Source organism: Ylistrum balloti, unplaced genomic scaffold (genome assembly GCF_031769215.1).
Source record: "Ylistrum balloti isolate Yb309-2 unplaced genomic scaffold, AGI_CSIRO_Ybal_v1 Utg370370, whole genome shotgun sequence".
NCBI classification, from domain to species: domain Eukaryota; kingdom Metazoa; phylum Mollusca; class Bivalvia; order Pectinida; family Pectinidae; genus Ylistrum; species Ylistrum balloti.
In genome coordinates this window covers 1,549,490-1,609,919 of record NW_026782260.1, presented here as the reverse complement: position 1 = coordinate 1,609,919, position 60,430 = coordinate 1,549,490, and the positions used below count along the sequence as shown (strand labels likewise).

Below are 60,430 nucleotides of genomic sequence, written 5' to 3'. Positions count from 1 at the left end.
CACAGCTGTTCGTTTCAGTCTGTTAATCGTTGAAAGCGTACGAGGATAAGTGAATGCAAGCATAATGCAAATTTACAGAGACATAAAAAGGTTTCTCTTCTGAGTATATTAGATATATAAAGCATAACAAGATATATGTTCGCATGGTAATAAACTCGAAAAGGTTAAAGGTCAAACAATCTCTGGCATAGATCCAATACTTGTTCAATACGTCATATTTGAAGAGTAGTGAGCGCAATACGATTTCTTTATTTATTATTGGAGAGTGCTTTATCGGACTAGGACAGATTGACACTAAACATGAACATCGATCATAGATGGATATGTTATACCAATGGTAGGATAATTCGTATAAAAAATCGTAACTTGTCCATGATGAGATGTTGTCCCTAAATGAGTGTAACGGTTTTAAGTATCAATATTTATTCCGAATTGATGAATGATTCACGCTAATGAGAGAAAACAAAGCGATAAGATATTTAAGGTGTGTGCCAGTACTTAAATACTGGCGTTTTCGTGTTATTGCCGACACGACTTAAATCTATATCAAATAGCGACATGCTCTAATTCACTTATTTTATCAGAAACGTTCTATATTACAAAATCAACGTTTAATTACCTTTTTATACACAATGACGAATGTTTCTTTTGTGGTCTACCAGACTTGAGAAAACAACCCTGCTTGTATCTCGCTACATGTTGTAAGAAGCGATTGATTGAACCACTGCAGATTGGTTTTGCCAATGCCACAAGTATTTCAGTGGGTCTGTAGCACACATCTGGTATTATATACATATATATATATATATATTTATAATATATTTTTTTTAAATACCTGGGAAGATCATACATATAAATTCTTGATTTCTTGTTTTCCATTTTGACTTTTCCCCACCTCATTCAAACCACAGTTAACTCTGGTCACTTCATTTCCCGATGAAAGAATTAAGTGCGTCGCTATTGTTCTGGGAGATAAAAACTTCATGTCGCATCATGTTTTATATGTCACTGAAACCAAATCAAAATCTGAAATAATCCCAGGAAACTTCCAAAAAAATCTGACCTAATCCCAGGAAACTTCCATACATATGGGTATTGACTGTGCCCCACTGTTCAAGATCTTATCAAAACAGGAAACTTCAAAAATCTGACCTAATCCCAGGAAACTTCAAGTAAAATCTGACCTAATCCCAGGAAACTTCCAGTAAAATCTGACCTAATCCCAGGAAACTTCCAGTAAAATCTGACCTAATCCCAGGAACTTTCAAGTAAAATCTGACTTAATCCCAGGAAACTTCAAGTAAAATCTGACCTAATCCCAGGAAACTTCCAGTAAAATCTGACCTAATCCCAGGAAACTTCCAGTAAAATCTGACTTAATCCCAGGAAACTTCCAGTAAAATCTGACCTAATCCCAGGAAACTTCAAGTAAAATCTGACCTAATCCCAGGAAACTTCCAGTAAAATCTGACTTAATCCCAGGAACCTTCAAGTAAAATCTGACTTAATCCCAGGAAACTTCCAGTAAAATCTGACCTAATCCCAGGAAACTTCCAGTAAAATCTGACCTAATCCCAGGAAACTTCCAGTAAAGTCTGACCTAATCCCAGGAAACTTCCAGTAAAATCTGGCTTAATCCCAGGAACCTTCAAGTAAAGTCTGGTTTAATCCCAGGAACCTTCAAGTAAAATCTGACCTAATCCCAGGAACTTTCAAGTAAAATCTGACCTAATCCCAGGAAACATCCAGTAAAATCTGACTTAATCCCCAGTAAAATCTGACCTAATCTTCCAGTAAAATCTGACCTAATCCCAGGAAACTTCCAGTAAAATCTGACCTAATCCCAGGAAACTTCCAGTAAAATCTGACCTAATCCCAGGAAACTTCTAGTAAAATCTGACCTAATCCCAGGAAACTTCAAGTAAAATCTGACCTAATCCCAGGAAACTTCAAGTAAAATCTGACCTAATCCCAGGAAACTTCCAGTAAAATCTGACCTAATCCCAGGAAACTTCAAGTAAAATCTGACCTAATCCCAGGAAACTTCCAGTAAAATCTGACCTAATCCCAGGAAACTTCCAGTAAAATCTGACCTAATCCCAGGAAACTTCCAGTAAAATCTGACCTAATCCCAGGAAACTTCCAGTAAAATCTGACCTAATCCCAGGAAACTTCCAGTAAAGTCTGACCTAATCCCAGGAACCTTCAAGTAAAATCTGACCTAATCCCAGGAAACTTCCAGTAAAATCTGACCTAATCCCAGGAAACTTCCAGTAAAATCTGACCTAATCCCAGGAAACTTCCAGTAAAATCTGGACTTCTAAAATCCCAGGAAACTTCCTGACCTAATTCCAGTAAAATCTGACCTAATCCCAGGAAACTTCCAGTAAAATCTGACCTAATCCCAGGAAACTTCCAGTAAAGTCTGACCTAATCCCAGGAAACTTCCAGTAAAGTCTGACCTAATCCCAGGAAAATTCCAGTAAAATCTGACCTAATCCCAGGAAACTTCCAATCCCAGGAAACTTCAAGTAAAATCTGACCTAATCCCAGGAAACTTCCAGTAAAATCTGACCTAATCCCAGGAAACTTCCAGTAAAATCTGACCTAATCCCAGGAAACTTCCAGTAAAATCTGACCTAATCCCAGGAAACTTCTAGTAAAATCTGACCTAATCCCAGGAAACTTCTAGTAAAATCTGACCTAATCCCAGGAAACTTCCAGTAAAATCTGACCTAATCCCAGGAAACTTCCAGTAAAATCTGACCTAATCCCAGGAAACTTCTAGTAAAATCTGACCTAATCCCAGGAAACTTCCAGTAAAATCTGACCTAATCCCAGGAAACTTCCAGTAAAATCTGACCTAATCCCAGGAAACTTCCAGTAAAATCTGACCTAATCCCAGGAAACTTCCAGTAAAATCTGACCTAATCCCAGGAAACTTCCAGTAAAATCTGACCTAATCCCAGGAAACTTCCAGTAAAATCTGACCTAATCCCAGGAAACTTCCAGTAAAATCTGACCTAATCCCAGGAAACTTCCAGTAAAATCTGACCTAATCCCAGGAAACTTCCAGTAAAATCTGACCTAATCCCAGGAAACTTCCAGTAAAATCTGACCTAATCCCAGGAAACTTCAAGTAAAATCTGACCTAATCCCAGGAAACTTCCAGTAAAATCTGACTTAATCCCAGGAAACTTCCAGTAAAATCTGACCTAATCCCAGGAAACTTCCAGTAAAATCTGACTTAATCCCAGGAAACTTCCAGTAAAATCTGACCTAATCCCAGGAAACTTCCAGTAAAATCTGACCTAATCCCAGGAAACTTCCAGTAAAATCTGACCTAATCCCAGGAAACTTCCAGTAAAATCTGACCTAATCCCAGGAAACTTCCAGTAAAATCTGACCTAATCCCAGGAAACTTCCAGTAAAATCTGACCTAATCCCAGGAAACTTCCAGTAAAATCTGACCTAATCCCAGGAAACTTCAAGTAAAATCTGACCTAATCCCAGGAACCTTCCAGTAAAATCTGACCTAATCCCAGGAAACTTCCAGTAAAATCTGACCTAATCCCAGGAAACTTCAAGTAAAATCTGACCTAATCCCAGGAAACTTCCAGTAAAATCTGACCTAATCCCAGGAACCTTCAAGTAAAATCTGACCTAATCCCAGGAAACTTCCAGTAAAATCTGACCTAATCCCAGGAAACTTCAAGTAAAATCTGACCTAATCCCAGGAAACTTCAAGTAAAATCTGACCTAATCCCAGGAAACTTCCAGTAAAATCTGACCTAATCCCAGGAAACTTCCAGTAAAATCTGACTTAATCCCAGGAACCTTCAAGTAAAATCTGACGTTCTTAAAAAGAAGTTGGTAAAAGGGATGAACAGCAGATCGTGCCCTAAGCGAACCTAAGCCCTTTGGGTCGGATGAAACAGCAAAATAATGATAAGATAAAAATGAAAGCACAGTGATCTATGTTCTAAGTTGGATTTTATCAGTGAGGTATATTCAATATTCTACAAGTGAACACATAAACTTTTTATCAATTATAAAACTTCGACATATATGGACGGTCCATAGCTTTGCTCTCCCACAATCAATATTTGTTCCTTAATTTATCCAATCAGTGACATATGTACTCATTTGTATCTCATCAGTGACAAATTTCCTAAATGGTATGTGTATTCCACAAGTGATGTAGGTTGTCAATGGTATACCATCAGTAACATATGTTCTCAATGGTATCTGATCACTGACGAATAATTTTCTCCTTTATATCAAATCGGTAACGTATGTTCTATTCCACCGTGGATGTTATATTTCATCAGTGACATACATCATATTCCAGCAGTGGCATGCTTTATTCCACCAGGGACTTATGGTTTCATCCATCCGTGATGCATGTTTTGATATTTATACACACCCGGTGATGTCATATTCCACAAAGAAATATATTTAATTCCAGTAGTAATGTTATATAGCATAAGTAACAAGATTTATTCTACCAGAGACATGTTATATTCCATCAGTGACAAATGGTTTATTCTACCAGACATGTTATATTCCACCAGTGACAAATGGTTTATTCTACCAGACATGTTATATTCCACCAGTGACAAATGGTTTATTCTACCAGACATGTTATATTCCACCAGTAACAAATGGTTTATTCTACCAGAGACAGGTTATATTCCACCACTGACAAATGGTTTATTCTACCAGAGACATGTTATATTCCACCAGTAACAAATGGTTTATTCTACCAGAGACATGTTATATTCCACCAGTAACAAATGGTTTATTCTACCAGAGACATGTTATATTCCACCAGTGACAAATGGTTTATTCTACCAGAGACATGTTATATTCCACCAGTGACAAATGGTTTATTCTACCAGAGACATGTTATATTCCATCAGTGACAAATGGTTTATTCTATCAGAGAAATGGTTTATTCTATCAGACAGGTTATATTCCACCAGTGACAAATGGTTTATTCTACCAGAGACATGTTATATTCCATCAGTGACAAATGGTTTATTCTACCACAGACATGTTATATTCCATCAGTAACAAATGGTTTATTCTACCAGAGACATGTTATATTCCACCAGTGACAAATGGTTTATTCTACCACAGACATGTTATATTCCACCAGTGACAAATGGTTTATTCTACCAGAGACATGTTATATTCCATCAGTGACAAATGGTTTATTCTACCAGAGACATGTTATATTCCACCAGTGACAAATGGTTTATTCTACCAGAGACATGTTATATTCCATCAGTAACAAATGGTTTATTCTACCACAGACATGTTATATTCCACCAGTGACAAATGGTTTATTCTACCAGACATGTTATATTCCACCAGTGACAAATGGTTTATTCTACCAGAGACATGTTATATTCCACCAGTGACAAATGGTTTATTCTACCAGAGACATGTTATATTCCACCAGTAACAAATGGTTTATTCTACCAGACATGTTATATTCCATCACTGACAAATGGTTTATTCTATCAGACAAGTTATATTCCACCAGTAACAAATGGTTTATTCTACCAGACATGTTATATTCCACCAGTAACAAATGGTTTATTCTATCAGAGACATGTTATATTCCACCAGTGACAAATGGTTTATTCTACCAGAGACATGTTATATTCCATCAGTTATATACTATGTGTAGATTGATATTATTGTCATTCATTTTTACTATACATATATAAATGATACAATGTGTGTAGACGGCTTTTCCCTACCTGTTCACAACTACACTTATTGTGATCGTTTTACTACCCTGAAAAACAAACATTTTGGTTTATGTTTTAACAAGCATCAACACCCACAGAAAAGCTGAGAACATCAGTTGAATATAGCTAATTCTGAGTAGAATGTTTATTTCAAAAAATACAAGAAAAATCACAAGATTTAAAAAAATAACATGGATTAAAAATCTTTATTAGCATGTTTTTAATATGGACACATTGTGCAGATCTATAAAGACAAATGTATATACTGAAATGTCATTAAGATTCACTTTAGCTCATAAAACTGGACAGTTCAAACAAGCTTATAACTCATTGTTGGAATATCTCTCATGTTTGCTATGATTACTGTAAGCAGGTACATGACATTGTGCTTCATATTTCAAAAAAGCTGATCTCTTGTAAGGAACATTGTAATAGATACAAGGAAAATCTGATCTAACGAGAGACCTTGCCTGACAAACCTTAGGAAATAACTTTGTGTGAAAGTTAGTTCTGTATCCCGGGAAACTTATCCCTGTTTACAGAGCAGGATATTACTCTACACTACAAAACCATGCCCTGTTTAAGGGAGAAATTTGGCCCTTGTCCCTTGTATTCAGGAAAAAATAGTCCTGAATACTAATAATACTTGGACAAAAGGGTCAAAGGTTAAGCGGTGTTACCTTCATTATGCCAGACAAAAGGTTGGAACAGTTTTACATTCATTACGCCAGACAAAAGGGTCAAAGGTTAAACAGTCTTAATAATTTCCCAGTATGATGTGATACAATGCAGTAATTCAGTGATGTTCGTACTTTAAATCAATAAAGCAGTAAAACACTGGTTTTGTTGTTATTGATGTGAGTGCATTAAGTTCCTGGATACCATCTTTAGTTTTAACAATATACAAATTTTTGTAAAATTCCTAGTTCATAGGGTTACACAATAAAATGTTAAGATAGCTGAAATACAGCATTGAGAAATAATTGTCAGTGCTGTAGCAACACTATGCAGGCAACACTTATTTATAATAAATGTACATTTTACGATTTTGAGTGAACCGTCTTTATATTTCAAACCTGTACATTATACATAAAATTCATTCTTAACAAAGAATATCAAGCTTTCATAAAATCAGTAATTTCTCCCAAAACATTGGCGAGACTCCCTAGCAACAACAAATGTTGTGTAAGGTTTGGAGACAAGTTTGATGGTTTTCCTCTCTAGATATATATAGATCATTATTTAGGTATGATACCTAAAGTACTATCCAACACTTTCGTTTTGATTTGATGACAATGAGAACACATTTTTGTAGTGAAAGGGAATTGAGATAGAACACTTAGTTTTCGCTACAAAGAAGATCTAAATTTACATTACCGAATCACCTTAAACGTTTCTATCTATAACAAAATAGAATTTAAAGATGGCCTCTATCAAGGATAATTCCCTATACTACAGTGACTAACCATAAAATTTTGTAAGTGTTTTATAATAAAAATTTGATTTCTGTACATTCAACTACAAAGATATACTTAACAACCCTCTAACAAAGTAATAGACATCGTGATAAAATGGATCAACGAAGTCTAATTACTGGAGACAACAACATGGGATAATTCTTGTATAATATTTTATAACACCTCCTATCTAACAAGTATTGCTCTAAGTTATTGCTTTGAGAGACCAGCCTCCACTTCTGACTGTCTGCTTCATACACTAACAGTGCCTACCCTGATCATCAACATTTAAGTACACTTCTACCAGATCTTTTACAAGCTCAGACTGATTTTTGCAATCAATTATGCTCAATTGTCTTCAAATGATACTGAAAATGTCATGATTTTATTTTATGATTGTTATATAGAAAACCACAGGTATATTGAAACCCTATCTTGGTTTCTATAGAAACCAATCCATCCCTGACTTATATACAACAAGCTACTTTTAAAACCAACTACATGACATTCTCCACCAACCTAATCATGGCCAATATCTACATGTCATGATGATATTTTATAGATAGATGTTAAACCGATTAATATTTAATCTAAACTTTGTCAAACTTAATAGACAGATTTTAAACCTACCAATACTTATTGGTAACTCTGTCAAACTGGATAGATTTTAAACTTACCAATATGTATTCTAAACTTTGTCAAACTTAATAGACAGATTTTAAACCTACCAATATTTAATGGTAACTCTGTCAAACTGGATAGATTTTAAACTTACCAATATGTATTCTAAACTTTGTCAAACTTAATAGACAGATTTTAAACCTACCAATATTTAATGGTAACTCTGTCAAACTTGATAGATTTTAAACTTACCAATATGTATTCTAAACTTTGTCAAACTTAATAGACAGATTTTAAACCTACCAATACTTATTGGTAACTCTGTCAAACTGGATAGATTTTAAACTTACCAATATGTATTCTAAACTTTGTCAAACTTGATCAAAAGAGTTCAGCTCCATTGAACATGTTTGAGGAGGGTGTGAGCAAGGCTAGTAACACACCAAAACAAATGGTAATAGAAGACAATGACCCAAATAATATTGTGTTGAAAGTCCTTATTCCAGATCCCTAACCCACAAGATCAACAGTAAAAATAAACATGTTTTAAAAAAAAACAACCATCACGAGGGAAGAAAAAAATACAACTCCCAGTAAGAAATTTTGGCCATGAATAGTAGAAACAATGTATAATATATCATTTATAACTATGAACATGTATAAATATATCTATCTAAACATTTAACATACCCACTTCTTGAGCACAACTTAATATCATTCAAGGGAGATAACCCTTATGTATTAGATGGAATGCAATCTGAAGCTTTAGAGACTTCTGATGTAATGTTGGAATGTATGGATGTAATTTCTCAACTAAACACATCTACAAATTTGTTCTGAAAGCAGCAATGATATAATACTTATGACCTGTAAGAACTATACAAACTGTTATAAAAGGAACTCTTTGACCACACCATTTGATATGAAATATATTTGATCTGTATCAGCCATGTTTTTCGTGTGCTTTGGTGAAGAACATTAACGACTTTTCCATTTAAAGACAATGAAATAAATGCACACTTGTTTTATAAAACCGATAATATCTGTCTGGTTTCAGGTATTAACCAGAAGCCATAGTTTCTAACAATGTTCAAACTAAGGAAATAATTTGTTTTCGCAAGAAAAATAAAAACTGCTGGTGATTAAAAAAACACCAAAGCACCTTCAAAACATTGATGATACTTTGAGGAGACACGTGTGGTCCAGCAGTTCTGATTTGCTTGGTACCCATTACTACACTAGAATGGCTGCGTGTGATGCAGTCTTATTCATACAGAAATACAAAATTGGAATAATGTACATGCGAGAGTGGATTTAAAAGAGTTTTAATTTCTGCTTCTCCTGTTTCCGTTTCCATTCAGGAAGCTCCTGGAACTTTACATAGGGCATTTTAAATAGACGGTCGAAATCCTCTGTCGTCAGATGTAGCTGGAGAAAAACAATTTTTATATATCAGATACATGATAAGAAAGTAGTCTGACTTTACATATCTATAATTTTAATAATAAAATCATTCATGTTATGAACATCAGTGATAAAGTTAAAAGTCTAACTCCTGAATAAGTTCAACATACAATAGGTACAGTAAAAGACCTACCCATACCCATTGCTGTTCATAAGAACCACCAACAAATATTATTTCACTGTTTTGTTACAACCTATCCATATCTGTTGATGTAAATCAGTATTACACACAAATACTATTTAAGCGTCCTGTTAAAGACCCATCCATATCTATTGTTATAAATCAGATATACACACAAATACCTATCTAACTGTCCTGTTATAGACCCATCCATATATACTAACGGGAAAAAGAAACGCCGGGTACACTAAATATACTACAAATGATTTATTGCTTGGCCTAGAATAATGACACTCGGTCAGGTTGATGTGTTGTTTGCGGTCACTAGGTACACATGTTTAAAATCACACAATACCTGACCTCCGCACTCCGTGCGAGGCACATGCTAAAATACAAGAATCCCGTGCAGGGGAAGGTCATTAAGTTCACCAATGGAAATTTTCAGTCTATTTGATACTGTTCAAGTATTCGGATTGATTTTTCAAAGTTTGATTCAAATTAAGCAATTTACATCCATGCCACGATTGACGGAAGTCCAGCAGGGACAGGCTATAGGAATGCTTTTGCAGGGTCAGGGCCAACTTCAGGTTGCTGCACATTTTGGTGTGCATATTCGGACAATTCAACGTCTTGTCCAACGTGTGTGAGTGACGGGGAAGGTCATCGACAGACCGCGAAATGGACGTCCGTGCCTCACGACGCCACATCAGGATCGGTTTATAAGACTTTCTCACTTACGTAATCGCCATCTCACAGCTACCGAAACTGCAAATAACACTATAGGCAGTCATAACCGCCATATTCATCCTGATACGGTTTGAAACCGATTACGCGTCAATGGCCTAAGAGCCCGACGTCCCTTTGTTGGTCTGCCCCTAACTCCTGCGCGTCGCCAACGCCAATTGGCTTGGTTACAAGCACACTTGCCCAAAAATTTTCCTATGAGGCAATGGAGACGGGTATTCTTCACTGACGAATCCCGGTTCACTCTCTACCGTTCGGACGGGCGACATCGTGTATATCGACGTCGAGGGGATCGTTACACCGACGTGTGCGTCGCTGAGCAGGATAGGTTTGGCGGTGGTTTAGTATGTGTTTGGGGCGGTATCTCCTATGGGTTTAAATCACCCCTGATCGTGATTGACGGTAATTTAACCGGCATAAGGTATAGAGACGAAATCCTTCGCCCAGTTGCCATGCCATGTGTGCAAGCACAGAACCTGATATTCCAGCAAGACAATGCCCGGCCCCATGTTGCTAGAGTTTGTCAGCAATTTCTTGCCAACAATAACGTAATCCCAATCGACTGGCCAGCATTCAGTCCAGATTTGTATCCAATTGAGCATTTGTGGGACGAATTGGATAGGAGAGTTAGGAGACGTCCAAATGCCCCCACTAATCTGGTCCAGCTCACACGTGCCTTGCATGAAGAATGGAATAACATCCCCATTGCAAGGGTTAACACCCTGATGAATTCCATGCATAGAAGAATCAGGGCTGCGACAGCTGCGCATGGAGGACACACAAGATACTGAAATGTCCAGCCGTGTTGAGCAATACAAGTAGGGTCATCGCTAAAAGGGGGATATTTTTGGCATAATTAGCATTGATAATCGATAGAACCTTCAACAAATGGTTCCAAACAGATGAAATTGTATACAAAAATGAATGAAATAATGTAACATTAAATTATATCATTTAAAAGAATCTTTTTAGGTTACACGGCGTTTCTTTTTCGTTTTAGTATATATTGTTGTAAATCAGAATTACAAATACTATTAACTGTTCTGTTACAGACCTAACCCCGACTAAATAATGGCCAACAGCTTACTGTTAAATAAAGAAATTGACCTCTGAACTATGACCTCTTACCTCTCGACAGGTAGGATCCACTCCTTCGGGGAGGTCATCTGTTACTACCTGGAGTTTTTCCAGTGGATATTTTGCCACAGTGTTGAAGTCCATACCGTTGCTTGTTGTCTCCTGTAAATTGTCACCAAGATATACTATAATCAATATACTTAGTCCCTATAATAAACCCAATTACCTATGTAGCAATGAAAGTGATTTTTTTTAATCAATCATTTGATAGGTATGTGTTCTACTGATTGTTTTAACATTTATATTATTCACTATTGTAAACTGGGCAACTTTCATCCCGCGACAAACACTTTTTTCTCTCCTTGTAAAATTTGTAATAGCAAACATTACGTTTCAATGTGCAACTTTCACTACATAATAAAATTCACACATTGTTGGCAAAAACGATAAAAAGTTAAACAAGGCAAGAGGATCTAACAATACATATGAATGACACATTACCATGTCCTTTTACTCCTCCACTACTGTCACAAGGAGATGTTATTTGTTATTAGTGATTACATGATGTTATTTCCACTTAATGTCACCACATACATACATACAATGTACTTACCTCCAGTTCCTGAGGTAAAATGGCATTCTGACCTACAGCCACCACATACATACAATGTACTTACCTCCAGTTCCTGAGGTAAAATGGCATTCTGACCTACAGCCACCACATACATACAATGTACTTACCTCCAGTTCCTGAGGTAAAATGGCATTCTGACCTACAGCCACCACATACATACAATGTACTTACCTCCAGTTCCTGAGGTAAAATGGCATTCTGACCTACAGCCACCACATACATACAATGTACTTACCTCCAGTTCCTGAGGTAAAACTTCATTCTGATTTCTGGCCTCCTCAACCATTTCTTTATAACTCTTTCCACTCTAAGAAAGCCAAAAAGATTGAAAGATAAGTAAACATTAAAACCGTCAATCTCTACTCCAGTATCTAATATAAAACATCCAGTCAGGATCATCAATCTCTACTCCTGTATCTAATATAAATCATCTAGTCAGGATCATCAATCTCTATCTAATATAAAACATCCAGTCAGGATCATCAATCTCTACTCCTGTATCTAATATAAAACATCCAGTCAGGATCATCAATCTCTACTCCTGTATCTAATATACAACATCCAGTCAGGATCATCAATCTCTACTCCTGTATCTAATATACAACATCCAGTCAGGATCATCAATCTCTACTCCTGTATCTAATATACAACATCCAGTCAGGATCATCAATCTCTACTCCTGTATCTAATATACAACATCCAGTCAGGATCATCAATCTCTACTCCTGTATCTAATATACAACATCCAGTCAGGATCATCAATCTCTACTCCTGTATCTAATATAAAACATCCAGTCAGGATCATCAATCTCTATCTAATATAAAACATCCAGTCAGGATCATCAATCTCTACTCCTGTATCTAATATACAACATCCAGTCAGGATCATCAATCTCTACTCCTGTATCTAATATAAAACATCCAGTCAGGATCATCAATCTCTACTCCTGTATCTAATATAAAACATCCAGTCAGGATCATCAATCTCTACTCCTGTATCTAATATACAACATCCAGTCAGGATCATCAATCTCTACTCCTGTATCTAATATAAAACATCCAGTCAGGATCATCAATCTCTATCTAATATACAACATCCAGTCAGGATCATCAATCTCTACTCCTGTATCTAATATACAACATCCAGTCAGGATCATCAATCTCTATCTAATATAAAACATCCAGTCAGGATCATCAATCTCTACTCCTGTATCTAATATACAACATCCAGTCAGGATCATCAATCTCTATCTAATATAAAACATCCAGTCAGGATCATCAATCTCTACTCCTGTATCTAATATAAAACATCCAGTCAGGATCATCAATCTCTACTCCTGTATCTAATATACAACATCCAGTCAGGATCATCAATCTCTACTCCTGTATCTAATATAAAACATCCAGTCAGGATCATCAATCTCTATCTAATATACAACATCCAGTCAGGATCATCAATCTCTACTCCTGTATCTAATATAAAACATCCAGTCAGGATCATCAATCTCTATCTAATATACAACATCCAGTCAGGATCATCAATCTCTACTCCTGTATCTAATATACAACATCCAGTCAGGATCATCAATCTCTACTCCTGTATCTAATATAAAACATCCAGTCAGGATCATCAATCTCTACTCCTGTATCTAATATACAACATCCAGTCAGGATCATCAATCTCTACTCCTGTATCTAATATACAACATCCAGTCAGGATCATCAATCTCTACTCCTGTATCTAATATACAACATCCAGTCAGGATCATCAATCTCTATATCTAATATAAAACATCCAGTCAGGATCATCAATCTCTATCTAATATACAACATCCAGTCAGGATCATCAATCTCTACTCCTGTATCTAATATACAACATCCAGTCAGGATCATCAATCTCTATCTAATATACAACATCCAGTCAGGATCATCAATCTCTACTCCTGTATCTAATATACAACATCCAGTCAGGATCATCAATCTCTACTCCTGTATCTAATATAAAACATCCAGTCAGGATCATCAATCTCTACTCCTGTATCTAATATACAACATCCAGTCAGGATCATCAATCTCTACTCCTGTATCTAATATACAACATCCAGTCAGGATCATCAATCTCTACTCCTGTATCTAATATAAAACATCCAGTCAGGATCATCAATCTCTATCTAATATACAACATCCAGTCAGGATCATCAATCTCTACTCCTGTATCTAATATAAAACATCCAGTCAGGATCATCAATCTCTACTCCTGTATCTAATATACAACATCCAGTCAGGATCATCAATCTCTATCTAATATAAAACATCCAGTCAGGATCATCAATCTCTACTCCTGTATCTAATATACAACATCCAGTCAGGATCATCAATCTCTATCTAATATAAAACATCCAGTCAGGATCATCAATCTCTACTCCTGTATCTAATATACAACATCCAGTCAGGATCATCAATCTCTACTCCTGTATCTAATATAAAAACATCCAGTCAGGATCATCAATCTCTACTCCTGTATCTAATATAAAACATCCAGTCAGGATCATCAATCTCTACTCCTGTATCTAATATACAACATCCAGTCAGGATCATCAATCTCTACTCCTGTATCTAATATAAAACATCCAGTCAGGATCATCAATCTCTATCTAATATAAAACATCCAGTCTGGATCATCAATCTCCATTCCTGTAGCTCAACTGTGCTAAAGAAATCTCTCTAGGGCAATAAGTTTGTAATGAGGGGCCCTGAAGTTGGTAAGCTGCAAATTCTGTTAGTATGACCAATGTATATACCAGGTTTTATGATCCTAGTTATAATGCATACAAGTGATGCTCATGACAAAATTTTTAACAAAGGGCAATAAATCTGTACTGAGGGGTCATGGGCCCTGACTTTGCTACACTGCAACTTGATTTAGTATGACTGATGTATACATCAAGTTTCACTATCCTAGCTTAAATACTAGTATAGAAATGCTAAGAACACAAAATTTTATCAAAGGGTAATAACTCTGTAATAAAGGGGTTGCAGGCCCTAACATGATACAGTGCATATTATCTTCACGCAATGAATGAATACACCAATTTTCAGTATCCTATCTCAGATGCAAGCAAAGTTATGCTCTGGACAAAGGGCAATAACTGTGTATTTAAGAGGTCAAGTGCCCTGAATTTGGAACACAGCACATTGTCTTATTAAAATTAATGTAGTCTCTTCTGAAAGTGCAGTACTTTCAGATGAAATAGTTATCTTGATATATGTTGGACTGCACTAATTAAACTAAATCGACAAACAAAACTTACACTCCAAAGCTTTCTGTCCCAGACACCAAAGAAACCGGTAAACGTTGGAGGTTCATACTCCTGTTTGATCTGTATAATTGGTGTTCCGTCACCTCTGCCAGCGGGGTCAGAGGCCAAGTAGTTCTACAACATTCAACAAAACCATATTCTAGTGTTTATATAAAACTAGTATTCTCATTCAACAAATTCAATATTTATGAACATCTGTTGGATTTTATTATAAAACTTACAATAACCAGTTTATCTGACCTGGTACAATATCCTTACCATTAAACAATCTAGTACCCAATCCATACTATTACCAGTTTGGTGGACCTTGTACCCTATTCTTACCATTGCCAGCTCGAGGGAGCCAGTTCGCTCCGCCTTGTTAGCACCCTTCCCGATCCACAGATAAAGACAATCCCAGGCATCCAGCAGCATCACATCCTCCTCCACCAGGTCGTCCTACAACATAGTAAGGGACACAACTTTGGCATTTTTACATAAAATTCTGAATGACTGGTCTGTCATGCACCTAAAATTCAAAGACATTATTCAATCAAACAAAAACAAGTTCAGAAGTTTGAAAATAATGAAAGATGAATTAACATAATTCAGGAATATTTACATGAACAGGGAGCCCATAGCTACCATCTATCATCACACAAAATCATTCCACTTCACCCAAGAATACTTCAGACCAAAAGAGTATGATTTTAAAGAATTCACTCTATTTCCCTTATTTGGCCCCATTCCTCCTTCCCCAAGGAGCTGAGACCTAACACCTATATAATTTTGATTCCTCTTCCACCAAGGATGCTTCATACTAAACTTGAGCAATACTCATTCATTTCTACAGGAGGAGTCATAATATAAAGAACTTGCACGTTGACCATTTATGGTCCCACCCCTCAGGCCACTGGGGACTGAGAACCAATATTTATACAGACTTGAATCCACTGCCCCCAAGGATGCTTCAGACGAAATTTGATAAAACTATGTTCAGTCATTCATGACTAGTATCAATTTTTATCAAAAAGTTAATGGACACCAGACGGATCCTGGACGTCGCACTATGGCATAACCTCACAAGTCCTTTAGACCAGTTGAGCTAAAAACTTGAAGTGAATCTGTAACTTATTACAAAAGCTCAGATCATACTGACCCATGACATGAAAGCATTGGCTGTAAAAAAAAATTTACAAAGAGTTTTTTCAATACTAATCATATATTAGGGCTACACAGTTGTGACTGATGATGCCATACCTGTATGAAATTAGTGATCTCCTCAACTGTAAGATTTCCTGATGCATTTGACAACTGGAACAGCCTCGGTGATGGGACAGACTCACATTCCTGTGAATAAAATATACTATAAAATAGAAAACATACAGCTTAATGTTTGTCCAAACCCTGTAGCAAATAGTAGCCAGTCTTATATTAAACAGTAACATTATGTAACCTGTCTTATACTTACCTGAAAAAAATTGCCACTATTGTCATCAGTGTCATATTTACCTGTAAACATTTGTCATCAATGTCATATTTACCTGTAAATATTTGTCATCAATGTCATATTTACCTGTAAACATTTGTTATTAGTGTCATATCTACCAGTAAATATTTGTTATTAGCGTCATTATCTACCTGTAAATATTTGTTATTAGTGTCATTATCTACCTGTAAACATTTATTATTAGTGTCATATTTACCTGTAAATATTTGTCATCAATGTCATATTTACCTGTAAACATTTGTTATTAGTGTCATATTTACCTGTAAATATTTGTCATCAATGTCATATTTACCTGTAAACATTTGTTATTAGTGTCATATTTACCTGTAAATATTTGTCATCAATGTCATATTTACCTGTAAACGTTTGCCACTAGCATATTCCTCCTTTCCACCTAGTACTTTCCAAAAGTCTTCCTTCTCTTGGCCTTCAAAAACCATATTTGGCTGCCTATAATTAAAACACTATTTTTTACCAAAACTTATTACTAACTGATTTGTTCTCATCAATTTTATCAGTCATTTTGAACTGCTTTAATTAGGAATTAAATGCAGAAAGCATTAAGTGAGGGAGCTAAGAGATATCAGCCAATTAAGTAACAGCAGTCTCATAAAATATGCATAGAATTTGCCAATAATTGAACCTGAACAAGAATTTAAGGTAATAAGTCTACAAAGCAAGTTTCCTACAAATCTTATCCTTTCTTCATAAGATAATGCTCAGAAAGCATTCCCATTAAGCCATTAAAGACATCGGCCAATCAGGTCACAGCATCCTCATTAGATATGCGAGGAATTCACTGTTGATCTAACTTGGGCAAGAGATTATTTATTAGGTAACAAGTGTACCAACCAAGTTTCATTAAACATCACGCAGTCCTTCAAAAGATATCAGGCAGAAATCAGCATCCAGATGGACAGAAGGACAGATGGGAGGATGGACAGACAGACAGACTCATTGGAATATCCCTCATCAACTTTATTAGGCAGGGGATAATTATCAGATACATCAAATCTAAAAGTTTAAGTTTGCTGATGTTTTTAAAGATTAAAATAGCACCAACAGGAACTAATACAATGTTAAACTTGAAAAGGACATTTGAGTACTACTTGAGAAACAGCCACAACAACAACACAAACTAACCACCAACAACAATGCAGCACAAACCAGCAAGGAAAAGTGATTTTAATATAACTCCTGTTGATGAACTACATCATACTTACCGAGAATATCGTGCACACATCTTCTTGGCCATTTCTCTTTCATCTCCAGTACAGCCCTGCATTATCAAAACAAGAAAGGGTGAGTTTTGGCTGTCATCACTGGACACAAGAAAATGGTCAGTTAAGCTGGTCATCGCTGATTTTACAAAGAAAGAAAGATTGGAGGGGAGGTACTTACCTTTCCCATCCAAAGGTGAAGAGAGGTCTTGGTGACAATCACAAACACATCATTGGAGTTGAGAGAGGCAGCACGAAGTGGCACCTTAAATATCAGATACATAGTTATCATACCAGACAGTAGTAATTATACCAATGTTCATAAAATGTCCATGGACACAATTCAGGAAATGTTCTGGTAAATTTTTCCAAATTACCTACAAGATATCCATGGATAATTTTCCATGGAATATCCATTGATTTCCCCAGGGAAATCATGAAATTTGCATGATCAGAACTAGTCCAAGAGAGGTTAATATTTCTATGCTCCATTTCAGGATGAATTTTGACTTAAGGTCTGGACTGACCCTAATACAATAATATATCATGTAATAGAAAACCTGCCTTTAACTAAAGTCGATATTTCTGGTATATTTCAGTGGAACTGAATTCAATCTAGACACATGTGACACCTAATTTATAAGTATATGAAGTGAGGTAGTTTACAGTCACCATTTCAACTCCTGGGTGGTCTCTACCATCACCAATTAGAGCCAAAGTTTTTCAAATCAGGAGGTTATTACAAAATATAGGAAAAAATGAGGCAATCACTACAAGACAAAATTTAGGTCGAAAATATCAGAGGTTCTACTTCTGGTGGGAGATTAAACATGTTGTTAACAGAAATGTTTCTCTGATGACTTAGCTGCTGTGCAGTCCCACCAACATTTCTAAAAAGTTAATACTTTTCAGACGAAAGACGAGACAGTTGCTTACCTGTACTGCTTTAAAAGACAGCTGTGACAGACCACGCAGATGTAACATGCATTTGTCACTTGGTCCATCCTCATGATTTCTCTCTTCATTCTTGTCCTGACTTCCCTAAAATGTCAGGATTTATTTGAGTTAGTTACAGTGGGTGGTGGTATAGACTAAAGCTTGTATTCTCTGATTTTTTTTCAGATAAACCTGAACCTGATTATTTTCAAACAGAAACAAATAAATAAGCTGTAGATTAGAATTTCTGGATATGAATCACAGCAAAATCCTTTACTTTGGAGAGTGGTACACAAATTAACTCAAATCACAGCAAAATAATTTTACATGTATATTCCTCTGAGGAAGGGAAAAACTCTTTCACTTAAAGACGGAAACATCCTACGAAATGTAAACTTACTGAGTAGACAATCATTTTTCCATCAAACATTGCCATGAAATGTGGTGGCTCCTTCCCCTGCACAACTCGTATCTGTTAACAGCAACACAAGCTAGCAGTTTTTACAACAGATTTGAACTTATAGGGTTACATTGCTGTAGAGTGGTAATGCTTAAGTTTGGAGGTACTGTGGAATCATGTTTTTAGAGTGTATTGTGGGATATCAAAACAGGTTGTGTAAACATATAACAGATTGTGATGTGTGAATACACAACATATTGTGATGTGTAAAAATATAACAGGTTGTGATGTATAAAAATATAACAGGTTGTGATGTATAAAACATAACTTGTGTGTTATGGGGACACATTATTGGTGTGTTGTGGGGAAACATTATTGGTGTGTTGTGGGGAAACATTATTGGTGTGTTGTGGGGAAACATTATTGGTGTGGTGTGGGGAAACATTATTGGTGTGTTGTGGGGAAACATTATTGGTGTGTTGTGGGGAAACATTATTGGTGTGTTGTGGGGAAACATTATTGGTGTGTTGTGGGGAAACATTATTGGTGTGTTGTGGGGAAACATTATTGGTGTGTTGTGGGGAAACATTATTGGTGTGTTGTGGGGAAACATTATTGGTGTGTTGTGGGGAAACATTATTGGTGTGTTGTGGGGAAACATTATTGGTGTGTTGTGGGGAAACATTATTGGTGTGTTGTGGGGAAACATTATTGGTTGTCGTTAGGAAACATTATTGGTGTGTTGTGGGGAATCATTATTGGTGTGTTGTGGGGAATCATTATTGGTGTGTTGTGGGGAAACATTATTGGTGTGTTGTGGGGAAACATTATTGGTGTGTTGTGGGGAAACATTATTGGTGTGTTGTGGGGAAACATTATTGGTGTGTTGTGGGGAAACATTATTGGTGTGTTGTGGGGAAACATTATTGGTTGTCATTAGGAAACATTATTGGTGTGTTGTGGGGAAACATTATTGGTGTGTTGTGGGGAAACATTATTGGTGTGTTGTGTGGAAACATTATTGGTGTGTTGTGGGGAAACATTATTGGTGTGTTGTGGGGAAACATTATTGGTGTGTTGTGGGGAAACATTATTGGTGTGTTGTGGGGAAACATTATTGGTGTGTTGTGGGGAAACATTATTGGTGTGTTGTGGGTGTTGTGGGGAAACATTATTGGTGTGTTGTGGGGAACATTATTGGTGTGTTGTGGGGAAACATTATTGGTGTGTTGTGGGGAAACATTATTGGTGTGTTGTGGGTGTGTTGTGGGGAAACATTATTGGTGTGTTGTGGGGAAACATTATTGGTGTGTTGTGGGGAAACATTATTGGTGTGTTGTGGGGAAACATTATTGGTGTGTTGTGGGGAAACATTATTGGTGTGTTGTGGGGAAACATTATTGGTGTGTTGTGGGGAAACATTATTGGTGTGTTGTGGGGAAACATTATTGGTGTGTTGTGGGGTGTGTTGTGGGGAAACATTATTGGTGTGTTGGTGTGTTGTGGGGAAACATTATTGGTGTGTTGTGGGGAACATTATTGGTGTGTTGTGGGGTGTGTTGTGGGGAAACATTATTGGTGTGTTGTGGGGAAACATTATTGGTGTGTTGGAAACATTATTGGTGTGTTGTGGGGAAACATTATTGGTGTGTTGTCAGGGGAAACATTATTGGTGTGTTGTGGGGAACATTATTGGTGTGTTGTGGGGAAACATTATTGGTGTGTTGTGGGGAAACATGTGTGTGTTGTGGGGAAACATTATTGGTGTGTTGTGGGGAAACATTATTGGTGTGTTGTGGGGAAACATTATTGGTGTGTTGTGGGGAAACATTATTGGTGTGTTGTGGGGAAACATTATATCTGAAGAGAACACGACGGAAATACATTACCAGTGTGGAATCTCTATTGGGGTGTTGTGGGGAAACATTATTGGTGTGTTGTGGGGAAACATTATTGGTGTGTTGTGGGGAAACATTATTGGTGTGTTGTGGGGAAACATTATTGGTGTGTTGTGGGGAAACATTATTGGTGTGTTGTGGGGAAACATTATTGGTGTGTTGTGGGGAAACATTATTGGTGTGTTGTGGGGAAACATTATTGGTGTGTTGTGGGGAAACATTATTGGTGTGTTGTGGGGAAACATTAAACATTGGTGTGTTGTGGTGTGGAAACATTATTGGTGTGTTGTGGGGAAACATTATTGGTGTGTTGTGGGGAAACATTATTGGTGTGTTGTGGGGAAACATTATTGGTGTGTTGTGGGGAAACATTATTGGTGTGTTGTGTGGAAACATTGGTGTGTTGTGGGGAAACATTATTGGTGTGTTGTGGGGAAACATTATTGGTGTGTTGTGTGGAAACTGTGGGGAAACATTATTGGTGTGTTGTGGGGAAACATTATTGGTGTGTTGTGGGGAAACATTATTGGTGTGTTGTGGGGAAACATTATTGGTGTGTTGTGGGGAAACATTATTGGTGTGTTGTGGGGAAACATTATTGGTGTGTTGTGGGGAAACATTATTGGTGTGTTGTGGGGAAACATTATTGGTGTGTTGTGGGGAAACATTATTGGTGTGTTGAAACATAGGTGTGTTGTGGGGAAACATTATTGGTGTGTTGTGGGGAAACATTATTGGTGTGTTGTGGGGAAACATTATTGGTGTGTTGTGGGGAAACATTATTGGTGTGTTGTGGGGAAACATTATTGGTGTGTTGTGGGGAAACATTATTGGTGTGTTGTGGGGAAACATTATTGGTGTGTTGTGAGGAAACATTATTGGTGTGTTGTGAGGAAACATTATTGGTGTGTTGTGGGGAAACATTATTGGTGTGTTGTGGGGAAACATTATTGGTGTGTTGTGGGGAAACATTATTGGTGTGTTGTGGGGAAACATTATTGGTGTGTTGTGGGGAAACATTATTGGTGTGTTGTGGGGAAACATTATTGGTGTGTTGTGGGGAAACATTATTGGTGTGTTGTGGGGAAACATTATTGGTGTGTTGTGGGGAAACATTATTGGTGTGTTGTGGGGAAACATTATTGGTGTGTTGTGGGGAAACATTATTGGTGTGTTGTGGGGAAACATTATTGGTGTGTTGTGTTATTGGTGTGTTGTGGGGAAACATTATTGGTGTGTGTGTTGTGTGTTGTGTGGGAAACATTATTGGTGTGTTGTGGGGAAACATTATTGGTGTGTTGTGGGGAAACATTATTGGTGTGTTGTGGGGAAACATTATTGGTGTGTTGTGGGGAAACATTATTGGTGTGTTGTGGGGAAACATTATTGGTGTGTTGGTGTGTTGTGGGGAAACATTATTGGTGTGTTGTGGGGAAACATTATTGGTGTGTTGTGGGGAAACATTATTGGTGTGTTGTGGGGAAACATTATTGGTGTGTTGTGGGGAAACATTATTGGTGTGTTGTGGGGAAACATTATTGGTGTGTTGTGTGGAAACATTATTGGTGTGTTGTGTGGAAACATTATTGGTGTGTTGTGGGGAAACATTATTGGTTGTCGTTAGGAAACATTATTGGAAACATTATTGGTTTGGTGTGTTGTGGGGAAACATTATTGGTGTGTTGTGTGGAAACATTGGTGTGTTGTGGAGAAACATTATTGGTGTGTTGTGGGGAAACATTATTGGTGTGTTGTGGGGAAACATTATTGGTGTGTTGTGGGGAAACATTATTGGTGTGTTGTGAGGAAACATTATTGGTGTGGTGTGGGGAAACATTATTGGTGTGTTGTGGGGAAACATTATTGGTGTGTTGTGGGGAAACATTATTGGTGTGTTGTGGGGAAACATTATTGGTTGTCGTTAGGAAACATTATTGGTGTGTTGTGGGGAAACATTATTGGTGTGTTGTGGGGAAACATTATTGGTGTGTTGTGGGGAAACATTATTGGTGTGTTGTGGGGAAACATTATTGGTGTGTTGTGTGGAAACATTATTGGTGTGTTGTGGGGAAACATTATTGGTGTGTTGTGGGGAAACATTATTGGTGTGTTGTGGGGAAACATTATTGGTGTGTTGTGGGGAAACATTATTGGTGTGTTGTGGGGAAACATTATTGGTGTGTTGTGGGGAAACATTATTGGTGTGTTGTGGGGAAACATTATTGGTGTGTTGTGGTGTGTTGTGGGGAAACATTATTGGTGTGTTGTGTTATTGGTGTGTTGTGGGGAAACATTATTGGTGTGTTGTGGGGAAACATTATTGGTGTGTTGTGGGGAAACATTATTGGTGTGTTGTGGGGAAACATTATTGGTGTGTTGTGGGGAAACATTATTGGTGTGTTGTGGGGAAACATTATTGGTGTGTTGTGGGGAAACATTATTGGTGTGTTGTGGGGAAACATTATTGGTGTGTTGTGGGGAAACATTATTGGTGTGTTGTAGGGAAACATTATTGGTGTGTTGTGGGGAAACATTATTGGTGTGTTGTGGGGAAACATTATTGGTGTGTTGTGGGGGAAACATTATTGGTGTGTTGTGGGGAAACATTATTGGTGTGTTGTGGGGAAACATTATTGGTGTGTTGTGGGGAAACATTATTGGTGTGTTGTGGGGAAACATTATTGGTGTGTTGTGGGGAAACATTATTGGTGTGTTGTGGGGAAACATTATTGGTGTGTTGTGGGGAAACATTATTGGTGTGTTGTGAAACATTATTGGTTGTGGGGAAACATTATTGGTGTGTTGTGGGGAAACATTATTGGTGTGTTGGTGTGTTGTGGGGAAACATTATTGGTGTGTTGTGGGGAAACATTATTGGTGTGTTGTGGGGAAACATTATTGGTGTGTTGTGGGGAAACATTATTGGTGTGTTGTGGGGAAACATTATTGGTGTGTTGTGGGGAAACATTATTGGTGTGTTGTGGGGAAACATTGGTGTGTTGTGGGGAAACATTATTGGTGTGTTGTGGGGAAACATTGGTGTGTTGTGGGGAAACATTATTGGTGTGTTGTGGGGAAACATTATTGGTGTGTTGTGGGGAAACATTATTGGTGTGTTGTGGGGAAACATTATTGGTGTGTTGTGGGGAAACATTATTGGTGTGTTGTGGGGAAACATTATTGGTGTGTTGTGGGGAAACATTATTGGTGTGTTGTGGGGAAACATTATTGGTGTGTTGTGGGGAAACATTATTGGTGTGTTGTGGGGAAACATTATTGGTGTGTTGTGGGGAAACATTATTGGTGTGTTGTGGGGAAACATTATTGGTGTGTTGTGGGGAAACATTATTGGTGTGTTGTGGGGAAACATTATTGGTGTGTTGTGGGGACACATTATTGGTGTGTTGTGGGGAAACATTATTGGTGTGTTGTGGGGAAACATTATTGGTGTGTTGTGGGGAAACATTATTGGTGTGTTGTGGGGAAACATTATTGGTGTGTTGTGGGGAAATATAAAAGGTGTACTGTGAAACATTATTGGTGTGTTGTGGGGAAACATTATTGAAACATCTGTAAGTGTGTTGTGGAGAAGAAACAAGACAGTTGTTAAACTACCTGTGTTGTGGTTCAAGGACAGCAAACTGGTGTGTAACGCATCATTCATTTGAACAAACTTGGTAGTCCTTCATCCCAGCATGTCACAGTTCAACAGCTTTAAGGGCTGAGGTTCCTCTCTCTATGTTGGTGGAATGGGTACCCTGTAATTCAGGTAGTGCACAAAGTTATCAGAATACACAAAAAATACCTCAACATATCTGACTTATATAGGAAACAGTTTTTCTGAAAATGATCTGATCAATCTTTGAGTCATGATCAAGCTTACCATATCATGATTTCAGACCCAATGACAGTCAATCAGGTGTCAAAGAACTCAACAAGCCATTCCTAAGTGTAATTAACGAGCTTACCTGCCAGAAGTAGATGATGTTCTTTTCTCCCCCAGATTGATATGTGTATTGTATCACATAACAGTCCCCACCATAAAACTCGGCCCAATGCTTCTTCCCTTGGGGTTCCAGATTCTCATTCTGCACATGCCAAATCTATAACAAATCAAATATCTCTGGATACTTCATACAACACAACAAAAAAAAACTATCAGAAAACTGACAGAGTAGGATTCCAGATTCCAGGACATTAGGTGCAAAGATATTAAATTCATTTACTGAACTTCTCCTGTCAGATATTATGTTAGAATTCCTTCTATTAGATGTCATGTTAGAATATTATCTGTCAGATGTCATGATAGATTTTCATGTCAGAGGTCATGTTAGATTTTCTTGTCAAAGGCCATGTTAGATTTTCTTGTTAGAGGTCATGTTAGATTTTCATGTCAGAGGTCATGTTAGATTTTCTTGTCAGAGGTCATGTTAGATTTTCTTCTGTTACAGGTCATGTAAAAATTTCTCTTATCAGGTGTCATGTTAGAATATTTTCTGTAAGATTTAATGTTAGAATTTCTTGTCAGACTCTAGGGTAGAATTTCTTGTCAGAGGTCATTTTAGAATTTCTCCTGTCAGACTCCATGTTAGAATTTCTTGTCAGAGGTCATGCTAGAATTTCTCCTGTCAGACTCCATGTTAGAGTTTCCTGTCAGAGGTCATGCTAGAATTTCTCCTGTCAGACTCCATGTTAGAGTTTCCTGTCAGAGGTCATGCTAGAATTTCTCCTGTCAGACTCCATGTTAGAATTTCTTGTCAGAGGTCATGTTAGAATTCTCCTGTCAGATTCCATGTTAGTGTTTCCTGTCAGAGGTCATGTTAGAATTTATCCTGTCGGAATCCATGTTAGAATTTCTTGTCAGAGGTCATGTTAGAATTTCTCCTGTCAGAATCTATGTTAGAATTTCCTGTCAGAGGTCATGTTAGAATTTATCCTGTCGGAATCCATGTTAGAATTTCCTGTCAGAGGTCATGTTAGAATTTATCCTGTCGGAATCCATGTTAGAATTTCCTGTCAGAGGTCATGTTAGAATTTCTCCAGTCGGAATCCATGTTAGAATTTCCTGTCAGAGGTCATGTTAGAATTTCTCCAGTCGGAATCCATGTTAGAATTTCCTGTCAGAGGTCATGTTAGAATTTATCCTGTCAGATTCCATGTTAGTGTTTCCTGTCAGAGGTCATGTTAGAATTTATCCTGTCGGAATCCATGTTAGAATTTCTTGTCAGAGGTCATGTTAGAATTTCTCCTGTCAGAATCTATGTTAGAATTTCCTGTCAGAGGTCATGTTAGAATTTATCCTGTCGGAATCCATGTTAGAATTTCTTGTCAGAGGTCATGTTAGAATTTATCCTGTCGGAATCCATGTTAGAATTTCCTGTCAGAGGTCATGTTAGAATTTATCCTGTCGGAATCCATGTTAGAATTTCCTGTCAGAGGTCATGTTAGAATTTCTCCAGTCGGAATCCATGTTAGAATTTCCTGTCAGAGGTCATGTTAGAATTTATCCTGTCGGAATCCATGTTAGAATTTCTTGTCAGAGGTCATGTTAGAATTTATCCTGTCACATTCCATGTTAGAATTTCTTGTCAGAGGTCATGTTAGAATTTCTCCTGTCGGAATCCATGTTGGAATTTCTCCTGTCACATTCCATGTTGGAATTTCTCCTGTAAAACATCATGATAGATTATTTTCTGTTAGAGGTAATGTGTGAATTTCTCATCGGATGTCATGTTAGTATCTCTGTCAGACTCCATGTTACTATTTTTGCTGTCAGACATCATTAAATACCTCAACACGACCAGATCCATCGTCGACCATCTGCGTTTCTGCAGCCAGCTGAGGGTTTGAGTGGAGAGTGGAGGCATCAAACTTGGTCTGTACTGTCTTAGCTGTAAAAGTGAAGTTCACATAATGACCCACTTCATCACACATATATAGTAAAGGACATTGTTCATCACACAGATATATTATAGAACCTTGTTCATCACACAGATATATTAAAGGACCTTGTCCATCACACAAATATATTAAAGGACCTTGTTCATCACACATATATTAAAGGACCTTGTCCATCATACAAATATATCATAGGACCTTGTCTATCACACAGATATATTAAAGGACTTTGTTCTCCACACAAGTTCACATAATTTACTTCATCACACATATATAGTAAAGGACATTGTTCATCACACAGGTATATTATAGAACACTTATCACACAGGTATAATTAAGAACACTTATCACACAGGTATAAGTAAGAACACTTATCACACAGGTATAAGTAAGAACACTTATCACACAGGTATATTAAAGGACACTTATCACACAGGATATTAAAGGACCTTGTTCATCACACAAATATATCACACAGGTATAAGTAAGAACACTTATCACACAGGTATAAGTAAGAACACTTATCACACAGGTATAAGTAAGAACACTTATCACACAGGTATAAGTAAGAACACTTATCACACAGGTATAAGTAAGAACACTTATCACACAGGTATAAGTAAGAACACTTATCACACAGGTATAAGTAAGAACACTTATCACACAGGTATAAGTAAGAACACTTATCACACAGGTATAAGTAAGAACACTTATCACACAGGTATAAGTAAGAACACTTATCACACAGGTATAAGTAAGAACACTTATTTATCACACAGGTATAAGTAAGAACACTTATCACACAGGTATAAGTAAGAACACTTATCACACAGGTATAAGTAAGAACACTCATCACACAGGTATAAGTAAGAACACTCATCACACAGGTATAAGTAAGAACACTTATCACACAGGTATAAGTAAGAACACTTATCACACAGGTATAAGTAAGAACACTTATCACACAGGTATAAGTAAGAACACTTATCACACAGGTATAAGTAAGAACACTTATCACACAGGTATAAGTAAGAACACTTATCACACAGGTATAAGTAAGAACACTTATCACACAGGTATAAGTAAGAACACTTATCACACAGGTATAAGTAAGAACACTTATCACACAGGTATAAGTAAGAACACTTATCACACAGGTATAAGTAAGAACACTTATCACACAGGTATAAGTAAGAACACTTATCACACAGGTATAAGTAAGAACACTTATCACACAGGTATAAGTAAGAACACTTATCACACAGGTATAAGTAAGAACACTTATCACACAGGTATAAGTAAGAACACTTATCACACAGGTATAAGTAAGAACACTTATCACACAGGTATAAGTAAGAACACTTATCACACAGGTATAAGTAAGAACACTTATCACACAGGTATAAGTAAGAACACTTATCACACAGGTATAAGTAAGAACACTTATCACACAGAACACTTATCACACAGGTATAAGTAGGACCACTTATCACACAGGTATAAGTAAGAACACTTATCACACAGGTATAAGTAAGAACACTTATCACACAGGTATAAGTAAGAACACTTATCACACAGGTATAAGTAAGAACACTTATCACACAGGTATAAGTAAGAACACTTATCACACAGGTATAAGTAAGAACACTTATCACACAGGTATAAGTAAGAACACTTATCACACAGGTATAAGTAAGAACACTTATCACACAGGTATAAGTAAGAACACTTATCACACAGGTATAAGTAAGAACACTTATCACACAGGTATAAGTAAGAACACTTATCACACAGGTATAAGTAAGAACACTTATCACACAGGTATAAGTAAGAACACTTATCACACAGGTATAAGTAAGAACACTTATCACACAGGTATAAGTAAGAACACTTATCACACAGGTATAAGTAAGAACACTTATCACACAGGTATAAGTAAGAACACTTATTTATCACACAGGTATAAGTAAGAACACTTATCACACAGGTATAAGTAAGAACACTTATCACACAGGTATAAGTAAGAACACTTATCACACAGGTATAAGTAAGAACACTTATCACACAGGTATAAGTAAGAACACTTATCACACAGGTATAAGTAAGAACACTTATCACACAGGTATAAGTAAGAACACTTATCACACAGGTATAAGTAAGAACACTTATCACACAGGTATAAGTAAGAACACTTATTTATCACACAGGTATAAGTAAGAACACTTATCACACAGGTATAAGTAAGAACACTTATCACACAGGTATAAGTAAGAACACTTATCACACAGGTATAAGTAAGAACACTTATCACACAGGTATAAGTAAGAACACTTATCACACAGGTATAAGTAAGAACACTTATCACACAGGTATAAGTAAGAACACTTATCACACAGGTATAAGTAAGAACACTTATCACACAGGTATAAGTAAGAACACTTATTTATCACACAGGTATAAGTAAGAACACTTATCACACAGGTATAAGTAAGAACACTTATTTATCACACAGGTATAAGTAAGAACACTTATCACACAGGTATAAGTAAGAACACTTATTTATCACACAGGTATAAGTAAGAACACTTATCACACAGGTATAAGTAAGAACACTTATTTATCACACAGGTATAAGTAAGAACACTTATTTATCACACAGGTATAAGTAAGAACACTTATCACACAGGTATAAGTAAGAACACTTATTTATCACACAGGTATAAGTAAGAACACTTATCACACAGGTATAAGTAAGAACACTTATCACACAGGTATAAGTAAGAACACTTATCACACAGGTATAAGTAAGAACACTTATCACACAGGTATAAGTAAGAACACTTATCACACAGGTATAAGTAAGAACATTTATCACACAGGTATAAGTAAGAACACTTATCACACAGGTATAAGTAAGAACACTTATCACACAGGTATAAGTAAGAACACTTATCACACAGGTATAAGTAAGAACACTTATCACACAGGTATAAGTAAGAACACTTATCACACAGGTATAAGTAAGAACACTTATCACACAGGTATAAGTAAGAACACTTATCACACAGGTATAAGTAAGAACACTTATTTATCACACAGGTATAATTAAGGTCCTTGATCATAAGAATTTAGTATTTTGTATGCTGAAGGATAATTTCTGTTTCACATCATTGCATTTGCCAAAATCCTAAGAATTTTCCAAGATGAAACATAAAAACAAGAAATTTAAATTTGGATAATGTTTACCTATTCTATTGCGGTTGTAACTTTTCCCAGATGACTTTGGCTGAGGCCAGTTATTGAACAGCCACTGGAATTCGACAGGCTCAGCACCTTGAGATGTTGTTGTCACTTGTGTGTTGAGGTTAAGCCCCTTTTTATTCAGAAATCCCTAAAGGGAGAAAAATAAACTCTTAAATACTCCTGTTGAATGCAAAAAACATGATGTAGTCACATTAAAAGTAAAGTCACTCATCACAGCAAGAATCATGCACTCACCAAAGCTACTAATACACTCACCACAGCTACAGACATGTACTCACCACAGCTAGTCACACACTCACCACAGCTAGTCACACACTCACCACAGCTAGTCACACACTTACCACAGCTAGTCACACACTCACCACAGCTAGTCACACACTTACCACAGCTAGAGACATGTACTCACCACAGCTAGTCACACACTCACCACAGCTAGTCACACACTTACCACAGCTAGTCACACACTCACCACAGCTAGTCACACACTTACCACAGCTAGTCACACACTTACCACAGCTAGTCACACACTCACCACAGCTAGTCACACACTCACCACAGCTAGTCACACACTCACCACAGCTAGTCACACACTTACCACAGCTAGTCACACACTCACCACAGCTAGTCACACACTCACCACAGCTAGTCACACACTCACCACAGCTAGTCACACACTTACAACAGCTAGTCACGCACTTACCACAGCTAGAGACATGTACTAACCACAGCTAGTCACACAGTTACCACAGCTAGTCACACACTTACCACAGCTAGTCACACACTTACCACAGCAAGTCACGCACTTACCACAGCTAGTTATGTACTCACCACAGCTAGTCACACACTTACCACAGCTAGAGACATGTACTCACCACAGCTAGTCACACACTCACCACAGCTAGTCACACACTTACAACAGCTAGTCACGCACTCACCACAGCTAGTCACACACTTACAACAGCTAGTCACACACTTACCACAGCTAGTCACACACTCACCAAAGCTAGTCACGCACTTACCACAGCTAGTTATGTACTCACCACAGCTAGTCACACACTTACCACAGCTAGACATGTACTCACCACAGCTAGTCACACACTCACCACAGCTAGTCACACACTTACAACAGCTAGTCACGCACTTACCACAGCTAGAGACATGTACTCACCACAGCTAGTCACACACTTACCACAGCTAGAGACATGTACTCACCACAGCTAGTCACACACTTACCACACTAGTCACACACTTACCATAGCTAGTCACACACTCACCACAGCTAGTCACACACTTACAACAGCTAGTCACACACTTACCACAGCTAGTCACACACTCACTCTCACCACAGCTAGTCACACACTCACCACAGCTAGTCCTGTACTCACCACAGCTAGTCCTGTTCTCACCACAGAGAGAGTTATGTACTCACCACGGCCAGATTCATGCCTTTCCTCTCCTTCTGAGATGCTCCTTTGCCCTTCCAGAACCAGATTCTCTGGTTACTTGAGATGATGAAGGCGTCCTAAAAACAAAAAAGATCACAAAGTCACAACAATTCATACTATAAACAAACATAAATGCCTCATCCTTAGAGACCTATTTAAGCACATAAAAAAGCTTCCTAACAAAAATTAAAACCAACACTTCATTCATAAGTCTCAGAAACATAATTGATTGTTAAGAGGAACATATTATTCTCTTGTTTGTAAGTCTCTATTCCCAAATTTCTGATTAATGAACATTCCCCTGAAATACCCAAGTATACAGTTTCTGAAAATTGTGGTCTGAATGAATCTAAATGGGGACATAATTCTCTGCAGGTTTCAAATAAAACACAATACTTATTAAATGTACCGCCATTCTACAGTTTCAACATAATGGACCTAATAACAAGGTCCTTTTGTTTCAATAGAATAAACATGACTTACATTAGGATCAAGGTCCTCGTGTTTCAACGGACCTGTTTTCACCTCAGACACTGTTAAAGTATCATCTTCCTCTTTCACTCTGTAAGTAAAACACTGATCAAGTGAAAGAATGGGTTTGTTAAACAACGGCTTTCTTAATGGACTAGTGAGAACTGAGATAACTCTATAAACAACAAAGAGAATTGGGAAGGGCATGTCTGTGTCTTTACCGCTGTATATATCCTGAAGGCAGCCCAAAAAGTTTTGTTTGTATTCTGCGTTTATCGCGTTTATGAAGTAAATGGTGGAAACCTCACTGAACTACACACTAAAATCTCTACCATGGACAGGAAATGTCGAACCACATACTTTGTATCTAATATCTATGATAGTTGAAACTGGTACACCACTTCCTGTAGATCTCCACCACAGTTTGGAAATGTTCAACCACACATTTCAATTCTCTACCACCGACAGGAAATGTTGAACCATACTCTACAGATCTCCGCAACAGGTAGGGACATCAAACTGCACATTTTGTATCTCCATAACAAGTAGGAAACTTCTAATCACACATTTATGGATATCAAAACAGGAGGGACACGTCTACTACACACTTCAGATCTCTATCACAGGAGGGGAATGTCAAACTACACAGTTCAGATCTCTATCACAGGAGGGGAACGTCAAACTACACACTTCAGATCTCTATCACAGGCAGGACACGTCAAACTACACACTTCAGATCTCTATCACAGGCAGGACACATCAAACTACACACTTCAGATGTCTATCACAGGAGAACGTCAAACTACACAGTTCAGATCTCTATCACAGAAGGAGAACGTCAAACTACACAGTTCAGATCTCAATCACAGGCAGGACACGTCAAACTACACACTTCAGATCTCTATCACAGAAGGAGAATGTCAAACTACACACTTCAGATCTCTATCACAGGCAGGACACGTCAAACTACACACTTCAGATCTCTATCACAGGAGAACGTCAAACTACACACTTCAGATCTCTATCACAGGCAGGACACGTCAAACTACACACTTCAGATCTCTATCACAGGAGGGGAACATCAAACTACACACTTCAGATCTCTATCACAGGCAGGACACGTCAAACTACACACTTCAGATCTCTATCACAGGAGGGGAACATCAAACTACACACTTCAGATCTCTATCACAGGCAGGACACGTCAAACTACACACTTCAGATCTCTATCACAGGCAGGACACGTCAAACTACACACTTCAGATCTCTATCACAGGAGAGGAACGTCAAACTACACAGTTCAGATCTCTATCACAGGAGGAGAAAGTCAAACTACACAGTTCAGATCTCTATCACAGGCAGGACACGTCAAACTACACACTTCAGATGTCTATCACAGGAGAACGTCAAACTACACAGTTCAGATCTCTATCACAGATCTCTATCACACAGGCAGGACACGTCAAACTACACACTTCAGATCTCTATCACAGGAGGGGAACATCAAACTACACACTTCAGATCTCTATCACAGGCAGGACACGTCAAACTACACACTTCAGATCTCTATCACAGGAGGGGAACGTCAAACTACACACTTCAGATCTCTATCACAGGCAGGACACGTCAAACTAAACACTTCAGATCTCTATCACAGGAGGGGAACGTCAAACTACACAGTTCAGATCTCTATCACAGGAGGAGAAAGTCAAACTACACACTTCAGATCTCTATCACAGGAGGGGAACATCAAACTACACACTTCAGATCTCTATCACAGGCAGGACACGTCAAACTACACAGTTCAGATCTCTATCACAGGAGGGGAACATCAAACTACACAGTTCAGATCTCTATCACAGGAGGAGAAAGTCAAACTACACAGTTCATATCTCTATCACAGGCAGGACATGTCAAACTACACAGTTCAGATCTCTATCACAGGCAGGACACGTCAAACTACACAGTTCAGATCTCTATCACAGGTAAAGAAACCATTAACTTAAGATTAAGTTGCCCCCCCCCCCCTCCCCCAAAGAAAAAAAACAAAATCTATTTATTTCAATAACCTGTAGTATGCTTACTCTTTCAGTCAATGTTCTGGAAGATGTAATGCCATTATAATAGTGTAAAGCTGAGGAATATTACTTACACATAGAGTTTGCTAGTCTTGTCTGGGGTGCTCTCATCAGCTTTAGAATCCTCACCTCCTTCCACAGCCGATTTTAAGTCGGATCTTTTGTTATCTGGCAGATGTTCTTTGAACACCTAAATTGTGAAAAGTCATACCAAACCATTAAATACCTCCATATGATGAGTCAACCACAACATACTACACCACAAGACGGTAAATATGATCAGTGAAAAATCATACAACACCACCAGAGAATAAATGTGCTACTATGATAATGAAGTTTTTCAAATGATACATTTGCTCTTTTGCAAATTTGGTACAAATTTGTTTTTGGATCCTAAAGAAAAAGAGGCCCATTGGGCTGGTATCACTTACCTGGCTTTGGTTGCCTGAAATTGTTTCATCAAAACTAAAGGAATTCTAAATATATAAATCTAAATAATTTGCCACTGGGGCCAAACCGTCTCAAAAGAGGGAGAATTTAATGAATTTGTTCTATTTTTCCTATCATAGGTCTTGCCCCTCTGACCCCAGGGGCACCCAGTGTTTATACAAAATTGATTACACTTCATCAAGAAAGCTTCAGACCTACTGGACCACACCTCTCCTGCCCCCGAGGGCTAAGATCCATCCTTCATACAGAACTGATTTCCTTTAACCCAAAATCAAAAATCTTTCTTTTACCTTCATTTCATTAGGGAATGTCTCCTCCTCCTTCTTCTCCTGACCATCATCTATCACCACTATGTTGCTCTTTTTAGTGCGGCCATTCTTCAGCTGAGTAGCATAATTTAATCCCTGTAAGAAAGTGACATTTTAATACCATGCTCTGACCCGGGATGTCAGAAATATCAACACTGCTTCTGGCTGGAAACAGACTCACAAGTGAGTCAAACAATTCTTCAGTGAAGTATGTTATAACTTTCAGTATCAACATGATATAAATAATAACATGTGAGAATATGTCAGTATATTTTTATATTTTTTTGAAATGTTTGATTTATCTGTTGAGTTAGAATATGACGGTATAATGTTACACTATACCTTCATGACGTCACGGTAAAATGTTACACTATACCTTCATGACATCACAGTATAATGTTACACTATATCTTCATGACATCACGGTATAATGTTACACTGTATCTTCATGACATCAAAGTATAATGCTACACTATACCTTCATGACATCACAGTATAATGTTACACTATACCTTCATGACATCACAGTATAATGTTACACTATATCTTCATGACATCACGGTATAATGTTACACTATACCTTCATGACATCACGGTATAATGTTACACTATACCTTCATGACATCACAGTATAATGTTACACTATATCTTCATGACATCACAGTGTAATGTTACACTATACCTTCATGACATCACAGTATAATGATACACTATACCTTCATGACATCACGGTATAATGTTACACTATATCTTCATGACATCACAGTATAATGTTACACTATACCTTCATGACATCACGGTATAATGTTACACTATGCCTTCATGACATCACGGTATAATGTTACACTATACCTTCATGACATCACAGTATAATGTTACACTATTTCTACACCATGTCACAGTATAATGTTACACTATATCTTCATGACATCACAGTATAATGTTACACTATATCTTCATGACATCACAATATAATGTTACACTTTACCTTCATGACATCACAGTATAATGTTACACTATACCTTCATGACATCACAGTATAATGTTACACTATACCTTCATGACATCACAGTATAATGTTACACTATTTCTACACCATGTCACAGTATAATGTTACACTATATCTTCATGACATCACAGTATAATGTTACACTATATCTTCATGACATCACAGTATAATGTTACACTATTTCTTCATGACATCACAGTATAATGTTACACTATTTCTACACCATGTCACAGTATAATGTTACACTATATCTTCATGACATCACAGTATAATGTTACACTATATCTTCATGACATCACAGTATAATGTTACACTATTTCTACACCATGTCACAGTATAATGTTACACTATATCTTCATGACATCACAGTATAATGTTACACTATATCTTCATGACATCACAGTATAATGTTACACTATTTCTTCATGACATCACAGTATAATGTTACACTATATCTTCATGACATCACAGTATAATGTTACACTATATCTTCATGACATCACAGTATAATGTTACACTATATCTTCATGACATCACGGTATAATGTTACGCTATTTCTACACAATGTCACAGTATAATGTTACACTATTTCTACACCATGTCACAGTATAATGCTATTTCTTCATGATGGTAGGGTTGCTTACCTTAATCCTCTCACGACGACTGGATTTTTCTCCATTCCAAACAAACATCAACTTGTTTTTGGGGACATCCAGGATAAAAACATCACCTTTGTTCATCGCTGACCAGGCAACCTCGGAAAGCTACCAAAACAAAACTAGAAGTGTCATCTCTAGGATAACTATTAACCTCGGGGGTGAAAAGACTTTACACATCAGTTCTTTTAGTTTCAGTCTAAGAGACCTCAGCATTTCATGAATTTCATTGAATTTCCTTATATATGAACCATTGATTCCATTGTCTAGTTACATTACACACATTAAAATGCCAATCCATAATATATCAACTTTAAGCCATTTTCATGATAAGAAAATATCTCAATTTCAACCAATCAGAACCCTTGATTTATTTTCTATAATAATTATCCTGGAAACACCTGGTGTGTCAAATATATACTTTGATAAGATACACCATTTGACAAAGTTTCATTAAAAATTGATCTTCGGACTGATTTGCCATAACAAAAACCTGTGTACAGTGACCGGGTTACCATGGCTACAAAATGTCTGCTAAAATAACATACATGCACATCTACACTTGATTTATAACATTCCTTTGTAGTTTCATTAAACTTGATTTAAGAGTTTAGGGGTTTACAGACATCCAGGCATGGTGATTCTAGTATACCCACCAAACTTTCTTTGTTGTCTGTACATAATGCGACTGTAACTGCCATACTGAGAGAGTGCCATATTAAGCAGAAGACTTACCTCAGTTATCCGTATGTTATGGGTGCCTTTGACTTGCATTAGTCGCACAGTAAAGGTATGTTCCACATGGTTGAATCCTGATTTAACCCCTCCTTTCATGTAGCTGGTGAGAATACATCAAATTAATTTGATATTTTCTGGTGACATGACATTTCGAGCTTTTTTGTCTAATAACATGAAATTTCAACCTATTTGTCTGGTCTTTCTAAGCAGTACGTTATGACTACCATTCTCATATATGACAACTTCATCTTTGAACATTCATCCAAGACTGAAGTCATAACAGATATGCAGACCTCAAGTTACACAAGTCTGAATCCATCAAGAATTGTCCAGACCTCAAGTTACCCACGACTGAATGTATCAAGAATTGTCCAGACCTTGTGTTACCAAAGACTGAATCTATTAAGAATTGTCCAGACCTTGTGTTACCCAAGACTGAATGTATCAAGAATTGTCCAGACCTCAAGTTACCCAAGACTGAATCCATCAAGAATTGTCCAGACCTTGTGTTACCAAAGACTGAATCTACCCAAAGTTACCCAAGACTGCATCCATCAAGAATTGTCCAGACCTCAAGTTACCCAAGACTGAATGTATCAAGAATTGTCCAGACCTTGTGTCACCCAAGTCTGAATCCATCAAGAATTGTCCAGACCTCAAGTTACCCAAGACTGAATCCATCAAGAATTGTCCAGACCTCAAGTTACCCAAGACTGAATCCATCAAGAATTGTCCAGACCTCAAGTTACCCAAGACTGAATCCATCAAGAATTGTCCAGACCTTGAGTCACCAAAGTCTAAAGCTATTAAGGATTATACCAAGCTCAGTTCACTTAAGATCAGAGAGTTTGCAGACTGACCGTAGGTTAGGTAATTTGAAAATCAAAAAGGTTCATTTGTTATATTATAGAAACATTTTCGATGGACAATTTTTTATTCCACAATGCTTACTTAATGCCTGTACTCTTGAAGTAGCTTTGAAAGGCTTCTGTTTCCTTGTGTTCCACTTCTCTGTGCTGGACAGGAGCACCACCCAAGTAATCATCCAGTTCAACAGCTTTTATAGCAGCAGCTGCAGACTCATCCTGAAATAATATAAATCAAACTGAATTTGTCTTTTTCAAAATGGCCCTTCTCTAGGTAATGTTCACATTACAGTTTAAAAGATTCTACAGCAAATGAATGTCTCTCCTTAAAACACAAAAACTCTTTTTTAAAGTCACCTTGAAAAAAAAATTCCAAATTCTAGAGTTCATTGTTTATTGAAGATATAAGAATACCAGGAAGTAGAAGTGTTACCAGCCGAGCATGGCTTCTGGAGATGAGTTTTATGGAACAATAGCAATAGATATTCATTGTATATCATATTTATAGTAACAGTGACCTTGACCTTTGACCTTCAAACCTCAACAGCAAGCCCAAGGAAGCACTTTTGATAATGAAGCACTGTATGAAGTTTGGGCTTGATTGGCCGAAGTGAACTCCATTTATCACCAAAAAATCCTTTGTGCAGACAACTGTACCTTTGGCAGGCGACACAAAAACCATCAAAGAAGCTGTAACCAGTTCTCAAAATTCTCCAAAATTTCAGGTTTGTTTCCCCAATTAACCAACAGAATAATTCCAACTCTCTCTCTATCACAGTGTGAGTTGTACTCCTACGACCCAGCAAACATACAGTATTATCACTTGATGCTAAAAATGTAAAAAGTTTCGAAAAACAAAAATATTCCATGGTATTTCCTCACACCTGCTTTGATATTTTAAGTTGATGTTTACACCTCACACCTGCTTTGATATTTTAAGTTGATGTTTACACCTCACACCTGCTCTGATATTTTAAGTTGATGTTTACACCTCACACCTGCTTTGATATTTTAAGTTGATGTTTACACCTCACACCTGCTTTGATATTTTAAGTTGATGTTTACACCTCACACCTGCTTTGATATTTTAAGTTGATGTTTACACCTCACACCTGCTTTGATATTTTAAGTTGATGTTTACACCTCACACCTGCTTTGATATTTTAAGTTGATGTTTACACCTCACACCTGCTTTGATATTTTAAGTTGATGTTTACACCTCACACCTGCTTTGATATTTTAAGTTGATGTTTACACCTCACACCTGCTTTGATATTTTAAGTTGATGTTTACACCTCACACCTGCTTTGATATTTTAAGTTGATGTTTACTCACACCTGCTTTGATATTTTAAGTTGATGTTTACACCTCACACCTGCTTTGATATTTTAAGTTGATGTTTACACCTCACACCTGCTTTGATATTTTAAGTTGATGTTTACACCTCACACCTGCTTTGATATTTTAAGTTGATGTTTACACCTCACACCTGCTTTGATATTTTAAGTTGATGTTTACACCTCACACCTGCTTTGATATTTTAAGTTGATGTTTACACCTCACACCTGCTTTGATATTTTAAGTTGATGTTTACACCTCACACCTGCTTTGATATTTTAAGTTGATGTTTACACCTCACACCTGCTTTGATATTTTAAGTTGATGTTTACACCTCACACCTGCTTTGATATTTTAAGTTGATGTTTACACCTCACACCTGCTTTGATATTTTAAGTTGATGTTTACACCTCACACCTGCTTTGATATTTTAAGTTGATTTTAAGTTCACACCTGCTTTGATATTTTAAGTTGATGTTTACACCTCACACCTGCTTTGATATTTTAAGTTGATGTTTACACCTCACACCTGCTTTGATATTTTAAGTTGATGTTTACACCTCACACCTGCTTTGATATTTTAAGTTGATGTTTACAAAAGCAATGACATGATATGTTAAATAACACTATCTACTGGACTGGTTTTCCATAGAATTCACCAAAATTCCCTCTTTTTCATCTTAAAACTGCCCACCAAAGTACTCTCAAACTCTAATTTTTCCTAATTTAAACACTTTTTGATCTGGTTGTTGGAGTATTTACCTTAACTGATATAAAAGTAAATTTTATCATTGATGTAGAGTAAAACTTTGGCATGTCGAAAGAGTACTACAATCCTCTCCCCCTAAAAATTTTGTGCACGGCTTTATGAATTGTTGAAATTTGAAAATCTTACCCCAATGTTTGAGACCTCAGATTCCATTATTATTGATTCAACATTAACGTAAGTGAACGATATACATCATCGTAAATAACTCATACAATGCATCAAAAGTGATGATATAATCCTACTGTGACTTGCTTACGTTTAATGGTCCTACTGTGGTATCAAGTCCATGTGTTCTAAGCAAGTACAGATTTACATTTTCATCGCACGCACGCATGCACGCACGCACGCACGCACACACGCACACACACAAATTCAGCCAAGTGCAGGACAACAGATTTTAAGTACAAAAGTAAGTTGAAGTGTTATAATTCCGACCGGTTGTTACCGTTGTAGTTTCACTGCCAAGCCAGAAATGGATTCGCATATCCAGAGCACCTTTCCCCTCCTTAATCTGTAAGTAAAATATGTCAGAAATATCAGGGTATAGCAACATAAACATCTGGGTATACCAACCACAACATCAGGGTATACTAACAACAACATCAGGGTATACCAACAACAACATCAGGGTATACTAACAACAACATCAGGGTATACCAACAACAACATCAGGGTATACTAACAACAACATCAGGGTATACCAACAACAACATCAGGGTATACCAACAACAACATCAGGGTATACCAACATAAACATCAGGGTATACCAACAACAACATCAGGGTATAGCAACATAAACATCTGGGTATACCAACAACAACATCAGGGTATACCAACAACAACATCAGGGTATACCAACAACAACATCAGGGTATAGCAACATAAACATCTGGGTATACCAACAACAACATCAGGGTATACTAACAACAACATCAGGGTATACTAACAACAACATCAGGGTATACTAACAACAACATCAGGGTATACTAACAACAACATCAGGGTATACCAACAACAACATCAGGGTATACCAACAACATCAGGGTATACCAACATAAACATCAGGGTATACTAACATAAACATCAGGGTATACTAACAACAACATCAGGGTATACCAACAACAACATCAGGGTATAGCAACATAAACATCTGGGTATACCAACAACAACATCAGGGTATACCAACAACGACATCAGGGTATAGCAACATAAACATCTGGGTATACCAACAACAACATCAGGGTATACCAACAACAACATCAGGGTATACCAACAACAACATCAGGGTATACTTACAACAACATCAGGGTATACTAACAACAACATCAGGGTATACTAACAACAACATCAGGGTATACTAACAACAACATCAGGGTATACCAACAACAACATCAGGGTATACTAACAACAACATCAGGGTATACCAACAACAACATCAGGGTATACCAACAACAACATCAGGGTATACCAACATAAACATCAGGGTATACCAACAACAACATCAGGGTATAGCAACATAAACATCTGGGTATACCAACAACAACATCAGGGTATACCAACAACAACATCAGGGTATACCAACAACAACATCAGGGTATAGCAACATAAACATCTGGGTATACCAACAACAACATCAGGGTATACTAACATAAACATCAGGGTATACCAACAACAACATCAGGGTATACTTACAACAACATCAGGGTATACCAACATAAACATCAGGGTATACTTACAACAACATCAGGGTATACTAACAACAACATCAGGGTATACTAACAACAACATCAGGGTATACTAACAACAACATCAGGGTATACTAACAACAACATCAGGGTATACCAACAACAACATCAGGGTATACCAACAACAACATCAGGGTATACCAACAACAACATCAGGGTATACCAACAACAACATCAGGGTATACCAACAACAACATCAGGGTATACCAACAACAACATCAGGGTATACTAACAACAACATCAGGGTATACTAACAACAACATCAGGGTATACTAACAACAACATCAGGGTATACTAACAACAACATCAGGGTATACTAACAACAACATCAGGGTATACCAACAACAACATCAGGGTATACCAACATAAACATCAGGGTATACCAACAACAACATCAGGGTATACTAACAACAACATCAGGGTATACCAACATAAACATCAGGGTATACTTACAACATCAGGGTATACTAACAACAACATCAGAGTATACCAATAACAACATCAGGGTATACCAACATAAACATCAGGGTATACTTACAACATCAGGGTATACCAACATAAACATCAGGGTATACTTACAACATCAGGGTATACCAACATAAACATCAGGGTATACTTACAACATCAGGGTATACTAACAACAACATCAGAGTATACCAATAACAACATCAGGGTATACCAACATAAACATCAGGGTATACTTACAACATCAGGGTATACCAACATAAACATCAGGGTATACCAACACAGACATCAGGGTATACCAACACAGACATCAGGGTATACTGACAGTCAAACATTAGTGTCATCAGAGTCAAACATTAGTGTCATCAGAGTCAAACATTAGTGTCATCAAAGTCAAACATCGGTGACATCAGTGTCAAACATCAGTAATGTTAGTGTCAAACATCAGTGACATCAGTGTCAAACATCAGTAATGTCTGTGTCAAACATTAGTGACATCAGAGTCAAATATCAGTGAGGTCAGTGTCAAACATTAGTGACATCAGAGTCAAATATCAGTGACATCAGTGTCAAACATTAGTGACATTAGAGTCAGTCACATTTCCTAACTCACACAAGCATTAGTATTTTGGCAGGATTAATATTTCAGTAAATAGGTTCACAATTAAAATAGGTTTTACTCTAAGTCCTCATGTACTTATGTTTTAGGATGAAACTTATAGACTTAAAAATCTAATAAAGGTGTATGCTGGGATGTCTAGTGATGCCTAAGAATTGATATCCAATGAAGGCATCTTCCTGAAAAAGCAAAATTGAAATAGGCTTCATGTGATCTAATGCATTGATCTCTTATACACTACAGCATTAAATCTAGATGGTGATACATTATGGCTACGATATTCTACATGCATAAACTATAGGGATTTTTTTACCAGGGAAAAGATCAACAATGTGCAAATTTTAAATAACAAAAATCCCTTCCAAATTTAAAGCAGGGTGATGATGATAGTTAACTTAAGAAGAGTTTAGAATTGAATGCTATCAGTGACCAGGTGTAAATATTAAGGCTGGCAGACTCTACAGCTGGGAAATTTAATCACAAATTTATTATCTCCCTTGGCTGTAAGTCTCTAACCTTTACCAAAGCATGAGAGAGTCCTGAAAGGGAATAAGTAATATGTAATGTTTACAGGGCAATTGTGTCTGGGTGTATAGGTCTAGTGTAACAATACTAACTAAGGTCGGCTGACCTCACTACTTTGTCACTGTTAACGCAAACACTCAACTAAGTCTTGATTTCACAATCTTCTGTTGTCAATACCTTATGTAGTACTTTTACTGTAGTTGTACAGGAAAGCTGATAAGGATTGAATTTCGGTAATCAGATAACACAGCGTCTAACTTTTGTAGTCGGTAATAGCTTGTACAATTTTAAAACTGTTTTTTTTTTCATTTAAATGACATTCGTAAGAAACATTAAATCTTGTGAAATCAAAACAAATTGATAGCAAATACTTGGCAACTAAATCAAGAAAAAAAATCTAACAAAACACCCCACAATTATATTGGCAAGGAGCAAAGTTTTACCCGTGTCAAATACCTTCATGTTGGTTAAACCTCTGGGTCCACCTATCTCTGCAATCTGATGCAGAAATAAATCACATATATATTACAGATCCTTAACATCTCCATGTAAGTAGGATTCTTGTGCTTCAAAGACTTAAGGTTAACATAGAAGTTACATTTCCTGGCATGAATTTATTCTTCAAACAGATCTTGTATGCCTGTCTTTGTGTTTTCATTCACAAATGACAACTACAATCAGATGCAATAGTTCAATATTGTTCACCTAAATTCTACATCTATATGTAGATAAAAACTATTTCATCCCTGTGTATTTAAGATATGAATGATAATTGTTGCTTTATTCTGTGATACTCAGTTTATTCTAGACAAGAGGCCAAAGGGCCTTTACGGTCACAAGAGTCGTAATGCCTCTTGTAACATATAATACAAATAATTTTGTAGTTTAAGTAAAATAACTTTAACCAATTATACACATAATGCAAATATAAATTGTGTATACATTAACTGCTCTCCTACGCTAAGGCTTCTAACCAATTTTTGAATTAGAAGAAATTGCATTCAAGAATTGAATTTTCCTATAAAATTTTTCATCCATGAACAAAAGAACATTTTAAAAAATTTCGGTCAATTTAATCCATTTTTGACCCCCTCCATCAACCCCTAGGGGTCAGTAAAGGTCAATATGTGCATCTCATCAAAATTGTCTGCTAATATTAATAAAAAAATCTAACCCAGTTTAAATTATTTCTGAAAGAAGATAAGCAAATTATGCTATAAAATAAGAACATAGTAAATTTGACCCCTTCCCCAGGGGGAAATGTGAGATCCTGGGGTCATGAACTTTATAAATTTTATAAAGCACTGTAAGACACTTCCATCCATGAAGAATATTTGGTTCTACATTACCTGGGGAATTGAGAAGATGATTTTTGAAAATTCAGTCTATTTGACCCATTTTTGGTTCCACTTAACAGCCCCTGGGTATCAGCCGAGGTCAATATATTCATCTCATTAACCTGTCATTTTAAACTAATAATTCTAACCAGATTTGAACTATTTCCAATAGAAAATAAATATATAATGTTCAAAAATGTAATTTTCCTATATATAAATTATAGTAAAATTTACCCCCTCCCCAGGGAGAAATGTAAGATCCTGGGGGTCATGAAATTCACAATTTTGGTAAAACATGTGAAAGCCTTTCCATCCAGGAAGAGTACTTGATTCTAAAACACCTGGGATTTGAGAAGATAATTTTTTAAATTTCAATCTATTTGACATTTTTTGGCCCTGTCCCTCAGACTCTTGGGGTTGGGGACCATATAACAACTTTGGTGCACCTTTAGCCATGAAAAAGTTTTGCAAAATTTCATTGAAAGCAGTTCACAAGAAGAGGTTGAAAATGTTAAAAGTTTCCAACACATGTGATTGCAATAGGTCATCCAGGGACTTTGTCTCAAGTAACCTAATAGAACTCTCACATGTAACGTTTCAAGTCCAATTTTCTCTTTGATCATAACAAACTTATTTGATAACAATGAGATGTATAATGCTACATCATACCATGATATTGTCTCTGGATAACAATGACTATAAAACAATGCAGGAATTACGTTATACTGACAAGTGGTGCTAAAGCTTACAGACAAAATGATGTAGTTGATTACGATATACTGACAAGTGTTGCTAAAACTTAGACAAAATGACGTAGTTAATTACGATATACTGACAAGTGGTGCTAAAGCTTACAGACAAAATGATGTAGTTGATTACGATATACTGACAAGTGGTGCTAAAGCTTACAGACAAAATGATGTAGTTGACTACGATATACTGACAAGTGGTGCTAAAGCTTACAGACAAAATGATGTAGTTGATTACAATATACTGACAAGTGTTGCTAAAACTTAGACAAAATGATGTAGTTAATTACGATATACTGACAAGTGGTGCTAAAGCTTACAGACAAAATGATGTAGTTGATTACGATATACTGACAAGTGGTGCTAAAGCTTACAGACAAAATGATGTAGTTGACTATGATATACTGACAAGTGGTGCTAAAGCTTACAGACAAAATGATGTAGTTGATCACGATATACTGACAAGTGTTGCTAAAACTTACAGACAAAATGATGTAGTTGATTACGATATACTGACAAGTGTTAAATTTTACAGACAAAATGATGTAGTTAATTACGATATACTGACAAGTGGTGCTAAAGCTTACAGACAAAATGATGTAGTTGATTACGATATACTGACAAGTGGTGCTAAAGCTTACAGACAAAATGATGTAGTTGACTACGATATACTGACAAGTGGTGCTAAAGCTTACAGACAAAATGATGTAGTTGATCACGATATACTGACAAGTGTTGCTAAAACTTACAGACAAAATGATGTAGTTGATTACGATATACTGACAAGTGTTAAATTTTACAGATAAAATGATGTAGTTAATTACGATATACTTCTAAGTGGTGCTAAAGCTTACAAATTTAATGATGTAGATAATTACGATATACTGACAAGTGTTGCTAAAGCTTACAGATAAAATGATGTAGTTGATTACGATATACTGACAAGTGTTGCTAAAGCTTACAAATCTAATGATGTAGTTAATTACGATATACTGACAAGTGTTGCTAAAACTTACAGATAAAATGATGTAGTTAATTACGATATAATGACAAGTATTGCTAAAGCTTACAGACAAAATGATGTAGTTAATTACGATATAATGACAAGTATTGCTAAAGCTTACAGACAAAATGATGTAGTTGATTACCATATACTGACAAGTGTTGCTAAAGCTTACAGACAAAATGATGTAGTTAATTACGATATACTGACAAGTGGTGCTAAAGCTTACAGACAAAATGATGTAGTTGATTACAATATACTGACAAGTGTTGCTAAAACTTACAGATAAAATGATGTAGGAATCACCTTTGTAGAAATTGCCATACTGTTTCTTTGGCACTGCTACCACCTTCAAATCCTGAAATTAGAATGAAAGTAAAATGATTCCAGTCCTAAGTTTATAAATTCATCCTGTAAAAAAACACTTGTATAAGTCTACAGGGACCTACAAATAAACCAAAAGTAAAAATCAGGCTTCTTAAAGGGCATTGTTGTCATTTCTAATTAATCTTAAATAAATATGGGTGGGCTTAGTATCAGATACGGGCTTAATGCAGAGTAACCTTCATTACTGACACATTCTGAGAGAGTGAAGCAGAACCCAAGACAAAGGGCTTGTAATAATGCTTCGTTGTCTATGAAGTCAAGACAGGATCTAAGTATGGGCAAGAAGGTGAGAGGAAAATTATTTCATTAAAAGTAGTTATTCCTTACAGAATTATTTATAACGATAAAAGAAGATGATGAAAGTAGAGGTCGCGTACTACTCTTGACATGTTTCTCTCCTACCAAACTAGAGTGGAGTGTCATTAAAGTTCTGACAAGAGCAGGGTAGTTGTCACAGGTCTTTTACATATTGAGTGTTATTAACCACTCCCTACTGTAATTTACAGCAGTCAACAAGAGGACCAGTTCAAGTATAGAATTATGTTTTATGTTTTTTATGGAGCAGATTTTGTGAAGGGGGGAGCTACAAACTTGACATCACCTTCTAAAGTGTCACCTCCATAAAATCTATAATGTTGCTGCTTGATAATTAATAATCAAATAAAACCATAACAACAAACTGTGGCTGTTGCAAGATTTAAAAAAAACCACATCATCTCATTTCTATTATAGAACAGGTTATTCTTACAAAATCATTTCATCCTGAAGTTTTTTCCTCGATAAACCGGTTTTGGATAAACATTTCAAATTTCACATTGAAAGGGTCCTTCATTAATAAATCAAAAAGAATGCTAAATCATATTCAATGCATTCAGTGTTTGTAAACCTGCCAGCCTGGTTGTGTATACAGGCATTTTTTTAATTCTAGTCCAATTATACTGGTTTGTCCCAGAAGACTCTCTGTATATAACATTCATACAACAAGTTATGGTGGTCAGGGTCACCCTGACTCTTACATTTCTCTTATGTAGAGTCTGGCTTTACCTTGTTTATAAACTGACGAAAGATTTAAAATTAAGGAGAAGAAATATTTACTGTACAATACTATTAGCATATTTATCTGTGATCTGCATTCCTGGCTGTCTAGTGTACAGCTAACACTGAATTAAGGACATTTCAATACCTAGTTAAAAATCATCTAGCTGTAGCCATACAGCTCAATTATCCACAGCTGACAAAGAATACAACCACAGTACATGTACATATTATAATTTTAGAAACTTCGACCCCGCCCTATGACCTTGCTGTCATGTTATTGCAAAAAGGATCCTTGTACCATCATTTAAATGTTTTATTTGGTGTGAAGAAATAACACTACAGATTTTAAATCAGTGTGGAAAATTTTTTTCATGATCTTTTAGATTCTTACTTTTTAAAACCTATTTAGTAATTAGAACAATGGCTTGTACAATCTGCTGCCTAACAGCTAGGACCTCCCTATTAATTGTCTAATAACACAATGGAACAACGATAGGTCATTTCCTGTAGTCAACTCTGTCATAACACAAAATCATATCAAATAAACACTGGTTTTTGTATGAATCCAAGTGGAGAATTTAGATTGTCTTTGTGTGATTATTTTTATTGGGTGTCAGAAAGATGACATGACGTCATAGAACATTAATACCACAGCCTCCAGGTATCTGCCATTACACTTAAACATTCATTGGTCATACATCTATAATCTACAGAGATTTGAGATGTGACACACATTTTCATACCTCAATTCGCCATATATAAAAGCCAGGCTTATTCTTGGTGATATTCAGGAATGCAGGGTCTATAACTGTTGACATCTTGGCAGAGGTTCTGTCACCTGTCAATGCTGAAATAAGAAAAACCACACATTAACATACAGTACACATCCATCTCTGTCATTTAACGCTGCAGAATTGACCACATCTCTGTGTTGAAAAAAGTCCTGGTGTAGCATAAGGGATTGGCATAACTTGGACACAGAGACACACTTTATATCGGGACAGAAATAGACATGCAATTCAGCAAAGAACTTAAAAATCTCTTCAGATTGGCTGTGTTTGTTGCTGGCTTTACTGCCTCATAAATAGTCAAGGCCAACTAATTAGATTGGTGTGATGGCCAAACAGGTGTGGGGGTTAGATAGGTATGGTGGTAAGACAGGTGTAGTGGATAGACAGGTATGGTGGTAAGACAGGTACAGTGGATAGACAGGTATGGTGGTAAGACAGGTGTAGTGGATAGACAGGTATGGTGGTAAGACAGGTACAGTGGATAGACAGGTATGGTGGTTATACAGGTATGGTGGTTAGACAGATATGTCAATTAGACAGGTGTAGGGGTTAGACAGATGTAGGGGTTAGACAGGTATGGTGGTTAGACAGATATGTCGATTTGACAGGTGTAGGGGTTAGACAGGTGTAGGGGTTAGACAGGTATAGTGGTTAGACAGGTATAGTGGTTAGACAGGTATGGTAAGACAGGAGTGAAGTTTAGACAGGTATGGTTAGTGAAGAAGTATGGTGTTTAGACAGAACAGGTATGTTGTTTAGACAGGAGTGGAAGTTATACAGGTGTTGAGAACAAGACCAGGTGTTTAAGAAGGGTAAGCATCATTATATTGTATGTTCTAAACAGAGAGATATCTGCATTGTTAGGAAACAGACTTCTCTACTATCTATACAAACAGGTAAATCATACTGTTGATATCTACAATGTCTCCTTTGACCTTGATTCCTATAAATCCATGCAGTGTTCTATATTGAATCTTTCTATTCACTTCACATATGCTCCATATAAATACTCCACACTCTACAGGGTAATACTAACATGTTTGATACTTTTAAGAAATGTTTTATCAAACCTGACAGTGGGATTAGGTCATCATTTTCAGTCTGTCATAAACCACACCCATTCTTGTTATCGTCAGAAGTGTTTGTTTCATGGATTTATTTCTTAACGCTGCCAATCCTTTTCTTCCAATACTAGACATTACAGGTACGCCTACACCTGGCAACCACCATAGTAACCTCTCCCTCAAACTCATCTCCCCTCACACCCACAGCCTCTCACTCATCTCCTCTACCACCCACAGCCTCTCACTCTTCTCCTCTACCACCCACAGCCTCTCATTCATCTCCTCTCCTCTCCCCCCTACCAGGTAACACTGTCACACATATTGTTAACTTGATCAGTCCCCCTCCAAGGTAACAATGTCACACACATTGTTAACTTGAACAGTCCCCCTCCCTGGTAACACTGTCACACACATTGTTAACTTGAACAGTCCCCCTCCCTGGTAACAATGTCACACACATTGTTAACTTGAACAGTCCCCCTCCCTGGTAACACTGTCACACACATTGTTAACTTGAACAGTCCCCACTACCAGGTAACACTGTCACAAACATTGTTAACTTGATCAGTCCCCCTCCCTGGTAACACTGTCACACACATTGTTAACTTGATCAGTCCCCTCCCAGGTAACACTGTCACACACATTGTTATCTTTTTGAACAGTGAGTGACATTAACAATGTCACACACATTGTTAAATGAATACAGCAACAGATGGAACACTGTCACACACATTGTTAATGGTACCTAGAACACTGGATTCACACATATTGTTATTAATGAGTATGTAGATGTAACACTGTCACAAACATGTGTTTCAGACTTGATATTAGTGTCGCTATGGTAACATTGCCACAGCATGGTCAACTTGATCAGTCCCCCTCCCAGGTAACAATGTCACACACATTGTTAACTTGAACAGTCCTCCTCCCAGGTAACACTGTCACACACATTGTTATCTTGATCAGTCCCTTTCTCAGATAACACTGTCACACATATTGTTAACTTGATCAGTCCCCCTCCAAGTAACACTGTCACAAACATTGTTAACTTGATCAGTCCCCCCTCCAGGTAACACTGTCACAAACATTGTTATCTTGATCAGTCCCCCCTCCAGGTAACACTGTCACAAACATTGTTAACTTGATCAGTCCCCCCTACCAGGTAACATTGTCACACACATTGTTAACTTGAACAGTCCCCCTACCAGGTAACACTGTCACAAACATTGTTAACTTGATCAGTCCCCCCTACCAGGTAACACTGTCACACATATTGTTAACTTGAACAGTCCCCCTCCCAGGTAACACTGTCACACACATTGTTATCTTGATCAGTCCCTTTCTCAGATAACACTGTCACACACATTGTAAACTTGATCAGTTCCCCTCCCAGGTAACACTGTCACACACATTGTTAACTTGAACAGTCCCCCTCCCAGGTAACACTGTCACAAACATTGTTAACTTGATCAGTCCCCCCTCCAAGTAACACTGTCACACACATTGTTAACTTGATCAGTCCCCCCTCCAGGTAACACTGTCACAAACATTGTTAACTTGATCAGTCCCCCCTACCAGGTAACACTGTCACACACATTGTTAACTTGATCAGTCCCCCCTCCAGGTAACACTGTCACACACATTGTTATACTTTATAAATGGACACAGACTTACTTGTTCAACAAATACCACAAAATCTTACTATTTGTATTAAGTGTACCAGGACCGTATTACTACATAGAGTGTGTAATGAGGCATATAAACAGTTCAAACCCGGATTGACTTGATGTAGGATATCACTCCATAAAGTTATATCTGAAAAGGCAATTTGTAGGTACAATTAATTAACCATTAGCTAAATTGTTTCTGAATGCCTAATGAGCAGGTGCTGATAGTACACTAGAGAAAACCACCTACTCATGTTATTGTTGCACATTATAAGGCTGAGCAGAGGTTGTGGTACGAGTTACAGTGTAAAAATTCCTGTTTCAGCACAAGTTACAATGTTATATCAAGCTCCACATAGTGAGACAAGCTATATGATGTATGTCAGAACTTGGGCCCAGGCTTTGATGCAATGAAAAGTCAAGCACTAAACTGTGTCAAAAGTTACAATGTAAAGCCTACAAGCAAACTCTGCTAAAACTTACAATGTAAAGTCTACCACAAGACTGCGCTTCAAGTTACAATGCAGAGTCTAGCACCAAACTGTGCTTCAAGTTACAATGCAGAGTCTAGCACCAAACTGTGTCAGAAGTTACAATACAGAGTCTAGCACCAAACTGTGCTTCAAGTTACAATGGAGAGTCTAGCACAAAACTGTGCTGCAAGTTACAATGCAAAGTCTAGCACCAAACTGTGCTTCAAGTTACAATATAAAGTCTACCATAAGATTGTGCTTCAAGTTACAATGCAGAGCCTAGCACCAGACTGTGCTACAAGTTACAATGCATAGTCTAGCACCAGACTGTGCTAAAAGTTACAATGCAGAGTCTAGAACCAGACTGTGCTAAATGTTACAATGCAGAGTCTAGAACCAGACTGTGCTAAAAGTTACAATGCAGAGTCTAGAACCAGACTGTGCTAAAAGTTACAATGCAGAGTCTAGCACCAGACTGTGCTTAAAGTTACAATGCAGAGTCTAGCACCAGACTGTGCTAAAAGTTACAATGCAGAGTCTAGAACCAGACTTTGCTAAAAGTTACAATGCAGAGTCTAGAACCAGACTGTGCTAAAAGTTACAATGCAGAGTCTAGCACCAGACTGTGCTTAAAGTTACAATGCAGAGCCTAGCACCAGATTGTGCTTCAAGTTACAATGCAGAGTCTAGAACCAGATTATGAGAGCTAAAAATATTTGAAAACCTCTTCATCAAGAAATAGATCTGTAATCACAATTTCTTGTAAACATTTTCTTATAAAAGACAAAAACATTTATTCATAAACAGGTAAAACTAGATTTATATAAATAAACATCTCTATATGAATGACGCAAATCTTGTTGTCAACTCAGAACACAAATATTTACCTAAAAAGAAAGTCTGATTTATAAACCATAGTAGAGACTAATAGCTGTATGGCTCTGCCATCCATACAGGTATGCATCATCTATATGCATGACAAGGTAGTCACTGATGTGTGCACACATGAGATACGTAAACACATTTAGCATATTTACTGGTGTATGTATGGATGTGTGTAACTCTGATCTCAGCCTTCATTGCTGGCTAGATTTCTAGATTAAATCTTCATGCTAAAGTAAAGTAAAACTAAAGTAACGTCATTAGTATCAGTACCTTTTTCTATCCTGCAGACCTTAGCAAAGACGATTATCTTCACACATTCTGAAACAGTTCGGACATTAATTCAGTTATAAATATTTAGCATTTCTAATTAAGACCTTCCTTGTCTCCTTTCTTTTGGCCATGAGTCCCACATCTGTTAACATTGTGTTCTAGAAGAGTTATCTTCCTATGGTTAGTTTGACCTTGAGGCATATTACCGTATAGCGCATCTTGTTAACTTGACAATACTTTGAATTCCTCTCTACAACTATGTGAGAATGTCTGGAGATCACCTTTAAATCTCCTCAGCCTTAGTCGGGACCCACACACAAACCTCATTCATCTGTGGGCAAATGTCAACATTTAAAATACCTACTCCTTCATGCTTGATCTGTACAGCCCTCCTACAAATGGGTACATGCAACAGTTTTGTTAGAGAAAAAAACACAGGTAAAATTTACCTGGTTAGTGGCATGCAAGCTTTGTGACAAAACTTTCCGATAAGGTCTATATGAGGAAGAAGGTAGTAAAAAAAGGTGTGGAAACATATGCATTTTTTTATCAGCATTTCATGACGACAAATACATGTATACACGTGTAAGTTTATACCCAATTTAACCATGCTTTCAGTCAAAGCTCAGCATAAGGAATACATTGGAAGGATGTCTTATAATAATACACATCCACCCAACACCAAGTCTCCCTTGTTATTTTCGTGTAATGTTCCACAATATCTTCATTGTGTGGTATACAAAAACAAGGCAAAAAATATATATTCCAGTGAAACATCACAATCCACAATATTAAATTTCTTTATGGCTGCAGATTTTTATTTTTTTTTTTAACTTAAAACTGAACAGTTAAAATTGAATGACAATGGCTTTGTATCTTATGTAACCCAGTAAGTTACATGTACATAAATATAACATAAAAATATTCCCCAAGCTACTGAACAAAGGTGCCATTCTCGTAATAGGGAAATACTGATGACTGTGATTAACAGTGGTCAGTCCAGCCCTAGGTGATATGTCATCAATATTGACAAGGAGATTGAGAGGTCATGTCCTTGGGGCGTACACATCAAAATCTTGTTTTCTCACATAAAAACCTTCTCTGTTGACACAAGCTGTGGTGGTCTTCAAGATACCGTATCTATCCTGTGATAAGTCCAGAGGACCAAAAAATTTTCTGTTTCACTCATAGTCAGGGGTGGGCTTATTACAGGACACCTGGACATACAAATAACCTTTTCACTCAAAGTCAAGGGGTGGGCTTATTACAGGACACCTGGACATACAAATTACCTTTTCACTCAAAGTCAAGGGGTGGGCTTATTACAGGACACCTGGACATACAAATTACCTTTTCGATCAAAGTCAAGGGGTGGGCTTATTACAGGACACCAAAGCCAACAAATGACCTTTTCACTCAAAAATCATAGGACCCCAGGGGCCAACAAATTACCATTTTACTCACACTCAAGGGGTTGGCTTATTACAGGAAACTTGGGACCTACAAATTACCATTTTACTCAATGTCAATGGTGGGCTCATTTCAGGACCTCAACCAAACACATTAACTTTATACTAAATGAACAGCATGTGACTTAATGCTACACAAGTAGGAGGTATTGTAGATATCAAATGAGGAACCAAGTTGAGAATAATTAGAAATGAATTATGTTTATTCTACTAAACTTTTGACTCAGTTTGAATAGTGTTTGTGTTAAGTTCTAAGGAAATACATCACAAAACAGACCAATCATTGCTGGTAGGTTTGTGTTCTTATTATTGTTCTGGAAGGCATGCCGCAAGGGCCTCCCATATGTTGTTCTGTGAAGTAGCCACCAGCTTCTACATGGAGGTTCCAACTCAAAATGATCCTAGTTGCTCACGGGGCAATAAACCCAGCAATAAAACAAACCTTCATGAGGGTACAAAGACACCCCAAATGGGTGAAACTCTGGACATGTACTCTCTAGTTTTACCTAGTTAACAACCACACCTTCATGAGGGTACAAAGACACCCCAAATGGGTGAAATTCTGGACTTTTACCCTCTAGTTAAACCTAGCAAACAACCACATCTTCATGAGGGTACAAAAACACCCCAAATGGGTGAAATTCTGGACTTTTACCCTCTAGTTAAACCTAGCAAACAACCACACCTTCATGAGGGTACAAAGTGAAATTAAACCCCTCTAGTAGCAAACAACCACACCATCACCACACCTTCATGAGGGTTCAAGGGTAGACACCCCAAATGGGTGAAATTCTGGACTTTTACCCTCTAGTTAAACCTAGCAAACAACCACAATGGATGGGTGAAATTCTGGACTTGTACCCTCTAGTTAAACCTAGCAAACAACCACACCTTCATGAGGGTACAAAGACACCCCAAATGGGTGAAATTCTGGACTTGTACCCTCTAGTTAAACCTAGCAAACAACCACACCTTCATAAGGGTACAAAGACATGCCAAATGGGTGAAATTCTGGACTTTTACCCTCTAGTTAAACCTAGCAAACAACCACACCTTCATAAGGGTACAAAGACATGTCAAATGGGTGAAATTCTGGACTTGTACCCTCTAGTTAAACCTAGCAAACAACCACACCTTCATGAGGGTACAAAGACACCCCAAATGGGTGAAATTCTGGACTTGTACCCTCTAGTTAAACCTAGTTAACAACCACACCTTCATTAGGGTACAAAGACATGCCAAATGGGTGAAATTCTGGACCTGTACCCTCTAGTTAAACCTAGTTAACAACCACACCTTCATTAGGGTACAAAGACACCCCAAATGGGTGAAATTCTGGACCTGTACCCTCTAGTTAAACCTAGTTAACAACCACACCTTCATTAGGGTACAAAGACACCCCAAATGGGTGAAAATCTGGACTTGTACTCTCTAGTTAAACCTAGCAAACAACCACACCTTCATGAGGGTACAAAGACACCCCAAATGGGTGAAAATCTGGACATTTGTCCCCTTGTCTTCAAGCACTTACCTAGTGTAAATACATTGTTTGGGATACAGTGGTAGTCCCAATTTCAAAGGGCAAGGGGCCCAAAGAGCACTGATGTTCGGTGCACCAATCTATTTCTGTAAGTGCTTTCATCCTTCATTCAAGCTAAATGATCTACTAACCAAAGTTATAACTAAATGATCTATTGAACCAAGTTATAACTGAATTTACTTATGTAAACAGGATTTTTTCCATTTTTTTGGAAAAGGGCCTATATATTTTGAGAATCTGATTGTATTATAAAATAAATCTATTTTGACCCATATAAAGCTTCGGAAAAGGTATAACTAGATCATAGACAATCTGGTACTTGCCAGAGTTATGACTGAATCATCTACAAACTCAGGTCATCTATAACATGCACTAAATTACTTAGCCAATCAGCTTTCATCTTTCTATTTGTGTAGCTGACCATAATCCACAGTTTTGTTGATGAAAATCATCTATAATAACTAAGTTCCTTGTTGCTATACCCCGTCTATTTTCTTAAATCCTTTGAAATCATGTTTTTCCCTCTATCTTGTCTAAATAAAGGAAGTTATTCAGAATAAATTAGCTGTTTACAGAGAGAAAACACAGGAATGTGATGACTTTTCAAGGAAACAAGTCCAGCACAATTGAAAACGCACCAAGATTGTGGAATTTTCCCTGGGGAGGCTGTACACGTACATTAAAAAAAATCTGCTTTGGAAAATTTTATCTTTATCATAATTTGAAGCAGATATGTTGGTTTTATTGAAATTATCACATATTTTCTGTCTTTTGAGTTCAAAAATCTGAGATAATATTTCTTTTTAGGACAACTGGCAAGTATGTTACTAGAAATGAAACCAGATTTCTGCAGCTAGTTTATTGATTAGTAATTTTGTTCCAATGTAAATAATTTTATCGAGCAATATTGATGATTTAATGATTGATCGAAATTATTCCTGAAAAACTAAATCATTGACAGATATCATTGTTATTTTCAATAAATCATTATTATGTTGGCAATTACAAACAAACAAAATACTTTTATCATGGATAATATTGATTATATGTATCATAGGTCCCTGGTACAATAGATTATTATACCTGTCATATTTACTTGGTTTAATCGGGATAAGAATTAAAATATTAAGCTATAAGTCAATAGCTCACACAGAATTATTGAAGGAACATGTTCTTGTGATGGTATCAGTTGATTTTTTTAAGAACAATACATGCTAATAATAACATGTCCTTATTTGGTGAAGGCATTTTAAGACCAGATATCATTTAATGGTCACTTTGCCTTGGAGGCCTCGAGTAACGTTGTGCTGTGTATAACTGATAAAACTGGCTACCAATTATTTATCATACCAACAAAACAATCTGAATGTCAGGAATTCTTCTGAGCTACCGAATGACATGATTATCTCTATCAATTTACCCCAGTTTACATCAATGTCCAACACTCCCTCGGGTGCCCCTTAGGTTGATCTCAGCCAAGAGGCACTCGACCGTGACGAAACGTATCAAGTCACAAACAGCAGGTGAAAACATGCTTGTTAGAGGTACTCCCCTAGGGTGATAGGTGTGATATACGCTATCCCCCGGGCCCAATCCTCCCCCACTGACACGACACAGTAAGGTGGTACCCGTCCTCGTGTCGCTATTTATAGCCCGTCACAGGTTTTGCACCCTAACAGGCTGACGGTCAGCATTCTGCAGATTTAGCGATTAGATCCATGCCAATTTACAAATTCGAACAGTAAATGTGACTGTCACTTTGATTTAAACGTTTGTAGAAATTCAGATTAAAATGTTGGGGTACTTCTAAGTATTACGTTAACATCATCACCTACCTTGTTTCTCGAACCGGTCCCACAGGTAGCAGTAATACACAGTTATCGGTCCTGTCAGCGGAATGGTATGTCACAAACAAAAATAGATCGATTAGCTTGTTCACTTACCTGTATTCGTCCGCGAGAAACCAAGTCCCTGTATTAACATAACCCGTGGTCATGAACTGTGGGATGTCACTTCGTAAATTATGCAAATAAGGCAACAAATATAGGAGAAGACTGAAATATGTATGAAGTGAGATACGTCGTGTTTGATCGGCAACAGCGGCATTGCTCCATTATTTCAAAGAACGACCCCTCTATAGTGACATATTTAGTGGCCTACCTGAGTTACACGGTTGCGTAATAGTTTCGTAAATTGCAAGGTTTCCAGGAGAAAACGCTGTTTGACATTCTTAAGGGGGCATGTAGTAGAGACCCATATTAAATCTGAGAATTATAGAGCTCTTCAGGGTCCGCTTTTGGTCCTATGTGTCATTTTCATCTATTTTTAGCATTAATTTTTCTTCTTTTTTTTTTCATTTCAAGAAATGAAATATACTAGACAACGATAACATTCACATATATATAAATTACAGAATATGACATTAAAATCATTTATTTGACCTAACTCATATATATATTTATAACATTTGATTTTTCTTCGTAAGATTCGACCATTTCCTGGTGGTATTATGTATATAATACAAAAAACAAAGTTGAAGAGGTCACGTGGACCTCGAGGAAGTATCATGAACAAACGCTAATCAGGATTACTATTCAACTGTTTAGGTGAATTTCAATTATTTCCAAGTCTAAGTGAAGGATTTTTTTTTACAATCAGTCATTCTTCGTGGCATTATTCTCGTTATAATTTGTTGTAATTGTGTCTTCTTTTATCATACACTCATCCGCATAGTTTATGTTATAACAATTACGAAACAAGTCATTCCAACTTACGCTAATCACTTTTGTTGGCCCCGGCTGGAAGCGCACAGGGGGGTCTAAGCGTGGAAGAAAACCGGGCTAACGGGTAAACCTTCGTGGCCGACCAGGTGACTCCGCCCCCTTTCACGTCCGTTACAGGAGTCGAGCCCCGGACGTTCAGGTGAAAGGAGACGACCATAAGAGATATCACAGCGTCACTCGACCACGTCTTTGAATCATTCGTGATATCTTTATTTCCTGTCTTGTGTGAATGTCTTCCACTTAACCTTTTGTATATCTATGGGTTAAAATTTTGTACATAAAATATAAGTGTACGTTTACCACTGACTTAAAATCATTTTCACAAACTCACAAGTTTACTGAATATGTTCCGGTTTGAGTCAGTTGATTAAATCAAAGTTAATGAAACCACATCACTTTTCTCCTATTTCAGAAAAGATTTGAAGGACAATATTTTCACAAAGCAGCTATTGATGCTATTGAAAGAGGGGAAAACCTCAACAAATTGTGAAATAGGACTGAGAGCCTATACATTTTGGAGTAATGGTTAGAGGGAGGTAACTCCTGTCTACAATACTAACTGGTTTAAAAAAAAACTTAGTCAATAGTGGGCGGAAGGGTAGACAAACCGGTTGAACAGGTCTGAGAGGTAGACTGTGTGTAATCAATAGGATTTGGCGTAACGGAGTGTTGTATAGTTGTAGCCATTCATGCGTGACTTTTAATCCCACGGTCCCAGGGTATTCATTAAACATATCTTATATTTAGATTATAAGAATGGTTTAAATAAATATAGAAGTGATCACACGTTGTAAACTTGTTTTTGTTGTTGTTGTCGTCACAGTTTAAACAAGAACGCTAGTTTATTTCTATCAAACGATAGTGTTACCCTAGATTAAACCGTGTTAATTTGAATTCGTAATTTGTAGTACGTTTTCCCATATATGTATACACATTTCTGTTTACGTTTCAACGCTATCCCAATAGTGACCACTTGTTTGGTACGGGAAACCCCTCTCCAATTTAGCACCGATAACGTTACGTAATAGTTTTGAAAACGAGGCACGAACACCTGACGACGGGCAGAAAAGTACGGAAGCCGGTTAGTGCCACTTTTTTATGAGTTAATTTTTTTGAGTCGTAATTACGACTTAGCATCTCGTAATTACGACTAAACATCTCGTAATTACGACATAGCATCTCGTACT

General features: G+C 37.1%; 1 protein-coding gene across 1 annotated transcript; it reads right to left on the bottom strand.

Moving 5' to 3' along the window:
* Positions 1 to 9,154: 9,154 nt before the first annotated feature.
* LOC132554018 (villin-1-like) lies at positions 9,155 to 58,443 on the bottom strand. Its single transcript, XM_060218312.1, is given in 26 exon segments — positions 9,155 to 9,268; positions 11,298 to 11,405; positions 12,116 to 12,187; positions 15,192 to 15,314; positions 15,525 to 15,638; positions 16,440 to 16,529; positions 17,046 to 17,139; positions 17,913 to 17,968; positions 18,091 to 18,174; positions 18,846 to 18,950; positions 19,231 to 19,317; positions 24,818 to 24,901; positions 25,112 to 25,246; positions 26,934 to 27,034; positions 30,288 to 30,432; positions 31,735 to 31,827; positions 32,234 to 32,312; positions 34,374 to 34,489; positions 35,040 to 35,153; positions 36,711 to 36,830; positions 37,458 to 37,560; positions 38,412 to 38,545; positions 40,879 to 40,944; positions 47,160 to 47,234; positions 49,045 to 49,148; positions 58,404 to 58,443. Coding segments are annotated over 26 exon segments (2,556 nt in total).
* Between the last annotated feature and the right edge of the window lie 1,987 nt (positions 58,444 to 60,430).